This window comes from Pipistrellus hanaki (assembly GCF_964339955.1).
Source record: "Pipistrellus hanaki genome assembly, chromosome: 12".
NCBI lineage: Eukaryota > Metazoa > Chordata > Mammalia > Chiroptera > Vespertilionidae > Pipistrellus > Pipistrellus hanaki.
Genome location: NC_140514.1, coordinates 59114255 through 59177908, shown reverse-complemented (window position 1 = coordinate 59177908; position 63654 = coordinate 59114255). Strand labels below are relative to the sequence as shown.

At 49.1% G+C, this 63654-nt stretch overlaps 1 protein-coding gene across 3 annotated transcripts; it reads right to left on the bottom strand.

Moving 5' to 3' along the window:
- Positions 1–3057: 3057 nt before the first annotated feature.
- Positions 3058–60059, bottom strand: IL1R1 (interleukin 1 receptor type 1). Of its 3 annotated transcripts, none has more exons than XM_084900503.1 (11): positions 59558–59718; positions 36457–36520; positions 25480–25714; positions 25183–25372; positions 23080–23248; positions 21617–21682; positions 19616–19733; positions 17881–18032; positions 12227–12370; positions 11368–11535; positions 3058–10824 (listed from the first exon to the last, which is right to left on the bottom strand). In XM_084900503.1, the coding sequence occupies exons 2-11, from the start codon at positions 36512–36514 to the stop codon at positions 10430–10432; spliced, it is 1695 nt and encodes a 564-aa protein (XP_084756629.1). In that variant the 5' UTR covers positions 36515–36520; positions 59558–59718; the 3' UTR covers positions 3058–10429. The 3 variants fall into 3 exon arrangements, with proteins under 3 accessions (XP_084756629.1, XP_084756630.1, XP_084756628.1); XM_084900504.1 differs by lacking the exon at positions 59558–59718 and adding an exon at positions 58254–58359; XM_084900502.1 differs by lacking the exon at positions 36457–36520 and having other exon boundaries at positions 59558–60059.
- Between the last annotated feature and the right edge of the window lie 3595 nt (positions 60060–63654).

Genomic DNA, 63654 nt, shown 5'->3' with positions numbered 1-63654 from the left:
ATACTTGCTTTACCTAAATATCAGGCTTTCCCAACTCTAAAGAAAAAGCGTATAGTGAGAATGAAGCAGAAATATGTTTGCATGTCATGTCCCACAAGCGGCTGGGCCGGGAGGCTGGGGATCCACGGAGCTCTCTGCACCTTTAAGACTCTCTGTCCTCAGTTTTCCTGTGACATTTGGGAATGCATAGCAGCGACTCTATAGCACACTTCCATTGCTGAAACAAATGAACTTTAAAGATGTAAGATGTACAGGAGACAGAGAGTGATGCTAAAAGCATTTGGCTTCCGTTTTAGGCCTAGTTTCTCCCTCAACTTCCCTCTTCAGCCCATTCATTCACTGAGTATTTGCACGTTCCTCCCACATGCCCGGAGGGCGCTCTGGGTGCCAGGAGCCCAGCTGAAGAGCAGACGGCCTCTCAGAGCTTGCAGTCCGGAGAGGAGCCTTGGATGGGGAAAGGGCAGCTGTAGGGAGGGGGACACTGAATAAGAAGCTTTAAAGAGAAGGTTTCGGTCAGGGAGACGGGAGAGGTACGGAACCTGAGGAAGGGGCAGCGAGGTGAGGGAGGCTCTCCCGCCAGCTCGGCAGCGGCCAAGCTGAGCGCTGAGGAGCCACCGGGTGGGTGAGCGCACCGATGACCAGCTCTCCTCACAGGAGAAACAAAAGCTGTTGGAAGGAAGAAAATCTGGAAAGTTTTAAAAAACAGAAATAAAGTCTGGAGTACAGTGACTCAGCAGGAGTATTATGGAAACAGTCACCGAGTCAGGAGGAAGCCCAGGGCTGTGGGCAATAAAAAGAAGATCGGATTTTATTCTAGGCAAAATTAAAACCTATTAGGCAGTTTAAAGCATAAAAGAGATATAATTTAATTTACCTTTTAAATATCATGCTAGTGATTAAAATCCCACTAAGACGATGGTCACAAAGACGGGCAGTCCCCAGCAGAGGGCATGGGACGCTGAGGCTGTCGCACGCAGCTCTTAGGAGAACCATCTGCTGTTTTCCACTCCAGCGAACTCAGCCAGCCCCTGAGGGACACACATAGAAATGCACACGTACTAGGATATTCCACAAAAGAGATATTTGCTAGAATGCTCATGGCAGTAGTATTCATACCATTAAAAACTAGAATTTACCCAAGTTGCCATCAGCAATAGAATAGGCAAAATGACATGCGTACCATTGTGGGAAAAGTGAGAGGACCCCTCTGTATCTCCCTTTCAACCTACAGCTAGTTGGACATTTCTAACCCAACAAAGGCTTCTCTGCTCAGGACAGAGCCGCCTGAGAGGCCACACAGTGCTGTCTCTGAGGTAGGTGTTGGGGCACACGTTGTGGGGCGGGGAGAGGAGGGGACAAAGACGAAGCTTGTCTCCCCAGTTAGACTGGCGCAGCCTCAGCCCCAGCAAACATGACAGCAGAGGAGTTAATGGACAGAGCCTGCACACAGCCAGCAAAGGGGAGAGCGTTGTCAGCGCACAGAACCCAGTGCCCTCTGTGATCGCCGCGCTGCTCACATCACCAGAGAACCTAGCAGCAGTGGCCATGGAAACCAGGGTAGCAGCATGGCAAGGTGGCAAACTCAGCTCCTACACACACACACACACACACACACACACACACCTGCCACATCCCCCTCCCGTTATGCTGGTGCTGCCCCAAGACCCAGGCAATCCGGACACATCTGGGTTACCCATCACCTGGGTCAGCCCTGCAGCCAGGGAACTCACAAGCAGCGCACAAATAAGAGAAAACTAAAAGTTGCACTATAGCACCATCTACTGGGGAGCAAATAAAAAGACCTTTATCAATTGGCTAATAGCTATATCCTTAAAAATAAAATGGTAGGTACCTAAGTAAGAAAAGTGTTCACTACTTCAGATCATCGACTCCCTTTGAACAGAGATGACACAGCATTGCAGAAAGCAATGCCAATTCTCCAGAAACCAAACTCAAAGCCATGGAGATTGTGATATAAACGACAGAGAATCCCAAACCGCGGGAATAAAGAAACTCAGCAGGATACAAGAAAACTGAGAAAGACAGGGTATTCTAGAAAAAAATCACTCAACCGGAGAACCAAAAAAGAAAAAAACAAAACAAAACAAAACAAAAAACAGGAGGGCAGCTAACCCATTATACTTCATAAGCATCTGCAGACACAAGCAGTGGACCTTCCCCACAAGCCACATGTGTCTATAGCCACAAGCCTCACATATCAACTCTGACCACCAAATTTTAAAATCAGACTTATTAGTGACATCTCTGGGTTTGTAAAGAAAATTATGGTAACTTAAATTCGTAAACATTCCAGCACATATGGAAGAAATTCCAATATCGATATACAGGGCTGCCATTCAGACGTGCTAGAGCTAAACACTGCGACACTTGAGATTTCTTTTGCTGTTCATTGTGACACTTGAGATTTGTTTGTGTTATCATGAATTTCATGCCTAAATTGTAAACATGGTGTGCATTCTTCATTATTTTTTTTACAGATTTCGTCTTTGGAATATCAACAAAATTTAGGGTTTTCGAGGCTTTTTGTGTCTATGGTTTATTTTTATTTCACTTTTGCTTTTGTTGATATTCCTGTAGAATTGAAAATTATCATTATTTTATTATTGAATTTATTGTTGCAATCTGTAATAATAAAAATATAATATGCAAATCAACTGAACAACCAAACAGCAGAATAACCACTTGGATGACCACACCATGACACCTACTGGCACCAGGCCAGCCAAGCTGAGTGTGATGCGATTGGTTGGGAGTGTGGCCATCACCCCATGGTCACCCTATAGAGGAAGGCCCAGGCCACCAACAGACGGGCTGCGTTGGGCAGGTGGGCAGGGCCTCCCTCTGTTGGGATGGTTGATCATGGGGCTTTTGGACTGTGACAGGACACAGGCCACGCTGAGGGACCTACCTGCCTACCCACCCAGTGCACAAATTTCACACATCGGGCCTCTAATATATTATTTTGTGCAAATAAGATTCAATCCCCATAAATGGCATCAGTTGAAGAAATAAGCAAACAAAGAACCTCACAAGCAGAAAAAATGACATCCTTTATTCAACTCCAGAGTCAGATGATTTTTAAAATTAAATTAAAAATATTGTGGTGTGTGAGGTGGTGGCAGTTAATAGGTTAAGTGAGCTGAGGAACAATGTGAAACATGATAATATTTGCATAGCAGGTGTACCAGAAGGAGAAAACAGTAAGCAAGGGATAGAGAACATGTTTGAAGAAATAATGGCAGAAACCCACAACCTGCTGGTGTAAAAAGTCAGACAAGTACAGGAGGCCTAGAGTCCCAAGCAAGAAGAACCCAAACAGGCCCATGCCCAGACACAGCATAATTAATATGCCAAAAATTAAAGAAAAAGAGAGAATCTTAAAGGCAGCAAGAGAAAAGGAGTTCCCATAAGGCTGTCAGCTCATTTCCCATCAGAAACTACAGGGCACATGGGGGCAGCCATCTTGTGTGTTGGAGTGATGGTCAATATGCATATTACTCTTAGATAGGATAGAGGCCTGGTGCATGGGTGGGGGCCAGCTGGTTTGCCCTGAAGGGTGTCCCAGATCAGGGTGGGTGTTCCCTTGGGGTGTGGGGTGCCTGGCAAGGGGCCTGTGGTGGTTTGCAGGCTGGCCACGCCCCCTGGCAACCCAAGCAGAGGCCCTGGTATCTGGGCTTTATTTATCTTCTACAATTGAAACTTTATAGCCTGGAGAGGAGCCCACCTTCTGCTGGCTCCATGGAAGCAGCCATTTCTGTTGGAATTTATTTATCTTCTATAATTAAAACTTTGTAGCCTGGAGTGGAGGCCTGGCCCGGCCAGGGCTGCAGAAACTTGGCTTCCTCCATTGCCCAGGGAAACCTTAGCCTCCAGCTCTTCCAGCTCAGTGGCTGCCACCATTTCTGTTGGAATTTATTTACCTTCTGTAATTGAAACTTTGTACCCTTGAGTGGAGGCCTTGCCCTGCCAGGGTGTGTGTAAAGCTTGGCTTCCTCCATTGCCAGGGAAACCCAAGCCTCCCTTCTGCTCTCTATGGCTGCAGCCATTTTGGTTGGGGTTAATTTGTATACTCTCTCTGATTGGCTGGTGGGTGTGGCTGGTGGGAGGGGCTTGTGGGTATAGTGGATTGATGGTTAATTTGCATAGTGCTCTTTTATTAGATAGGATAGTTATATTTATAGGACTACAATGAAGTGTGAGTACTTATCTTTAGAATTTGAGTGATCTTTTTCTTCCTTATAGTTTTCAGAAATTTCTACATTCTCTCCAACTAACATTGTTTCCATAATACAAAAAGGTTTTTTTTCAGTTTACATAAGAAATGTTTCTACTACAATCAACTTGCAGAGGGATGACATACCAGCTTCCTAAGAGCCTCTCCCTTACCTTTCACTCCCTCCTGCTTACCCTGCGACGTTATTCCTGATGTCCTCCCAGCCAACACCTCCACTCACTCCCACGTACCATGCCACTGGGTCACCTCCGGCCAAGTGTTCCAAGGAAGACAGGCTCTGTGGGGGAAGAAATCTGGAAGCAACTGGGCAGGTGTGAGGAGCCAGCAGGTCCTTCAATTCTGTCCCAGGTCCAGGAGCTGCTGCAACCTCGGGACTCTCCTCAGCGCTGGGCTCGAGCCCAGGGAATGCCCAGGACTGAGGAACGCTAATCATGCATACCATCCTTGGGGGAAACTGGAGCACATGAGTTGAGATGGGCATGTTTTCAGTGTCAAAGTTTAATAACCATTCTAAATAGTGTCATACGTTTCCTATAACTCTTGTTCTCCCTAAATCTCTCTCCCTCCCTGACCCCTCTCTCTCACACACACACCTTCATATTTTGGTTGTAAATATATGTTATTACAAAAAAAGAAAAAAATAGTTCCTTCCACCTGGGTGCCCATGCTCATTTCTCCAGGCATAGCTTTTTTTATAAATTACAACTGCCTTTTACTCTCATGATTCATCTGTGCATTTTTAATAGAAAGAAACAACTTTCCCCTTCAAGGTTGAAAGGGTTAAAGAGAATAAAACAGGGCAGAGAAAGACTTACTGTGCTTAGCAGCGATCCTGCAGAAAGCCTTGAGCACAGCATAGTTCAGGTAAGCAGGAGACACCCCGCATAGAAGGAACCATGGCTGACCAGACCCCTTGTCAGCAGAGTGGCTTGCAGCCAGCAAGGATGAATAAAAACCTCTCTCCCCCTGTTCTCTTCTCTGATGCCTTTCTCTGTCTCAGCCCACCTGCACCCAGGTGCCCAGAATAAAATCTCTTTTGATACATTATGGCCTCATGTCATAGGTACGTGACCCTGACTACCCTGAACTTCTCAAAGGCCCAGATTGTTCTCTGCCCCAATGGCCACTCCCTCTGTGGGCTCCACAACGCCAATTGCCACATACACAGATTATTGACCCCAAAGGGAAAAGATTTTCTTCTGACAAATTAGCTTGAAGAAATCTCTGATTTTATAATTGTAGTAGAGGCACAGTGCATGAAATTCATGCATGGATAGGGTCCCTAAGCCTGGCCAGCAATCAGGGATGATTGGGGCCTTCTGGCTGCCAACTGGGGCCTTCCTATGTTTCAAGCTGTCCCCCTGGTGGTCAGTACATGTCATAGCGAGCAGTCGAACTCTCATGGGTCAAACTCCCAAGGGGACAATTTGCATATTAGACTTTTATTATATAGGACTAGGAACCCAGTGCATGAAATTCACTGTATAATAATGATTATACTTCAATTAACATTTGGGGTCGAGGGTCCCTCAGCCCAACCTGCCCCCTCTCACATACTGGGAGCCCTCAGGGGATGTCCTGCTGACAGCTTAGGCCCACTCCCTGTCTGGCCTCCCTTTGTGGGAGGCAACCGGGCTGATCAGGGGAAGGCACCAGGCCCATCACCCTGCTGCTACAGCCACTGCCAGTCACCACAGACACCAAGGTGTTTTCATCAACACGGACTCCAGTCCCTTCACCAAGAAAAAATGACAACTTTCTTTAGGCATTTTCAAGATGTGTCTTTCATAGGATATGGCATTTCTTTATTTTTGTTTTTATCCTCACCTGAAGATATATTTCCATTGACTTTTAGAGAATGTGGAAGAGAAAGGGAAGACAGAGAGCAACATCAAAGTGAGAGGAACACTTTGATTGATTGCCTCCTGCATGAGCCCTGACCTGGGCCCCAGCCAGGGAGGAGCCTGCAACCTCGGTACAAGCCCTTAATCAGAATCAAACCCAGACCCTGCAGTGGGCAGGCCAGGGCTCTATCCACTGAGTCAAACTGGCTGGGGCAGGATATGACATTCCTTAGCCCTCCAGCAGCAGATCTTTGTTTTTTTCTCCAGAAGTGTGGTGGAAAAACCCTAGATCACCTTTCTGGATTCTTATTACCTAAGTTACTAAGTATATTACCAGTGGCACACAGGGAGCTTAGCCAATGAGCAGTTAGAAAAGGTGTTTCCTCTGTAGTTCACACCAATCACGGGCTGGGCCCTGCCCAGGCCTAAAGCCTCTTGGGCAGGAGAGGAGTTCCAGCTTTCTGTGCCCATGCCTTACCTCACAGTGACCTGGGTGCCAGGATGTACCTGGGACACAGGCCCTGGTTGTCTATGTATGCAAATTAACTGACATCTTTTTGGGGGTTAATTTGCATAGTCACTCTGATTGGCTATAAGCATAGCAAAGGTATGGTCAATTTACGTGTTTGTCTATTATTAGGTAAGACTAGTGACCCTTTACACAAAATCACGTGAGACCCAAGACCCATCCCCCCTCCTGAGCACCATGGGACCGCCCTGAGTCCCAGAATCCCACCCTGCATGGCTGGTGCACCATGGGATGGCCCCAAGTCCTAGAGTGCCACCCTGATGCCCCACCGCTGGGCTGTGCTCAGGGCCACCATGTGCACATGGGACTGTGGAAACCGTGGCAGAAGTCAGCCACCAGCCCCACCCCCACTGTGGGTGGCACCATCTTGTGACAGCATTGTGAGGGTTAATTTGCATATTACTTCTCTATTATTTATATATGATAATGATTATACTTCAATTAACATTTGGGGAGCCCATTATGTCAAAATACCAAGACAGGATTAACTCACTAAAATTGTATTACGTAAAAGCTATCAACATTTTAAAAAGTTAACACCAAGATTATACAACCTGCTCTCCCTCCACATCCCAAACCCTAGAATTTGAAAAAAGACACATTTTGGATAAATAAAAATTTCTTTTATCTGTACTGACTAAGAGCTAAAATTAAGAAAATATATTTTGTCTTGAGATTCCACCTAAGTTACTGTTCAGGGACTTTGACACATATAAAACCTTGAAACACTAGAAGTCCCATTTTACAGATTAGAAAACTGAAATTCAAAATAACCAAGTGCTTTGCTCCAGTTTCAAAACTGTGACAGTGCAAGAATTTATTATACTCAGGTCTCCTCCCACCAGTTGGAGAAGTTATTCTAAAGACAACAAGAACGTGAAAGCTATTGTAAGGAACAGTTATCTGATAAAAAGAGGAATAAAGAGCCTCACAACAAAAGTAAGACTTTCAGATGGCTGTATTGACTTTCCTGTTTGTTGATACATTGGTTTGTAAAACAACCAAAATACTATCCTGAAAAACTTTCTGAATTCTTCCATGAGAAACTGCGCATAGGCAAGCTTTCTGAAGACCGGATTCTAACATTTTTATGTTCTAACTAGAGGCCCAGTGCACAAATTCATTTTTATTAAAAAATCTCTTAGAAATGTGTCAATCTTTTTTCTATTTAGACCATCAAACACCCTTTAGAGCTGGGGCTGGCAGAGGGTCAGTGCGAGTGCCAGCCCAGCCATCAGTGGCCAGTGACCACCTCCTGGGCCGCGGGACCCGAGCTCCCAGCGCCCTCACCAGGGCGTCGTGCTGGCTTCTCCCCTGTCCTCGGCTTCACAGTGGCGTTGCCTCCTCCCGTGGCGTCAGTGGTCACCCTAGTTCTATCTCCTCTCTACCCATTCTTCTGCTATGACTGGAGACAGCAAAGTTTATGCATAGAACTGCCAGTAGCAAAGCTGCCATTTTCTGAGGACCTGCTGTTTGCTAGGCACTGTGTATTTCATAACCTACTTCTTGTCTTTAATCCTCACACAATGCTATGAATTAGGCGTTTTGTCCACTTTATAGGTGAGGACACTGGGGCTCAAATTGTTGGACCAAGTGCTGATGCCATGTGGACGGTGGAGGCACGGCTGAGGGAGGCAGGGCTGAGGGTGACCCCGCCCACTCTAGCTGACTAGCCCTTGGTGGGCCAGCTCTGAGCGGAAGAAAGGCCCTGCCGGTGCTGGAAGGGAAGAGCTGTCACCAGGTCTGCTTGTTGGAGCTGCAGTGACACCACGTGTGCCTGTTGTGTTTGCCTCCTGGTCAAAGAGGAAAACAAGAGACCTTTTGTAAAAGTGCCAGTCTGTCCGCACTCCCGCCTTGCTGGGCGGCACAGGTTAGTAATCACACCATACATTGCACCCCGCACAGGAGCAGCAGAGGGAGCCCCGAGGCCCTGGTGGGGGGGCTCACTGCGGGCTCCGGGCCCTGACCCTCCGGGAAGGTGCCCTCGCCCTCTGTCTGGCCGGGCACGTGGTGTGAGCCGGAGGCGGGCGCACAGACACTGCCACCGGAGCCCTCAATGCCAGGTTTTGATAATTTTATTAGAAAACAAGTACAGCCCACTGATCGATGATACACGCTGTACATGAATTGGTGTTTTCACTAAAAATATATTTGCCATCTGCTCTGACTCATTCATACACAGGACTCTGCGGCAGCTCCTCCTCATTACGGTTACAGGAGTAACTGTCAGTGTCCGTCACACACCTGCGGTAAGCAGAACCGGAGGCCAAGCAGCACTGGAGCGACCCCTTCGTGCCCGCGCCGACCGCCGAGCACTCGCTGGCAAACTGCCGTCGGGCGCAGTGAGCCCAGTTCGCGAGGAGGCCCTGGCAGGACAGGCTCAACGGAGGGTTTGAGGGAAACAGCAGAACAGAGGCAGCTCCCAGGGAACTCGGGGTTCACCCTGTGCCTCCCCCGCCAGGCGTGGCCGCCCTGGTGTCTGCCCGCACCTCAGCTCCTGGCTCAGAGTAGCCTTCCTGGACTCCTGCAGGCATTTCTAAGCTGAGCCACTCACCCAGCAGGGTGTGAGGCACCTGATCGCCTGTGGGAGGGGACAGACCCCCTTACACCCCCCACTGCTGGGGCCCGAGGCTGCAGTGGAAAGAGTCGCTCTGTGGGAACAGCGGCTCCCACCACGGCATCCCAGAGAGCGTGGGAAGGGGTGGCAGGGAATCTGTTTCTGTCCAGTTCTGATTACTTCTGAGGAAAAAAATACCAATGGAAGTTTGTGTTCCCCTATAATGTTAAATATTAAAAAGACAGAAAGCAAAGGCCTGCATGTCCAGGTGACCTCAGCAGACGCGCACAGCGGTGCAGTGCCGTTTCTCTACCTGTCCTGGGCTGCTCCGTTTTAAATGTTCTACACAGAGAGCACAGCCTACTCTCCTTCTTATTTACCAACATGCCTTCACTTCAGGGAAGAATACACGGAGGCAGAGCTTTTCCATAAAAATCTAACGTGATCTTGTTAGTTCCGACATTCACAGGAATGAGCAGCGGGCCTGGGCTCGGCCCCACCTGCGAAACACTGTTTCTCCCTCAGGAGGGGCGGGGAGGACAGCGTGGCCGAGGTCACACCCGCCGCCTGGAGACCGGCCAGCGGCTGAGTGACCTCACGCAGCCCAGGCGGGGTGCCGGGGAAGCAGCCGGCGCTCACAGCGCTGCCCGGCCTGGAGCCGCGGCTGGACCAGCCCCGCGGGCCAGGCAGTGGGCGCCGGGCACCAGCTCTGCTCGCCGGCGGGCTGGGGAGAGCAGCGCTGAGGGGCAGCTGACCTGTGGGTCTGTGTGGCCCCGTGGAGGAGGAAGAAAAGAGCCGTGGCATGCGGAGGGTGGACAGAATGGCCACCGGGCACCACAGAAGGTCCCTCCTGCAACTCTGCCGTGGACTCTCCGGCCTGTGGCTGCAATGGCAGCGTTACAGTCTGACGGCAAAGCTCAGGCTCGAGCTGCTGCTGGCGGGCGTGTATGGACACGCAGGCCGTGGGCGGCTCTCCCACTCGTCTCCCCACCCCCTGCATCGAGGGCCCGGCCATCCCTAGCCTGGCACAGTCCCGGAGCCGATGGCGGCGGTGTCCATCTCGGTGGCTGGTGTTCGCTAAGTGCGCTGTGGGCTGCTCGCTCCCAGGGCCTTTTCTCGGCAGCTCACGTCCGAGGGCAGCGCGGCCGGGCAAGGCCTTCCCCTCCTCTGCTGTGGCCACCCGCCTGCTCCCCAACAACCCGGCTCCCGGCCCGGTGCAGGGCCACGCGAGGGCTCTGTGTGCATCAGCAAGGCACCGGCCAGCCCGGCGCTGCGGGCTCTCCCTGGGGCCGGCCTGCGCGGTGCCGCAGGGGCTGCTGTGCCGGCATGTGGTACCGGACCTGCTTCCAGAACCTTGTCTTTGCGGACTGGGGCGTCCCCGCCGTCCAATCCCCGGGCCAGCGGATGGCCCCCTGCTTCCGCCTGAGGAACTGAATGGACTCGGGCATTTTCTCATAGTCCTGGATCTTCTCCAGCTCCAGCAGGATGACCTTGACCCCATCCTGAACGAGGGCGTTGTACAGCCCGATTTGCTCTTCGGACGAACTCCCCAGCCAGCTGAATCCCGATGTTTCTCGGACCAAAACAATAATGAGCCTTCTGCTCTTCCTTATGTTTTCATTCGTGACCTCAGCAACGTCTAAGAAACACGAAGCGGCATGGTAAGCGCAGTCTGTTTACAATCATTCTCTCCAAAACTCAACCCCAGAAGGACCCGCCCCCTGTCCCCTGACCCTCGGAGCCTACTTAAGGGCTAAAGGAGGGTCCCGCTGAGAGACCAGCTCACACACTGGCCCCAGGAGCTGAGCGTCCTCTTAGGACTCAGAGCACTTCCAGTAGAAGTTTAAACTCTGTTGTTAACCCGGTTGTCCTATTCCTCTTTTATTTTATTATATCGGCTGTAAAGCAATTTTCAGATTTTTCAGATCTAACTAGCAATTACGTTTCCCAAAACGAAATACAATTTACTTAATCGTTGCTTCAACAAAATATGAGAAAAGTAAATGCTTTGCATTAAATAGTGTGAAAATCATCATTACGCACCACTGAAGAGGGTCTTAAAATTGTCAAACATGTGGGCCTATGCCAGTCGCCCAGAAAGATGAACACCAATTGAATTAAACCAATTAACTAATAAATTAGTTTCTAGACGAGACTTTTACTTTTCCCTTTACACTCATACCTTCCCCAGGGTAGTCATCCCTTCCGTAAATGAACAGCTTGTAGCCACACTGTTTTTCTAAGACCTCAGGCAAGATCCTAAACACAAAAGCATCCGAGTGAGAGGTGGCCCCATCCCCAAGGGTCTTCGGATACAGGATGTACGCATCGTAGGTCTTTCCATCCGAAGCTGAAGGGGAAATGCGACATTTTAGAACCACAAAGAAAAACACGAGGCTTGGAAAAGTCGATATTGCACACATGCACTTCAGAATGAACGATTATTCCGTATGATGGCAAAAATGAAGTTTCAATACAAAGCGCAGCACACCTTTCCGAGTGCTGTGCCCACACCTGTCTCTGTTACATTTACTGCAAAGCTGTTCTAATGTCACTGACGGCACCACATGCAGCTCCCTACACCTCTGCACGGGGGGCCTCCAGTCCTCATGTCCCTCCCCACACCACAGTGCCCTGTTCTACCATTTTCCCTTCTATGTATTGCGGCAGCATTCATTTTTTTGCAAGATTTAAACAAAAGAGAGAGTGCACGCATGAAAATTGAGTCCTTTCTTTGATGTGATAGCAAATCTTGGTTGACCTGTCTTCTGCCAGCACAGAGCAGGTCCTCAATAACTGGGCTTTTGAAAATGCTCTAAATGCCACTTACCCACCACTATGAGCCTAGAGCAGTAACTTGGAAAACAATGTCAGTCTGTTCAGTTATGAAACTATAATTATATATATAAGAATAACTAGTATTTTTATATATGTTACATTTCATTTTAAAATTTAAGTAAAAACCCTCTTAGTTATCTTATATATCTCTTAACTATCCCCTCTCTTAAACAAGAAAATGTTGCATAAAATAAAAATTGTACCTTTTTTCGGGAAAAAATCATAGCAAGAATCCCTGTACCAAAGTACAATGTCAACCTTGAAGATTTTATAGATGAAAACAACGCTCGTAATCACTACTGTTAACATGGCAAATATGCCAATTATGAGCTTCTGGAAATTGGGGACTGAAGCAGAAAAGAGAAAAAACTTTTATTAGAACCAAAAGAATTAAAAATTTGAGTACAACAAATTAAACATCTCCATCCCAGAGAAACCATATTTGGGACTAGCTATAATCCCAAATCTCAGATAGTATTAGTCCATCCATTATCACTTAGTAATGGGTATTAATGTACAAAGACATCTAGAATGGATACCATGTAGAAAAACTACAGTGCATTGTACTAAATGTTCACCTAAGTAATACAGTATACAATCTCATAGAAAAATAACAAAGACCACGCTCTAGAGCACTCTATGGTAAAAAAAAAAAAAAAAAAAAAAAAAAAAAAGTCTCAGTTATTCAAAAGCCAGCAAAAGTTCCTAGAGGTAGCAGCGTCAGGTGGGAAAGGTGAAGGCTAGGGGGAAAGAGAGAGTTGGGGATGTCACATACAATAGAATGCTTAACACTTCGATGTTCTCCAGGCTTCACTGGCTAATTATTCATCTAATGATTGATTACCGGGAAGGGGGGAAGGGGGGGTAGGAAGAAGGTGAAAGAAAGATTAGGAGAAGAGGGTAGAAAAGAAGAAACAAGAAAGGTACATACAAATGTCAGCAGTCCGGAGGAGAACCAAGAGGGTGGTGTAGGTAAACACTGGTACTCACCACCTTGGACAATAACATTGAAACTACAACTAAAATACAGAACCACCATCATTCAGAACTACCTGAAACGTGGCTGACTAGAAGTCCTACAATGAGAGAAGTAAATATGAAAGTACACTGAGATGGTAGGAGGGGTGGAGACATGGAATGGGCTGGTCCAACAACGCCCATGTGTGGCGTGTTTTAATCGGGAGGGAGATCATCTCTGTGGAGGCTTCTCATGAGGATCAAGGGGTCCCAGCCCCACACCAGACCCGCAGCCCTGGGTTACAGAGCTGGGAGGAGAAGTCCCTGTAACTTCAGGTTGTAAAACCAGCGGGAATTGTGGCTGAGTGACTCATAGGCAGCTGGAGACCCACATGTTCTTCTTAAAGGGCCAGAGCACAAACTTACTCAGACTTTATTTCTCTGAGCTCCATCACCAGAGCAGCAGCTTGAAAGGAACCTGGGACATTCAGAGAGGAACTGGATTGGAAATTCAGGGGCAGTTTTCTTCCAGACAGGCCATTGTTTCTAGGCTGGGACCTTCCCCATTGCAAAACTGACTGACAGCCATATCTTCATTTCCATCAGTCAGGCTCACACTGTTAGCTCTGCCCTGGTAATTCTGAGACCCCACCCCATCCAATGTGCAGTGCCACCCAAACTGTTTGCAGTGACTTTTCCATTCATATGAATGGAAAATCTCTTAAACAAGCAGCATCTGGCATCAACGTGCCCCAAACCTATCAATAAGAGGCCCAAGACTTCCTTGCTTCACAGCTTGACCTCTCCTGGGCACTTCCAAGTCAAATCCAAGTAGCAGCCATCTGCAGATCTCTCTGTAGCTCCTACCCAGTGGCCCCAGGCAGTGACTGACTTTGCACCTCCTGGGAGGCCCCTGAGCCTGTACACCTGGTGGACAGGTTCAGACCAAACTAGATTACAACTCTACACATACTCAGTGTGCACCAAAGCCCTACTGAAGCAAGTCTGCTTCACAGGGGTGTGGCCTGCACAGCAGCTCTCCCACTGTAGTCACAGCTGGTCCCCAGCCAATTGGCCTAGAGATCAATTCGTCCCAGTCATGCCAACAGCAATCAAGGCTCAACTACAAAAAGACTGTGCACTCAGTCCACACAGGGGTGCACCTAGAGTGTCCAGCTCAGGTGCCTGGGAAGGCTGAGCCACTGGGCCCTACAGGACACCTACTACACAGGGCCACTTTACCAATTCCAGGACACATAGCAGCTTTACCTAATACATAGAAACAAACACAGAGGAGCAGTCAAAATGCAGAGACAAAGGAACATGTTACAAATGAGAGAACAGAAGAAATCTCCAGAAAAAGAAATAAATGAAGTGGAAGCATGCAAACTACTAAATACAGAATTCAAAACAATGGTTATAAGGTTGCTCAAGGATCTTAATGATAGATTCAAGGAGCACAGTGAGACTTTCAAGAACCTTAGTGAGAGCATCAAAGACATAAAAAAGGACCAGTCAGAAATTAAACTAAAGGTGGTGTCCGCCAACTAAACTGAAGATGCAGCATTTTAGTCATTCACAGATTGATGTTTCTACAGTATTGCTTGCTAATGATCTGAATGCATTGGTGATGATATGAGTCCTCATTCTCTCACCTGAGTGAGAGACCTTTTCTGAGTGGCATTTCTCAAGGAGTGTGTACAGTGGGCCTGCAGGCATGTGGGTCTGGATGGTGCGTGTGCTCTCCCTATTGTGCCAGTGTATTGGTGTAGACTTGCTCTCTTTTCAACTATATTTATTGCTGAATTTCTCAGCATAAACTTATCCCATTGTATTTTTTATAAATAAATAATTTAACATTAAAAAAGAAATGAAGCACACACTAACTAAAATAAATAATAATTTACAGAGATTCAATAGTAGATTAGATGATTCTGATAGTCTAATCTAGGGGTGTCGAACTCAATCGAAATCCAGCCTAAATCGCGGGCCGAATGGTTCACTGAACAGTCATAAACTGACAATGTCATAAACTGACAGTGGAGTGCAGTGATGACAGCGCGGTGCGGGCCACATTGCAAGGCCTGGCGGGCTGGATTTGGCCCGCGGGCCTTGTGTTTGACACATGTGGTCTAATCAATGATTTGGAATATAAGGAGGCAAAAAACACCCAATATGAACAACAGCAACAACAACAAAAAAGAATCTAAAAAATATGAAGATAGTGTAAGAAGTCTCTGAGATAACTTCAAGAGTATCATCATTCACATTATGGGGTGCCAGAGAGAGAAGAGAGAGACAAAGATACTGAAAACCCATTTGAAGAAATAATGACAGAAAACTTCCCTACCTGGTGAAAGAAACAGACTTGTAAGTTCAAGAAGCACAGAGAGTCCCAATAAAGAGATCCCAAAGAGTCCCAGACCAAGACACATCATAATTAGAATATCAAGGGTTAAAGACAAAGAGAAAACCTTAAAAGCAGCAAGAGAAAAGCAGTTAATTACCTACAAGGGAGCACCCATATGACTATCAGCTAATTTCTCAACAGAAACTCTGCAGGCCAGAAGAAAGTGGCAAGAAATATTCAAAGTGATGAACAGTAAGGACCTACAACCAAATTAGTCTACCCAGAAATACTATCATTTAGAATTGAGGATCAGATAAAGAGCTTCACAGACCAGAAAAAGCTAAAGGAATTCATCACCACCAAACCAGTATTATATGAAATGCTGAAGGGCATTCTTTAAGAAGAGGAAGAGAAAAAGGAAGAAGGAGAAGGAGAAAGAAGAGAAGGAAAGAAGAATATGAACAATAAAATGGCAACAAATACATATGTATCAACAATTAAATCTACAAGTCAAAGTACATAACAAGGAATCTAATAAACAAAATAGACTGATGAATAAAATAGAACCAGAGGCATGGAAACATGGAATAGACTGACGAATGAATCTCAGAGGGAAGGGGGACAGAAAGAGATTAACCAAAGATCTTATATGCATGTATGCATTACCTATGGACACAGACAAAAGGGTGGTGAAGGCCTGGAGTGGGGTGTGAGCTGGGGCAATGGGGGAGGAGGGCGGTGCAAGGGGGTATCTGTAATACTCTCAACAATAAAGATTTTTTTAAAAATAAAAAATAAATAAATGTCAGGGATATGTAGGCATCAAGAAAAAGAACCTGCCCAGACAATGGGCTCAGTGGTTGAGCATCAACTCATGCACCAAGAGGCCATCAGTACAATTCCCAGTCGGGGCACATGCCTAGGTTGCAGCCTTGGTGAGGGGTGCATACAGGAAGCAGCCAATCAGTGTTCTCTCTCATTGTTGTTTCTATCTCATTCTCCCTCTTCCTTCCTCTCTCACTAAAAAGACAAAAACAAAACAAAACATATTCTTTAAAAGAAAAAGAGAACCTAAAAGCTCTCTTATTTTACTTTTTCAATTTATGTCTTTGACCCATCTGCAATTAATTTGGGTAGAAAGTAGAAATCAAGATATACCATTTTCTAGACCAATAGCTAATTGGTTCATTTGATTGGTTATATTTACAATCTTCACAACTTTAACTTCATACAAGATCATGGTATCTATAGTATAAATCTTATAAACTTGTCATTTTTATTTAAGACTATCTTGGCTGTTCTTGACTCTACATTTCCATATGACTTTTAGAATAAGCCTGTCCACAACACACACACACACACACACACACACACACACACACACACCCATACTTGCACAGACAGTGCTGAGATTTTGAGTGGGATGGTTTTTAATCTATAAATTCACTTGGGGACAACTAACATCTTTATAATATTGAGTCTCAATCCATGAACATTGTATATTCCTCCATCTATTGAGATATTCTCCAATTCACTCAATGATATTATTGTTTCTTTAGTTTGTATTACAGAGCTCTTGAACCGCTTTTGCTAGCTTATTCCTGTCTTTGATAATTTTTGATGCTACTGTAAATGATATCTTTTAAATTAATTCTATTGGCTTGTTGTTGGTATTTATAGATATACATAGAAATACTACACATATAGAGATTAGTTATCTTGCTAAATTTATTAAGTCTAATGGTTTGTTCAGAATTTCTTGCATGTACACATTTATAAATACCCTATTTTAACTACAAATAATCTTAAATTATTTCACAAATACTCTCAATACTGTGTCTTAAGATTATACAACTCATGAAAATCAATAACTTCTGACTCTCTGGAAAGTGGATATTTAAACTTCCCCTATAGTTGGCTGTTTTGGTTTAGTGAATAGAGCATTGGCCTATGGACTGAAGGATCTGGGTTTGATTTGGGTCAAGAGCACATGCCCGGATTGTGGGCTTGATCCCCAGTAGCGGGGCTGGGGGAGGGGAGGCAATGCAGGAAGCAGCCGATCGATGATTCTCTCTCATTATTGATGTTTCTATCTCTCTTTTCCTCTCTGAAATCAATAAAAAAAAATTTTAAAAACCTTTAAACTTCCCCTGCACATTCATCATTCACCTAAAATATGCATCAGATACCTACCACGACCAGACTGAAATTGCTACTAGTCCTGGAGATAGAATAGTTAGGAAGATAAATGGTCTGCAGCACTGCAGAATTTACAGCCAAGTAAAGAAAACTAAGTATGACAACTCCTGTGGAGGGTGGGGACCTAGAGTGCTAGTGCCCTCACCTCCTCTGTTTTGGCAGAGAACAGGACAGAAAGGCTCCCTGGCAAAGAAACAGTTCAGTCGAGAAGTGGAAGAAGGACGATGTTATCCAGGTTAACAGGAATCCCAGAGCATTCTGGGCAGAGGGAATGGCATTGCAGACCTCCAGGTCACAGAATCCTACCCTGGTAACATAAAGGCGCATTTCCAATAAAGTTTTATTGTTTACCTGGGTGTATGAATTGGACATATGCTGAATTTATACCATATTTATTCTTGGCTATGCAGGTAAATGGATATAGATAAAATTCACTTTTCACTTTTGAAATATTAAGCATTAGGATGACTGTATTCGCATTTTTGGATGAAGGATTTTCCACTCTGTTCAAGAGAGAGAGAGAGAGAAAGAAAGAAAGAAAGAAGTTGTTTTAAGTAAACTGCATTAACAACAAATAAGACACATGCATTGTTTTTCTCTTTATTTGTTGCATAAATTACGGCAGAAACAATCACCAGCCTACACACAGGTATAACAATCAGGCTGTTAGAAACACTGATCGAGATGTTGTGGACCTAAGTTCACTACTGTTAAAAAACTCAGTAGGAGACACCGAAACCGGTTTGGCTCAGTGGTAGAGTGTCGGTCTGCGGACTGGGAGGTCCCAGGTTCAATTCTGGTCAGGGGCATGCACATTGGTTGCGGGCACATCCCCAGTAGTGGGTGTGCAAGAGGCAGCTGGTTGATGTTTCTCTCTCATCGACGTTTCTAGCTCTCTATCTCTCTCCCTTCCTCTCTGTGAAAAATCAATAAAATGCATTTTTTTTTTTTTAAATTTTAAAAAAAGACTCAGTAGGAGAGAAATCAATAGAAATGAATAAAAATCACCAGCTTCCAAAAAGAAAAATATGAACATATGCATTTTGTCTCATGTGGCACAGAAAAGAACATATGAACAAGAGTAGAGCAGGCAGATGGCAAAGGGTCTGAAGGTGATGCTAAGGAGTCAGGAGTTTATCCCTAGAGAGGTTAAAGAGCCCCTGGGACTTGGGAAGTGGAGGGCATGATTCTCGGCCCCATGTTATGCGTCCTTTTTAGATTACTTAATAAAAAGTGGAATAACATGAAGATTGCTTCACCAGAATGTTGCAACATATGTAACTAATATAACAGAAAGCCATCCAAGTGGTCCTGAATTTGCACCACGATGACATGCATTTTTATTTAAAATAGAGGCCCAGTACATGAAATTTGTGCATGGGGGAGGTGGAGTCCCTCAGCCCGACAGACCTGCACCCTCTCCAATCCAGGAGAGCCCTCAGGGAATGCCCTCCTGATGGATTAGGCCCATTCCCCATGGTTCTCAGCTCTCTGCGGGGCCTGCCTGCTCCACACCATGGCAATGGGCAAGCAGGCCCAGCTGGGTGCTGTCTGCAGGTCCACTTGCCTGCTCACGGGTTGCCACAGCTACAGCCAAGCAGGCCCCACTGTCTGCTGTCAAGCTGCACAGTCGCTGATGGTCCCAGGAGCCTAAAGGTGTGGCTTGGCAAGGCTGCCCTTGCCTCCCAGGGCCAGCAATAGTATGAGGAGGCTGTGTGCTTGTCGCCCATCCCTGGGACCCAGGCCACTTGGCACCACCCTGCCCCTGGCTGCTTGATGCCTGCCTATGCAAACTAACCTGCCATATTTGTCAGGCTAATTTGCATACCAATTCCTGATTGGATGGTGGGTGTCACAGAGGTATGGTCAATTTGCATCTTTCTCTTTTATTATTGTAGATGTACAAGCTCTTGTAAGTCCTGTTTAGCTTTACAAAGCTCAATATGGGTGGCAAAGTGTTAAGAATCAATCAACTGCCAAGTAACTTTTGCTATTAGGTTAAACCATCAAGAATGTAAAAGTATTAATATGATATGCGATTTAACATCAAAATGTCTCTGCTGTGGCTGGCACTCAGCATACTTACTGTACGTAGTCTTGCACCAGCACTGGGTCTTCATCATTAATTAGCAACCCTTTCCACTTCCAGTAGACATTGTTAATGTAATGGCTGGTGACATTGCACACCAACTGTAGCTGGGATCCTGCGAAGCAGTGTATTTTAAAGCCTAACATTAATGAATTTTTATGTGATCCATTTATACATATTAACAAATGGCTACTGGATAAGAATTTTAAATTATAGGAAAGCACAAAGAGAAAGGAAAATCACCCTTCCACTTCCCACCTAGAAATAACCACTATTAGCAACGTTACGTATCTCATTCCTTACTTTCTCTGTTACACATGCGATTACTAAATGGGGTGTTATTATCGCTATTTGAAACTATTACTGTGCTGGCAATGTTGGCTCACACGATTAGCCTTCCAGAATAGGCTCCTCTGTGGCTGCTCAGCACTGCCACATTTCCCTGGTGCTAAGGACCACCTGTTCCTAATTTTTATTACTTTGATTACTATTCCAATAAGCATAGTGGTCTTGTACTTCAATATTGTACACTCTCTAAGCCAGCCCCTCTCACCCACCCAAGACTGCACTTCCCACTCACCCAGCAGGGAGCCATGCATCCACCCCAGGCCCCCCTCCCCCCCCCCCTTCAGTCAGTGCCGACACTCACATCTCTGCCTGTATTTCTTGAATTAATGGTGAATTGACACGTTTTTATAAGCTTAGTGCTCATTTGCCTTTAAGAACTGCTGGTTATCCCTACTGCCTGTGACTTACTGGCACCATTGCAACATCTCTATCACACATGGAACTACTCCAAAAACCCTCGGTGTTCCTTGCTTTCATCTCATTTTTGTTTATGGAAATCCTTTGGTAAAGATTTTGTTATTTTTTTGTTTGGTCAAATTTATAACTGTTTATCTGTTTTCACTATTTTTTCCCCCTAAAATCCACCTCTACCATCAAATCAGGAAAATATCCATGTTTATTTTATTTGGGGCATATAATACCAAGAAAGGCTTAGCCGTTGCAAGGGTTTGTGGCCCTCAAAGGGCCATAGTGCACGGACAAACACATCTGTGATGTTCAGTTCTGAGAGGAGTGGGGCTGAGGGAAATGCCTCTTTAGGCTCCCAAAGGGGCAATGAAAAAGGCCTGGAAGTACTGTGTCCGCTTCTATAGGCCCGTATGTAATTGTGAGTTATACATGCTTGTCAGTTTATAGCTAACAATTTCTTTGTATTAACGTATATCATTTATAACAAATCAACAGAATCCATAGGTCATAACTCTTCCTTTCGAATCCTTGTCTTCTTTCTGTTCCTATTACAGAAGAGGAGTCTTTACACTAACTTGATTTTTGATCCTCTGGTACCAAAACCTGTCTTTGCACTTAGACCAGTGGTTTCTAATGGAATGTTCAGTGATGGTGAAAATGTGCTCAATATGTGTTAATCCTGAAGTCACTGGTCACATGTGGCTATTAAGCTCTAGACTGAGAAACTAATATTCAATAGAACTTACTTAATTTAAATTCACATATGCATAACTACATGTGGCTAGTGCCTATTGCACTGTACAGGGCAGGGCTGGATGCTTATAAGATTTCTTTATTCTTAAAATAAACAACGTACAAGTTGACTGCCTTGTGAAATGATTTTCTAGAACGACATCCCTTTGCCTGCAGTCTAGCTCTCCTGCCTAAAGGCTTACTCTGGTGTCAGAGACACACTGCACAGAAGGCACATCTCACCCTCAGCCTGAGAGGTTGGCCTTCGGCTGTGTTCTCGTGAGTAAAAGTCTCCACAGGAAGGTAAGGACAGCCAAACCAGATGTGGTTCGATTTGTACTACAATGGGCAATAAATCCAGAGGAACATTTAATATACAGCCTATGCCACTTTCTCTCCAATTATAGACATGTCCAGTAAACCGCGTAGGCTCTGTGTAATAAAGGTAAATTTATCTTCTCTTGAATTCAGAATAAATGCTGCAGCCTGTCCTGATTGGAGGCTACTTACCTGGGACCACTTCCATCGTCTCGTTCACCGGACTCACAATCTCAGGGCTCTGGGGCCGCTTCTCCTCTGAAATGAACACCCACAGGCTTTAAGTCTCGCACAGATCAGAGTCTCAAATGATAACAACACTTGGCAAGTACACCGAACTATACATGGCACCTGGAAGATATCCCCTCAATGCCAGACACATTTACGTCAGGAGATAGAGGCAAGAAGTGGAAGAGGCCCCAGCCAAATCACAACAACCCGCTCCGGAGCCTGCCCCTCGGAGCCCAGCAGTTCGGGCTCCACAGAACCGCAGGCAGCTCAGGCCGCCGCAGACACAGGCTCCCCAGAGCCAGCCCGCACGGGGAGCGGGGTGCGTCCCTGGCCGAGCATCTCCCCGCAGAGGCCTGCGGCGCTGGGCCTGCTCAGACACGGACCTTCACTAATGGCCGAGTAGAATGTCAAGAATTTTTGCACAGTTTATTAAAACAGGGCGAAAATATTAAGTAGCTCCAGAGATCAATCTGTTATTTACAACAAGATTGGCTTCCAGGGGTAACGGGCCACGCCTGGGGAACTATGAACTTAAGCATGAGCTCCTTAAGGCAGGGTACGGTCTCTTTGGTTTGCTCATTCGGTGTACACCCAGGACAGTTCCGGCACGGAGTAGGTGCTCAATAAATCATTCTGAATCTCCCTTTAGAAGATTAAGAGTGACCTCACCCTGATTGAGTACGCTATGTCCACACAGGGACCAGAAAGGGCGGTGGAGACTGTCTGCTGGCTGCCTGCTGCACGTCCAGAAGGACAAACCGAGCTACACCAGGCCCAGAGCGAGGCTGCTCACAGCTCGAGAGGCTGTGGCTGCTGAAAGTTATGATTCACTGGTGCTAGGTATTAATTCTGACTCAACAAAATAATATACTTTGAAGAAATAAGTACGGTGGAATTAAGAAAGCTCAGCTGTGTCAGGCGGCCGGTTCTGGGTCCCTGCCCGGGGCGCGCCCTCCGTCCTGTTTCCCAGCACGGTTGTCAGTAGAGCCCCTTTAACACTCAAACCCGGAGTGAGCGTCTCTGTGGTACCGACGCTGACAAACCGGATGCTTACAGAACGCTCACGCACTCTTCCCTGCCCCGGTGATTTTTAAGAGTGTATTTTGTTGTGAAATAGTTTTTAATATGAAGCAATCGTAAATTGAAAGCTCAGGAAATTAGTAAGAATAATTATCATACACAACTCATGGGGCTCTCAGAAAGAACCACCTTTCCACCGGACAGGGAGCCTGCCACTCAGCTGGACACATGGCTCCTGTCTGTCTAACCAGCACTCGGCCTCCGCAGGGCATTTAGCACAAACTTGAAAACCATGTGACTCTGGCAAGCCATCCAGCTCTCCTGGCGCAGCTCCTCCGGGCAAGCAGGTGCCAGCAGAACCGGCTCCGGCCTCCGGATCGGAGTCCTCGCCGCAGCTGACTCACCGAGAGTGAGGAGCTGGATCACCCGCGTGATGGGGTAGTGCTTTCCCAGGAGCACGTAGGACGCGCGGCAAGTGTAGTTCCCTTTGTGCGCTTCAGTCACGTTCGTGATGATGAGCTTATTTGATTCCCCAATGAAGTTTTCTTTGTCAAGAAGTAGAGGTTTGCAATCCTAGATAGAGCAATAGGGAGTATTGAAAACCAATTAATAACTTTCTCCAGTCTACCAGGAGGAAAATTCCATTTTCCCATATCAGCACATGTGTTATACATATGTAATATGTATATTATGTTTTATATATACTTATACATATATACAAATATATATTTATACACACACACACACACACACACACACACACACACACATATATATATATATATATATATATATATATATATATATATATATATACATATATAAAGATAGAGAAAGGAAGATAGAGAAAGAGAGATTCCTGCATAACAAGTTTTAATGTTGTGATTTTTGTGGCAAAAGTCATAATTATACTCCTAGGATATTAAGTACTCACACCTATGAGCCTTGCACTTTGAAAACAAATTTATTTGGAAATAAAGGAAAACCCACTGGAGGAAAGAATGCTCCCACTATAGTGTGTGATGCTTACTCCCTCTCCCCAGATATTATTGGTGTGTCTTACCCAGCACAGCGTGCTTCCCAGAGAAGCCCAGCAGCGCAGGCAGAGCCAAGGCAGCAAACGGATCTGTCCGTGGAGTGCCAGCGCCCTCCTCTCGGGCAGTCACAGACCGCTGCCCTGGCGCGGTGGCGCGGTGGTCTGGAGCATCCTCCGCATACCAAAAGACAGCGCTTCAACCCTCCGTCAGGGCTCATCCCCAGGCTGAGGGTTGGATTCCCAATCTGGGTGTGTATAGGAGGCAAGCTATTCATGTTTCTCTCTCTCTAATCAATAAAAACATATCCTCAGGGAAGGGTCAAAATAAAAGAAACTATGAAGTTATTTGAGGACCACTTGATATTTTAATTAGACACAAAAGAATAAATTTTGTGCCCTGTGTTACTCAGTGGTTAGAGCACCATATACCAAAGAGCTGCAGGTTTGATTCCCAGTTAAGGACATGTGCTTGGGTTGCAGGTTCAATCCTTGGCCCCAGCTGAGGCATGTGAGGAAGGCAACAATGGATATATCTTTCTCACATTGATGTTTATCTCTCTCACCCTCCCTCTCTTCCACTCTTTATAAAAATCTATAGAAAAAATATCCTTGGGTGCCCAGCCGGTGTGGCTCAGGGGTTGAACCTATGAACCAGGAGATCACCGTTCAATTCCTGGTCAGGGCACATGCCCGGGTTGCAGGCTTGATCCCCAGTAGGGGGCAAGCAGGAGGCAGCCGATCAATGTTTCTCTCTCATCATTGATGTTTCTATCTCTCCCTTCCTCTCTGAAATCAATAAAATACACACACACACACACACACACACATATATATATATATATATATTTATATATATATATATAAAATGTATCTTTGGGTGAGGATTAACAAATAAACAAAAAAGAATACTTTTTAAAAACAAATAGTTATCTCTTAAAAACCCTAAATTTATACTGCCTTATCTTTAAACTTCTTTTATTCTTACTATACTTTTCTTTGACTGTATCTTCTTAAGAAAAATAACAAAAAGTAAGCTTTTAGTAAAGTTGCAAACTAAATATATGTAGTCTTACAACTTTTAAAAATATGTCCTATTAAGTTTTACTACTCAAAAGTAAATGATATGCCAAATGAAAATGTACTTTGCAGATTCAACATATTGTCTGTGGAAGAAAACTATTTTATATGTTGGAAAAGTAAAATACTATATTTAATATAACATTACCGGATACAGAGAAGCATGAACAAACTATTGGACCTCAGAGAGAAGGCATGGAGGGTGGCTGGGAAGAGATCAAGCAATGAACTTGTATGCATATATGCATGACCAATGGGCATAGACAATGGGGTGGTGAGGGCCTGGGGCAGGGGGGACAGGAACTGGCTGGAAGAGGTTAATGGGGAAAAAAGAGGACCTGTGTAATACTTTCAACAATAAAGATTTAAAAAGTAATAATTATTAAGACATTACCTTATCCCACTCTATTTTGGGTAACTTATTATGTTCATCCTTAAAATAATCCAAATAAGGACACACAAGTTGTCCATTTCCTCCAATGATGAGTTTCTGTTTGTATATGGTTTGTGCATTGTAACACAAGTCAGGTTCATGTTGTACAAACTTTGCAGTTAGTTCAATCTTGAGGCAGTAAGTTGAATTGCTAAAATAAATCAAAACAGGTGGATCAATCATTATTAAAGGACATTTCTGTCTTAACTATGGTAGGAGCACAGCACACATGTCTGTAACACGTAACTTCTTCCTTACCTCACGGTGCAATAGTACTGTCCTGAGTCCTCGACCTTAGCTGGAACAAACCACAGCTTATCTCTGTACTGATGGAGCCTGGAGCCCCTTTCCATAGATATAGATGTGTTGCTGTCATTTTTATACCAATTTATAGTGCCTTTGTTTTCATTTGTGTAAAGAGGACATATACGAACTCCAATTTCATATGCAGAAGAAACTAAAATTATTTCTTCTTTACGTTCCTCACATTTACCTTTAGAAGGAAGAAAGGAAAAGCAAAATCTGTATGAAATCTGTCAATGTTTCTTGATATAATATCTACATATAAATGTATCAATTACTGAATACATAATTTATAAGAAATATTTAACAGCCTTATGATTAACACCACTCCCTTGGAAGTCTGAAAGATTTATATTAAAATTCAGTGGTGTTACTTACTACCCGAGTGTCCTTGAGCAAGTTATGTAAGCTCCCATCCCCTCGCAAGTCATCTAAGAACGGGTGAAAGTGTGGCAGGTGAGAGATGCTTCAGGACAAGATGGAGTATAAGGGCTAGACTTGCCCTCCGACCTGAACAACTGAAAAATGGACAATGTTTATGAAACAGTAATGTCCATGACACTGGACATAAAAAATAGAAATATCAGAAAGGGGGCACTCAAAGGAGGCGAGCCCTGTAATTCTCCCAATCTCTGGGATTCTGGACCAGGGCATTGCAAGGAGAAAGGCCAGGCCATGCCTTGTGTTCTCTGGGTGAAGAAATGGAGCTGGGAACCCCAGGGAACCAAGTGTGCGGGCAGAGCACCGGTCGATCAGCCCTGCACTCAGAGCGAGCGGGAGGGGAGGGAGCAAGCACTTTGCTGACCTACAGAGCCTCCCTCTGGTTCTTAGTTGAGTACTGATTAGCTTAAGTTTATAAGAAATGCTACCCAAGGTCAGAGGGTGAATTGCCAAAAGGATTAGAGTAAGTAATACCTAACCCACACACAATTCTGGAAATAGGTGGTTTACAGCTGGAATGGAAAACCTCAATAATTGTGGGGCATCAGGTACAATGCCCAGAAGGGTTTTGACTCAGTAGATGGGGAAATCAGGCCAAAAATAAAACTTTTCCTGATCATAACTAATAAAGTTTAACAGAAAGACCTGAAATGATCAACTGTTTTCAATAATAAACCTATGATGCTGACAACGCGTTGCCATACTAGCAGTCATTAGCTGTGCATCACTGCAGGTTGCCCAGGACCAAACCAAAGAGGGTCGGACCTGCATTACCACCATTTGTCCATCATCCAGAACTGAAATATCATTGCTGACATGCACACATAAGGGACTGCTTGACATTGAAATTGGGACTCAAACAACAAAAAAAAGTTGAGTTACACTGACTTAATTCAAATTTTATTACAAAGCCACATGAATTAAGACAATGTAGTATTGACATAGAGATGAATAGGTCATGGAACAGAAACCCCAGGAATAAATTACACAAACATATTCAACTGATTTTTTACAAAGGCAAAAAGGAAATTGAGTGGAGAAAAGATAGCCCTTTTAATAAATTGGGTATCCTTATTAAAAAAAATACAACAACAACAAAAAAAAACCACAAAATCTGATCCAGAACAACAAGAATGAGGGTCTCCATAAATTCACTCCTTTATAAAAAAAATAACAAAAAGGCTGGACAACTGAGAAAAAGTTGCTACCATGACCACCCAAGGAAAAACTGCACTCCAAGAAGCCACTGCCACCCAAGGAGCAGCCCCTGCACAACTCGACATCTAGATCAGTTGGTGAGACCAAAAATAGGTAGACAAAGATACCCCCAAAGGAAAGAAAAGAAGGAATCACCAGAAGAGCAGCTAAGTAAAACAGAGGCTGGAATATGTCAGAAAAAGAATTCAGAATAAGGGTCATAGAATTCATAAACTGGATGGAAGAAAAAATCAATACCTTGTGTAAGAATCAAGAAGAGATGGATGAAAAAATCAACAACTTATGTAAGAATCATGAAGAAATAAAAAGTGATATAGCTGCATTAAAAAACACCATGGAAAGTTTCAACAGTAGACTAAAAGAAGCGGAGAACTGAATTAGCAAATTAGAAGACAGGGAAGCAAAACACAGCCAAACTGAATTGAAATTGAAGAAAAAAATTAAAAGCCAGGAGGAGAGCCTAAGGGAGCTATGATAAAACATGAAACAAAGCAACATATGAATAATAGGGGTGCCCGAACAATAGGGAGAGGAACAAAGATCAGAAGACCTATTTGAAAAAATGTCAGATAACTTCCCTGATGTGGTGAAGAAAAAAAGTCACACAAGAACAGAGAATCCCAAGCAGGATGAACCTGAAAAGACCCACACCAAGGCACATATAATTATGATGGCAAATATTCCGGACAAAGAGAGAATCTTAAAGGCTGCAGAGAGAGACAGAAAGTTACATACAAGGGAGCTCCCATTAGATTATCAAATGATTTCTCAACAGAAACAATTCAGGCTAGAAAAGAATGGAAGTAAATTTACAAAATGATGCAAACCAAGGGACTAGATCCAAGAATACTCTATCCAGCAAGACTATCATTCAAAATTGAAAGGGAAATCAGGAGCATCACAAAACAAAACAAAACAAAACAAAAAACCCTAAGGGAGTTTATCACTACCAAGTCAGCAATGCAAGAAATGCTGAAGGGAATGCTGTAAAAAAAAATAATAATAAAAATAAAAAGGTAAGAAGGAACAGTGACACAAAATTTTAAAAAGACTACAAACAAGTATCTTTCAATAATAACTTTAAACGTAATTGCTCTAATCAAATGATTAAATGCTCTAATCAAAAGACATCAAGTGACTGAATAGATTAAAAAAAAACCAAAAAAAACATGACCTATATATATGCTGTCTACAAGAGACCCATCTCAGAAAAAAAGGGACTCACACAGACTGAAAGTGAAAGGATGGAAAAATACTGTTCAGGCAAATGGAAATTGGAAAAAAAAAAAAAAAAAAAAAAAAGCTATGGTAGCAGTATTTATATCTGACAAAATAGACCTCAAAGTAAAGACCATAAGAAGAGATAAGGAAGGCTACTTCATAATACTAAAGGAATCGATACAACAAGAGGATATAAACCTGGTAAACATATATGCACCCAATTCAGGAGCACCCAAATACATAAAAAAAAAAAAAAAAAAAAAATCAACAAAACAAAACTCCTGGAAGTTATCAAGGGAGAGATCGACATCAATACAATCATAGTAGGGGATTTTAATACACCACTGACATCACTGGATAAATCAACTAGACAAAAAATCAGCAAAGAAACAGCAATTCTAAATGACTCACTAGATCAGATGGACCTAATTGACATCTTTAGAGCATTTCACCCCAAAGCCATGGACTATACGTTCTTCTCAAGTGCACATGGGACATTTTCAAAAATAGACCACATATTGGGTCACAAGCAAAATCTCCCCAAATCCAAGAGGACTGAAATCATACTAAGCATCTTCTCAAACCACAATGGTATAATATTAGAAATAAACTACAATAAAAACATTCCAAAAAAGTCAAACACTTGTTAACTGAATAGCAGGCTATTAAACAATGATTGGGTTACCAATGAGAACAAAGAAGAAATTAAAAACATTCTGGAGACTAATGACAATAACAACACAACAATGCTACAGGACATAATGAAAACAGTTCTGAGAGGGAAGTTCATACCTCTACAGGCCTACCTGGAAAGAAAAAATGGTAGTAAATCATCTAACTCTACAACTCAAAGAATTAGAAAGTGAGCAATAAGAAAAGCCACAGTGAGCAGAAGGAAGGAAATTATAAAGATCAGAGCAGAAATGAATGACATAGAGGCCAGAAAAACAATACAAAAGATCAATGAAACCAAGAACTGGTTCTTTGAAAGGATAAACAAAATTGATGAACCTCTAGCCAGGCTCACCAAGAAGCAAAGATAGAGGATGCAAAATCAGAAATGAAAGAGGCGAAATAACAACAGACTCCAGAGAAATAAAAAGGATTATTAAAAAAAATACTATAAATACCTCTATTCTAACAAACTAGACAACCAGGAGGAAATGGACACATTCCTAGAAAAATACAACCTTCAAAACTCAATCAGGAAGATTCTAAAAATCTCAATAGGCTGATAATTATGGAAGAAATTGAAGCAGTCATAAAAAAGCTTCCAGCAAACAAAGTCCAGGGCCAGATGACTTCACAGGGGAGTTTTACCAACATTCAAGGAAGAACTAACACCTATCCTTCTCAGACTATTCCAAAAAATTTAAGATGAGGGAAAACTTCCAAGCTCTTTATATGAAGCCAGCATCATCCTAATACCAAAACCGGATAAAGTTAACACAATGAAAGAGAATTACAGGCCAATATCCCTCATGAATATATATGGCAAAATTCTCAACAAAATTCAGGCAAATAGGATCCAGCAATACATCAGAAAGATCATACACCATGACCAAGTAGGATTAAGCCAGGAATGCAAGGATGATACAATATCTATAAATCAATAAATGTAAAAAATCACATAAACAAACTGAGAGATAAAAATCACATAGTCATATCAATTGATACAGGAAAAGCATTTGACAAAATCCAACATGCTTTCTTGATAAAAACTCTCAGCAAGGTGGGAATAGAAGGATCATACCTCAACATAATAAAAGCCATATATGACAAACGCACAGCCAACATCATACTCAATAGACAAAAACTAAAACCATTTCCCCTAAGAACAGGAACAAGATAGGGATGTCCACTCTCACCACCCCTGTTCAACATAGTACTGGAAGTACTAGCCACCATGATCAGACAAGAAGAAAAATAAAAGGTATTGAAATTACAAAAGAATAAGTAAAACTGTCCTTATTTACAGATGACATGATACTGTACATAGAAAACCTTAAAGACTCCATCAAAAATTTATTAGACTTAATAATTGAATTTGGCAATGTAGCAGGATACAAAATTAATGCCAAAAAATCTATGGCATTTTATACACAAATAGTAAACGTACAGAAAGAGAAACTAAAAAAGCAATCCCATTTACCATCACCTCAAAAAAAATTAAGATACCTAGGAATAAACTTAACAAAAGAGGTAAAAGACCTATATGCGGAAAAGTACAGGACACTGAAAAAAGAGATAGAGGAAGACAGATGGAAGAACATACCATGTTCATGGATTGGTAGAATCAACATCATCAAAATGTCCACACTACTCAAAGCAATCTATAGATTCAATGCACTCCCCATTAAAATACCAATGGCATATTTCACAGACCTAGAACAAACATTTTAAAAATTCATCTGGAATAAAAAAAGACCCTGAATAGCTGCAGCAATCCTGAGAAAGAAGAACAAAGTAAATGGGATCTCAATACCAGATATCAAGCTGTATTACAAAGCCATGCTTCTGAAAAACTGCCTGACACAGACACAAGAACAGACATAGAGACCAATGGAATAGAATAGAGAATCCAGCTATCGATCCAAACCACTATGCTCAATTGATATTTGACAAAGAAGGCATGAACATACAATAAAGTCAAGACAATCTCTTCAATAAATGGTGTTGAGAAAACTGGACAGATACATGCAAAAAAAAAAAAAATGAAACTAGACCACTAATTTACACCTTACACAAAAATAACTCAAAATGGATCAAGGACTTAAACATAAGATGTGAAACCATAAAAACACTAGAGGAATCCTCAGGCAGTGTAATCTCAGACATATGCTGAAGCGATTTCTTCACTGATACTGCTCCTAAGGCAATGGAAGCTAAAGAGAGAATAAACAAATGGGACTACATCAAAATAAAAAGCTTTTGCACAGCAAAGGAAACCATCAACAAAACAACAAGAAAGCCCACTGCATGGGAGAACATAATTGCCAATAATATCAATGATAAGGGTTTAATCTACAACATTTAAAGGGAACTCATACAACTTAATAAAATGAAGTTAACCCAATCAAAAATTAGGTAACGAACCTAAATAGATACTTTTTGAAAGAAGACATACAGAAGGCCAAGAGACATATGAAAACTTGCTCAGTCACTAATCATCTGAGAGATGCAATTCAAAACAACAATGCTGCACCATCTAACACCTGTCAGAATGACTATCATCAACAAATCAACAAATGATAAGTGCTGGAGAGGATGAGGAGAAAAAGGAACCCTCATGCACTGCTTGTGGGAATGCAGACTGGTGCAACCACTCTGGAGAATAGTGTGGCATTTCCTAAAAAAACTGAAAATGGAACTCTCATTTGACCCAGTGATCCCACTTCTATGAATATATCCGAAGGAACTAGAAACATGAATCAGGAAGGATATATTCAACCAACTCTATGTTCATAGCAGCAAAATTCACCACAGCTAAGAATTGGAAACAGCCTAAGTGCCCATCAGCAGATGAGTGGATTAGAAAACTGTGATACATCTACACAATGGAATACTAGGAAGGAGTTTTTACTATTTGCAACAACATGGATGAAGATGGAGAGCATTATGCTAAGTGAAATAAGCCAGGCAGAGAAAGGTAACTATCAGATGATCTCACTCATTTATGGAATATAATAAACAACATAAACTGATGAACAAAAACAGATCCAGAGACAGAGAAATATCAATCAGAATATCAAGCCTCAGGGAAGGTAGGAGAGAGTGGGAGTAAGGGGGAGAGATCAACAAAGGACTTATATTGCATGCATATAAGCCTAACAAATGAACACAGACAACAGGGGGTTAAGGGCATGAATGGGGGGAGGAGTTGGGGGTAATAGGGAAATAAGGACACATATAATACCACAATCAATAAAAAAATTTTTTAAAGGCTGGACAATTTTCAAAATCAAAGGGATGCAACAATCAGAACATTTATTTTAAAACTAGAGGCCTAGTGCACAAAATTCGTGCATTCCCCTCTCCAATCTGGGAGCTCTTAGGGATGTACTACTGATGGCTTAGGCCTGCTCCCCATGGTTCTCTGTTCTCTGTGGGTCCTGCCTGCTCCACACTACGGCTATGGGGAAGCAGGCCCTGCTGGGTGCTGTCTGTAGGCACACTTGCATATTAGACTCACGTTGCTAGGGCGAGGCCACCAGCATTCCACCCCAGCCACTATGGTTGCCGCCATCTTTCTCATGGAGTAGTGGTTAATTTGCCTATTACTCTTTTATTATATAGGATAAGAAAAAGAAAAAAAAAGTAAACCAGGTTTGGAGCCCCTTAAAAAGTACAATTCCTGAGCATTGCCACAATTTGACCTGAATGGCAACTCTGGAAAAGTCACCCTCACAGAATGGTATTATTATCCTGGCTCAGAGCTCCACAAGAAGTGCTATCCCAAGAGTGTTTGTTTAAAAAAATTAATCAGTGGCTGCCTGCAGCCATGATACCATTGACACAAACAAAAGTCTGGCCAAAAGGAAAAATAATATCTGAGGAACTAAATGACCATAACGAGATTCAGAAAGCTCTAATACATGCCTGGGTAATCCAGAAAAGTATCTCTGTATGCAGGCTGTGTACATGCCTAGGGAATACCAGAGAAGGCACCAGTTTCCTAAATATGGATGACCTTAAAGACAAGCACAGCAGGAAGTGAAGACTAAGAGTTGTGAGCAGCCTAGGTATTGAAGGCATACCTCAACACACACATGGCCCCTCAGCAAAGGGTAGAAGGCTTATTGGATCAAATAGTCTAAGGAAATTCTGACCAATCATTAGATGATCAAGCAGAGACTTAAGTAGCCATACACTACAGGAACCACAGATCAACAGGAAACTTCAGAAAGCAGTGAGTATATATTCATTATCTTCATTGTGATGATTTCAAGAGTGGAAATGTATGTCAACACCAAATTGTATTCTTTAAACATGAGTGGTTTATTATATGTCAGTTATTAACTCAAGCTGCTAAAAGAAACACAGAATTGAAATAAAAGGCGCTAGGTACTTAGCATAGAACTGTGCAGAGTGAGGACTCCTAAGTATTTAGATAACGAAAATAGCAGTAGCAAAATCAACAGAAATCTATATTTATATTTATCTCTATAAAACCCTAATATGTCAATCAACCAAATGGCCAATGACTGGCCGAATGACCAGTCACTATGATGTGCAGTGACAACAAGGGGACAGACGCTCAATGCAGGAGTTTCCCCCAGCCCATAGGCCCCAACCAGCAGTGGTGGGGGGGCAGGGCTGGCAAGTGTGTGGCACTAGGCCAGCCAAGGCAGGTGTGAGAAAGGCCCCCAGATTACCCCACTGGTTGCCACACAGAGGGAAGCGACCTGTGGGAAGGTGGGGAGGGGGGCTGGCGAGTGGGCAGTGCCAGGACAGCCAAAGCAGATGAGAGCAGGGCTCCCCAATTGTCCCACTTATCACCCCACAGAGGGAGGTGACTGGTGGCAGTGGCAGGAGGCAGGGCTGGTGAGTGGGCAGTGTCAGGCCAAGGCAGGTGTGAGTGGAGGCCCCAATCACCATTCTGGTGGCCCCATAGATCAGCCCTGATTGCTGGCCAGGCCTAGGAACCCTACTCATGCATGAATTTCATTCACTGGGCCTCTAGTCCTAACTAATGAAAGAGTAATATGCAAATTAACCATCACTCCGCTACAAGCCATGCCCACCAGCCATGCCCACCAGCCAATCAGAGCAATTTTGCAAATAAACCCAACCAAGATGGCTACCAGCCACAGAGAGCAGGAGGGAGGCTTGGGTTTCCCAGGCAACGGTGGAAGACAAGCTTTCCACCTGCCCTTGCTGGCCTAGACCTCCACTTAAGGCTACAAAGTTTCAATTGTAGAAGGTAAACAAATCCAAACAGAAATGGCTGCCAGCCACAGAGCAATGGCTTGGCTCTGCTCCAGGCTACAAAGTTTCAATTGTAGAAGGTAAATAAATTCTAGATACCAGGGCCTCCACTTGGGTCGCCAGGAAATATGGCCGGCCTGAAAACCACCACAGGCCCTTCATCCAGGCCATCCGATGCCCCAAGGGAACACCCACCCTGATCCAGGACACCCTTCAGGGCAAACCAGCTGGCCCCCACCCATGCACCAGGCCTCTATCCTATCTAATAAAAGAGTAATATGCAGATTGACCATCATTCCAACACACAATAGCTGCCCCCATGTGGTCAAAGATGGCTGCCCCATGTGGGCACAAGATGGCCACCACAAGATGGCCAGCAGGGGAGGGCAGTTGGGAGGTACCAGGTCTGCAATGGAGGGCAGTTGGGGGTGATCAAACCTGCAGGGGAGGGCAGTTAGGGGTGACCAGGCTGGCAGAGGAGGGAAGTTGGGGGTTACCGGGCCTTCAGGGAAAGGAAGTTGGAAGGGGGGGCCCAAGCCTGCAGGGGAGGGCAGTAAGAAGTGGCCAGGCCTGCAGAGGAGGGCAGTTAGGGTCAAACAGGCTGGCAGGTGAGTGGTTAGAGTGTGATCAGGCTGGCAGGCAGAAGTGGTTAGGGGCAATCAGGAAGGTAGGCAGGTGAGTAGTTGGGAGCCAGCAGTCCTGGATTGTGAGAGATATCCAACTGCTAGTTGGATATCCGATGGGATCAGGCCTAAATGGGCAGTTGGACATCCCCTGAGGGGTCCCAGATTGGAGAGGGTGCAGGCTGGGCTGAGGGGCACCCCCACCCCCATGCACGAATTTCATGCACTAGGCCTCTAGTAATAGTAACAAAAAGAATAAAATAAGGTTTCAGCTAGACATACACTTAATTCTATTTATCTGGGGTTTGACCCACCCATCCACCAAAATTGATCTGATCAATGTCTCCTATGACTTTTAAGTGCTAAATCAAATAAACAACTTCCAACATCATCTTAGTTAGCATATCTGCAGTGACATATATTATTAACCAAATGACCTCATCCCTTATCACTGCTCTCATTTCTCCCTTGGCTCCCACCACGATGGTACTGAGTGCCTGGAGCATGCAGTTCCTTGGGGTCTCAGCACATCCGCCTGCACTGTTTCCCCATCCCCAGCGTGAGGTGTGACTCAAAAATCAACTTCTCAGTAAGTGTTCTCTGGTCACACTATCAAAAAACTTAACTTTCTGCCACCCACACATTCCTAAAACTTCATTTTTTAATACATTTTTATTGATTTCCAAAGGAAGGGAAAGGAAGAGGGAGATAGAAACATCAATGATGAGAGAGAATCACTGATCAGCTGCCTCCTGCATGCCCCCACTGGGGATTGAGCCTGCAACCTGACTGGGAACTGAATCATGACCTTCTGGTTCACAGTTCGATGCTCAACCACTGAGCCACATTGGCCAGGCCCAAAACTTTATCTTCCTTTCCTGCTGTTTATCTCTACATTTATCACCAATAACATAATAAAGGTCTATTTTCTAAACCCACTGGAATGTAGACCTCCTGCAGTCAGATTTTCTGTCTTGATCATTCACTTCTGTACCTTGCTCATTCACTCAGCACCTAGCGCCTGGCACAGGGTAGGGGCTAATACATTTGTAGTAAAAGGAGGAAGAGGGACAGAGTGAAAATGAATAAACGGAGAAAAGAAAGAACTGTCTCTTGATGGCTTTCAGCTGAGGATTCATTAAGACTACATTTAACGCCTCTTCCTAATGAAAGCCAGGAGTTCCTGTATTATACTCTTTGGCCAGCAATACGGTGGGAAAGAGGCCTGGACCAGACCCTGGAGAGCTGGACTTTAACTCTTGCTCTGAAACTAGAGATATGGCCTTGGGCTCTTAACTCACTGGGCCTGTTTCCAAATATGTAAACAAGAGAATGAGAAGATGCTGAAAAGAATACTCATCAGTACACTTCTGTGACCAGGAGGCTCTGTGTATTGGGATTCAACAGAAAAGAAAAATGATTCTGTTAGATGAGGTACTTCATGTATTCTAAATTATAGATTCTCTTAGCAGATAATAACACAAGGAAATGCTTAACTTACCAGCTTCCAGAGAAATCAGTAGAGCTATGAAACAAACAAGCCTGAGTAACACTTTCATGTTCTCCTAGAGAAACAGGAATGGAAGAAAAACAAAAATTAGAAATGTTACTATTCCAGAGACTTTCAGATGGCGGTAGAGTAGGTGAATCTTGAACTCACCTCCTCGCCAAACCAAACTGGAAATACAAGTAAATTGGGGAACAGTCACCCTGAGTAACCAACTGGGAACTAGCTGAAGAGGAGTCTTATACTAGTAACCAAGGATTTGCAGCAGAAGGTACACTGAGACTGTAGGAAGGGTGGAGATGTAAGAGGGACTGCCCCACGCCGGCGGCAGCTGAGGTGCTGGAGAGAGATCTTAGCTACGGGGCTTTCCCCTGAGAAGTGTGAGGTCTAACCCAGGCCAGGCTCTCAGCCCAGAGGCTACCGGCCCAGAGCACCAGAGCTGTGAAGAGGCGCCCACATAGCATCCAGCTAGGAAAGCAGCAGGGTTCCTGTTCACCAAGGGGAGGCGAGTCCGCTGGAGACACCGCTCCCCCTTCAGGAGCAAACTTTAGGAGGGATGGTGGTGCTGGCTGCAGTCCCTGAGCGGAGTGTGGGGTTTGTGGTTCTACAGAGATGCGGGGGCGGGGGGAGGGGGTTGGTGGTGGAACGAACAGCTGCCAGTTATTCTCGGAGCAGCAGCTTCTGGGCGGGGCAATCCCCTCCAAGAGCATGGCCTGGGGGAAAGGATTACCCCGCCCCCAGGAGTCCCTCCCACCCCACCCTGCACGGAGTCAGCAGCACGGAGCACGGAGCAGAAGTCTGGGCAGACTTTGGGTGTCAGTGACTGGGTTTGAGGTGAGGCTTTATACCCACTTGTGAACCAGACCGGTGCTTCCCCATCGCAGGAGATCCCACAGAAACACCCTTCACGCCAGGCAGGCCCGCCCTCGGGGCTCGGAGGCCGTGTGCTGAGCGTAGAGGATCCGCCCTGCGAGGTCAGGGCAAAATCCGGACAGACTCAGCCACGTGGTTCTGGGGTGGGGTCATCCCACCACCTTCCCTGAAGGCTGAATGCACCTCCCCTCAGGAAGCCCCATGGCCAGAGGCCGTCTCAGTGAATGAGCCTAAAACGAGGAAGGCAGAGGCAGGTGGCAGGCTGCCCCAGGGCCCAGCACTGTAACAGCTGGCCTTGGAGCACCGCTCGGTCCTTCCTGTGGACCATTGGCCATTTTGGGAAGGGCTGTGGTGCCAGGCCCAGCAGAGGCAGCCATACTGTGCACCAGGCACACGGCAGCGTCTGACACTGGCCTGCACCACAGCCCTTCCCAAAATGGCCAAAGCAGCACACCAAGCGTCCAGCTTCAGGCAGCCCTGGAGCGGGATCCAGCAAACTCCACAAACCGCAGATCGCAGCAGCACTAACAAACTCTGAGGAGGTGCGTGCCACTTCTTTCTTTTCCAAGTTTTTCCTTTTTCCTTTCTATTTCTTTATTTTACTTTTCTTACTGTGTTTTTCTTTTCTTATGATTTTTTCTTATCCTTTTCTTTCTTTCCTTTCATATTCATTTTACTCCTTTTTATGTTATTATTTTTTATTTTTTGGTCAGCATCTGTACAACAGCTCACATACCATGGTTGGGGGTTCGACGCCACAGTTAGACAGCCTGAGGGTTGGTCCCATGAACAGGCCAACAGCAATCAACTCAACTGCAACCGAAGGGCCCACAGAACCCACACAGCATCCCTGGTGCATCCAGCTCAGAGGGCTCACTGGGGCCCACAGGACACCTACTACACAAAGAGACAGCAAAATGGGGAGACAAAGAAACAGGCCCCAAATGAAAGAACAGAGGAATCTCCAGAAAAAGAGCTAAATGAATGGAAGCAAGCAATCCATCAGAGATAAGAGATCAAAGTAATGGAAATAAGGACCCTCGAGGTACTTAATGAGAACTACAACAGCATAAAACAGAACATAGAAACCATGAAAAGGAGCCAGTCAGGAAAGAATACCATATCTGACAAGAATACACTGAAAGGAATAAAAAGTAGGCTGGATGAAGCAGAGGATTGAATCAGTGATTTGGAAGACAAGATAGAAAAAAGACAATCACAAAGAGGAAAAAGACTTTTTAAAAATGAGGTTAGCTTAAGGGAACTTTGGGACGTGAAGCACAACAATATCTGCAGCATAGAGGCACCAGAAGGAGGAAAGAAAGAGCAAGGGATCAAGAACCTATTTGAAGGAATAATGATCCAAAAACTCCCACTCTGGGGAAGGCAATGACATACAAGTCCAGGAAGCACAGAGAGTCAGAACAAGGTGAGGCCCACACCAACACACTCCATAACTAAAATGGCAAAGATTAAAGACAAAGAGAGAATCTTGAAAGCAGCGAGAGAAAGGCAGTCGATTACTTACAAGGGAGCTTGCCTAGACTGTCAGCTGATTTTTAAAAAATATATTTTATTGATTTTTTACAGAGAGGAAGGGAGAGGAATAGAGAGTTAGAAACATCAATGAGAGAGAAACATTGATCAGCTGCCTCCTGCACATCCACCATTGGGCATGTGACCAAAACCAAGGTACATGACCTTGACCAGAATCGAACCTGGGACCTTTCAATCCGAAGGCTGACACTCTGTCCACTGAGCCAAACCGGTTTCAGTCTGTCAGCTGATTTGACAACAGAAACATTTCAGGCCAGAAGAAAGGGGGATGAAATACTCAAAAGGATGAAAAACAAGGACCTACAACCAAGGCTACTTCACCCACCAAGGCTATCAGTTAAAATTGAAGGAGAAATACAGCGATCTCCAGATTACAAAAAGCTAAAGGAGTTTGTTATGTGAAAATTTAAAGGGCTTGCTTTAAGAAGCAGAAGAAAAGAAGGAAAAAGAACATAGTTAAAAAAATAAAATGGCGCCCTAGCCAGGGTGCTCAGTGGATAGAGCGGTGGCCTGCGGACTGAAGGGTCCCAGATTTTATTCTGGTCAAGGGCACATGCCTGGGGTTGTGGGCTCAATCCCCCATAGGGGGCATGCAGGAGGCAGCCGATCAATGATTGTCTCTCATTGAGATAGTAGATGCTATAGATGCTATTCTCTCTCATCATGTTTCTATCTCTCTCCCCCTCTCCCTTCCTCTCTAAAATCAATAAAAATATATATTTTTAAAAATAAAAATAAAAGAAATGGCAATAAACTTGTACCTACCAATAATCACTTTGAACATAAATGGCCTGGATGTTCTAATTAAAAGGCATAGGGTAGCAGAGTGGGTAAGAAAACAAGACTCGTGTATATGTTGTCTTCAAGAGACACAGCTCTGAAGGAAAGATACACACAGACTAAAAGGAAAGGAAGGAAATGTTTCATGCAGATGGGAAGGGAAGGAGCGGGGGCAGTAACACTTGCATCTGATAAAACCAGCTCACGCTCCTTCTGTGGATGTGTTCCCGCCCTGGGCGGTAGCCCCCTTGCCTAAGTCCCTCCAAACTTCCAGGCCCACTACAAAGCTCACACTTTCGTTTTACAAGGTGAGACACTAAATTGTTTGTATAAAATTATATAGCTGTATGAAAACGCACCAAAAATGACTAAAAACGATAACAACAGATTAACACTGGGTTGGTTCCTGGGCTGGTGTTTCCCTTCTCCGTAGCTTTCTACCCAAAGCCCTGTAATGAGCATGTGTTAATTGTATCACAAAGTACAACACAAAGCAACCGCTTCTCGCCCCCTGCCCCGTGGGACTGAGACGGCCACGGCCCAGCAGCAGCCAGGGCAGGCCCGCTGGGCGGTGAGCAGGGCCCGTGCGTGCGCCGCTCTGTCCGCGGCACGCAGGGGGCGAGCACCTTCGGGCCGCTTTCCCGCTGGAGGAGACACCACCACTGCTCATCTACGGAAGCAGCCACTGAAACAGCACTGCACTCCACCCACCTCCCCACCTTCCGACCCCGTGAAGTCCGAGCTCGGCAGAACCTTTCCGTTCCTGCTCCGGAGACCACCGCCTCTCCTGAAGGGACACCTTCACCTGCAGCCAGTTCCTCTCAGAGCCCCGGGGGCCTTCGCACAGACCCACTGGAGGGCCTGGAGGACCCGAACTCCACCGGCCCCAACCCAGCTCTCCGCCACCCGCACCCCACCCCAGTGACAGTGCAGCACTGCCCTGCACCCCCCTGTGAGGGCCCCAGCACTGCCCTGCACCCCCCTGTGAGGGCCCCCAGCCCCCAGCACTGCCCTGCACCCCCCTGTGAGGGCCCCAGCACTGCCCTGCACCCCCCTGTGAGGGCCCCCAGCCCCCAGCACTGCCCTGCACCCCCACTGTGAGGGCCCCAGCACTGCCCTGCACCCCCCTGTGAGGGCCCCAGCCCCCTGCACCCCACTGTGAGGGCCCTCAGCCCCCTGCACCCCACTGTGAGGGCCCCAGCACTGCCCTGCACCCCCACTGTGAGGGCCCCAGCCCCCAGCACTGCCCTGCACCCCCACTGTGAGGGCCCCAGCACTGCCCTGCACCCCCCTGTGAGGGCCCCAGCACTGCCCTGCACCCCCACTGTGAGGGCCCCCAGCCCCCAGCACTGCCCTGCACCCCCACTGTGAGGGCCCCAGCCCCCAGCACTGCCCTGTACCCCCACTGTGAGGGCCCCCAGCCCCCTGCACCCCACTGTGAGGGCCCCCAGCCCCCTGCACCCCACTGTGAGGGCCCCCAGCCCCCTGCACCCCACTGTGAGGGCCCCCAGCCCCCAGCACTGCCCTGCACCCCCACTGTGAGGGCCCCAGCACTGCCCTGCACCCCCACTGTGAGGGCCCCAGCCCCCTGCACTGCCCTGTACTCCCCTGTGAGGGCACCAGCCCCCAGCACTGCCCTGCACCCCCACTGTGAGGGCCCCAGCACTGCCCTGCACCCCACTGTGAGGGCCCCAGCACTGCCCTTCACCCCCACTGTGAGGGCCCCAGCACTGCCCTGCACCCCCACTGTGAGGGCCCCAGCACTGCCCTGCATCCCCCTGTGAGGACCCCAGCCCCCTGCACTGCCCTGTACTCCCCTGTGAGGGCACCAGCACTGCCCTGCACTCCCCTGTGAGGGCCCCAGCCTCCTGCACTGGGTGTGAACCCAGAAGCCTCCAAGGCCTCAGGGAATGGAAGGAAAGTGAGTAAAGGGCGGTCCCCTCCCCCTTCAGCAGTGGTCCGAGCAGACCTGCTGTGAGGCTGTGCTCTGGAGGCGCCCTTGGTTTGCGGGAAGACAGATGGCACTGGCCTGTTATCTGCAGCTCCCGTTAGCTGCAAACACACGTTTACCCAAGCCCTCCCTCCCTCCCACATGACATGCGACCCTCTGACAGGTCCCAGAAAGGGCTCTAGCGAGAGTGTGTTAACGTAATGACAGTGCTCCCTGTGCATGTCCATGACGGAGGGGAACGGTCCCTGTGCTGCCTCGGGCCGGGAAACTCACCCGGAGCAGCAGCCTGCGTCCTGCAACGACCTGAACTCATTCCCGTTTGCAGAACGGGGCCTTCTCCCAGCTTAGCTGGGAATGGCACCCACCGCGTCTCACGTTCCTCTGAGCAGTCAGCCTCAGCCCCGCCTGGCTGCCTCTCCCTCCGCAGGGAAGGAAACTGAGGCTGCAAGTGCCTCCCATGCCTGGCAGTCACTCACGTCAGTGCATGGACAGCAACGCAGGCTGGGAGCCCGGGGGGCGCCGGTGCAGCTGCGGGGGCCAGGGCACCCGGCATTCCCCCGCCCGGCTCTGAGCACGGAGCACGGCAGCTGCAGGGCCAAAGCCCACAGCCGAGCGCAGCGCCTGCCCGCCTGGCCTCAGGTGCAGGAGGTGGCGTGAGTCAGACAGCCGGACCTTTCCTGTTCCCAGAGCTGGTGAAGTTGGGGGGGGGGGGGGGGGGAGGCAGGCTGCCTCAGGCCCAGGCCTGTTCTGGGAAAGCAGGCTGGGCCCCCTCCAGGGGCTTTCTGGATCCACCTCAGTCAGGCCTGGCAGCGCTCCAGGCTAGAGGAACCGGTTAGGGTCACATGACCAGAGAACAGGGCAGTGGGAAGGGGAAAGGGAAAATGCACCCTGAAATATGGTAGCAATCATACTTGGGTAAAAACTGCTGTTTGAATTTTAACCTTGCTATCTGACTTCGACCTTCGATTACTTGCTTAAACAATAGGGTAGTTACAGGAGATTGACTCCCACTGACTCAGTAGCTTCAGGGGTAGAAACTATAGATAACCTTTAGTTCTGCTTTTGTATTATGGGCCAGATAGGGCCACATTCCAATGTCCAGCAGGGTGTTACTGGGAACCAACCCTGCAGGCTGTAGAATTTAGTCTTTAGGATTTAGGAACAGATATGGACGGCCAGCTCTTTGTCCTGAGGGGCCAATCAGGGTTAGCCGAGGCAGTGACATCACCACCGACCGGAGTAAAACCCCTGGACTGGGCGAAATTCACTCTCTTCCGCCATGCTGCCGGCGTGAGTGGGACGGAGCCCATGCTGGCATGGAAAAGGCTCTTTTGTTTATTGCATCGGACTCGGCTCCCTGGTGGTCCTTGGGGATCATTAATTCATCTGGGATCCCTAGCCAGGACCAGGAGGGACCCCGATCCGGAGAGCCTGACTGGCCGCAGTAGGTGTGTGTTTGTCTGTGTTTTTGTGTGAGCGCTCTGGAGGGACTGCCCCTCCATCGGGGCTCTCACCTGGGTGTTTGCTGGCTGCTGCGTCAGCCAAGGTTTGAGCCCGGATTCGAATCTGTAATAAATTCTAGCATGCTTAATCAAATTGGCTCCGGTGGTCCATCTCTTGGGGACTCGCTTCGTAACACACCCAAGACTAAACAAACCATGCTCCCAACAAAAGTCAGCATCAACCCCGTGGCACCCAAACGACAGAAACCCCGGGTGCGAGGCCAAGCCCGGCTGCCTGCCCCAGGGCCGCCCGGCCTCCCTGCGCTGCCTGTGGCTGTGGCCCGGGCAGGGGCAGCGGCGTGCAGTCAGTGTGGACGCAGACCTTCTGGGACGTCACCGCGCGGCCACGGACGCCTGCCTCTCCCGGGACACACCTGCAGGCTCATCCCGGAGGCGGAGCCAGGGCGGGCGTGGAGGAGATCGTGTTGGGACCACACACGGAAGGTCAGACACCGCCAGCAAAGCCAGAGCACAGAGCGTGCCCAGACAGGGAGGTGCAGGCCGCAGCGGATACTGTGAGAGGATGAGAGGCAGCAGTGGAGGAGCGCTTCCTGATCAAATGCCAACTGGTACTTCCTAGGGGCCAGGGGCCCAGGGTGAGGTGCGCCCTGAGGCCGCAGACCGCACCTGCCCCTCAGGAGAGGCCCCTTGGCCGCCTCCTCAGCCGCCTCCTCAGCCGCCTCCTCGCCTGCACAGAGGCACCTGCACTGCACAGAGTCACTAGGAACCTCCAGAGAGGGCTGGCGGTGCACCCCCCCCCCCACACACACACACACACACACACTTCTCAGACACCCTGCCATCACCCTTGCCTCTCGGTGACCTGGAGCAGCTGGGGTCTTGGGTCAAGGGCCTGGATGAGGCCTTGACTGGCCACTAGAGGGCGGCACAGCACCCCAGACAGACAGACACAGGGCCCAGACAGACAGACACAGAGTCCTGGCCAGACAGACACAGAGACCCGGCCAGACAGGCACAGCGCATCCCTGGCCAGAGGTGCAGTGGCTCATCCATGGGACTCAGGCACCACCAAGTCAGAGAGGTCAGAGGCGGGCAAGAGGAAGGCCCAGGAGCCTTCCCAGCACCCCTGTCCCCCGACACTGCACTTCCTGCCTCCTCTGCAAGAAATGGTCCTCCCGCCCCTCCACCTCCCAGCACTGCTCACACCGCCCATGCCTCCCCGCCCACTGCTCACACCCGCCCGTGCCTCCCGACTACTGCCCAGGCCACCACCAGCCCGGGCCCTCCACACCAAGGGCCCTCGTCTCCATGGTACTGGGCAGCTCAGAGCACCTGGCCCCCACCTCCTACCTGACCCCTGGGGTGGGGCTCCCACCCTGCTGTTGTGCCTTTGCCTTCCCTCTCGCTGCTGTTCGGGCTGTTCTGCCTGCCGCCTGTGTCTGCACGGTTCCCAGGATGCCTGTCCATCCTGCACATCCCAGCTCTGACTCTGCCCGGCTCTGACCCTGCCCGGCTCTGTCCTTGCCCGGCTCTGACTCTGCCTGGCTCTGACCCTGCCCGGCTCTGACCCTGCCTGGCTCTGACCCTGCCCGGCTCTGTCCTTGCCCAGCTCTGACTCTGCCTGGCTCTGACCCTGCCTGGCTCTGACCCTGCCCGGCTCTGTCCTTGCCTGGCTCTGACAGATTCGGGTCAGAGCCTCTCCCGGGGCCATGCAGACACTGCTGCCTCAGGGCCAGGCATGCCAATCACAGAGGTTGGCCCTCGGGTCAATGATGACTCCCCTGTTGCTGCATATTTTGAAACATGCTAGGTGGTTCACGGAGCTTATTACATGGAAAGCCACTTCTCTATTGAAGGTAGAATGAAAAGTTCATTTGTGACATAAAGCAATTTCCTACTAGACCCAAGATGAGAAATGTCAACGTGAGCTAAACTACAGCAGCAGAGATGGAGTGTAAGAATCAACAATGCCACACTGGCCCCAGCAGAAGCCCGCCTCCTGGGAACCCAACGCTGGTGCCCCACGGCATCCTGGGAAGTGACAGCTGGGGAACAGGAGCAGGCAGTTCCCTCCACACTCAGCGGGGATTGGGGGAGGGTGTGTTCCTACTTATGACCACATGGCACCTGTCATCGCCTTCCTGCTCCTGAGGAACCCCCCATTGGGAATGCCGTCTTCTAAGCAGCCCGGCATGGAGCGGAGGGGGCTCACGGACCCAGGCCCTGGGATGCACAGGGGTGTAGCTCTGCCTGTGGGGCCAAGGCAGCAGAGGCCTGGCACTGGGGGTGCTTTCCTATCTACATCGCCCTCCAAGCCTGACCCCACAGCCTGCCTCCAGCTCCCTCCCACACAGTGAGGGCCCTGAGCACGCCGAGGTAGTCAGCCAATCCACGTGTCCACGTCCATCACCCACGGAGGCGCTGGCCACTCCGCAGGTCAGAAAGGCACACAGACGGTGGGGTCCACGGGATGACTGGAGGCTGCAGCGTGGTGCAGGCTGCCGGCGGGGAATCCCAGCCCCCCACTGGGTACATGGTCATGGTCAAGGGGAAGTGCTGGTGGGCACAGGTTCCAAGTGGGCACATCCGCTTGGCCCTCCAGACTTGACCATGCCAAGGCATGTGGCTGGCTGAGGAGCAGAGCAGGACCCGGGCCTGGGGGGAGCTCTCTCGCTGAGTCTAAGGGGAGCTCTGCAGCAGCCACACCTCTGCAGAAGCCCAAGCAGGTGGCTGCTCCTTCCCCCAGGGGCCAGCAGTGCAGGCCCACTCCGGCCGGCGCACATCCCAGGTCCCCCCCCCCCCCCCCCCCCCGGCGGCTCCCCCGCCCGGGGCCTCAGAACAACAGCACAGGGCAGTTGCTCCATCCCAGTGCTAATCAGCATCGGATGTATGTGCACTGGGCAAGGTGAAGAGAGAGTCAGAGAATGAGGCTCCAGCTCACTGACTGCAGCTGAGAGGGGCCGTGGATGAGTCCTGGGACAAGTGAGAATGAAGAGGCTCCTGAGTGAAAGTTCATGAAATATCACAGCCTCCTGTCCCACTGAGAACCAGAGGCCATGTAGGGGGAACAGGTTACGGCACTCAAACAAAACCCAAAGTGATGGTCTTCCCCTTTTAGAAAGAGTCAAAGAGCTAGTAAGCACTCTTCAATATTCTTAAGGCCAGAAAGGTCAGCTCTAAAGACAAGGCATAAGAAAATGTACTTACAAAGCCAGAGAACCAGGGGGCAGATGGCGGCTGGGAGGACGGAGGTGAGGCAGAGGGTGAGGGTGGAGGGGGAGTGTGTGGTGTGTGTGTGAGTGAACGAGGGACAGTTAAATCTGGCAGGAGTGTCAGGGGCTGGCAGACCAGGCTCTCCTGGACAGGGAGCACCTACCACCGCTGCAGGGTAGGGGCTCAGGCACAAAGCCCATGCCATAGTGAAGGGGAGAGCAGAACTCATCAGCACCACCACCCAGACTGGCCTTGGACACTGCCTGCGACCCTGCAGCCACACAGCCAGTCCTGCTGCGTCGCCTGCAGACCTGCAGACCCTAGGACATCCACCTCCAAGGGCACATGGCTCCCGCAGCAATAAGTGCGACTTCCCACTCCCCAGCTGCTGACTCTGGACACCGCAATCACCCCAGCCCAGTGCACGGACTCCCTGAGTCCTCTGCCCAGCAGATCCTCCCGGGTGCCTCTGAGCCACTGCTGGGTGCACACAATCCAACCAAGGGCACAGGCCCCGGCAGCAGGAACTGGGACTTGCCCTCCCCGGTGCTGACCTCCGGACACTGCAGGTGCCGATCCAGCCCACAGGCCCCCTGAGCCCGGTGTCCCAACAGACGATTCCTGACTCCCGGTGCCTCTGTGAGCCCCCACTGGCACTCACATATCCAACCAAGGGCACACAGCCCGGCAGCAGAAACTGGGACTTCCCCTCCCTGCCTGTCTGCCTGCCACAGACACCACAGGACTTTAGTGTGGTCCCCCAAGCCCACCGCCCAGGCAGGCGACTCCTGGATGCCTCTATGAGCCTCCACTGGGCACGCTCACAACCAACCTCAAGCACAAACTCAGACTTCCTCCTCCTAGGCTGCTGACCTCCAGCACTCAGTCACATTGATCCAGCAAGCAGGACCCTGAGTCTGCGGCCCCAGCTGGTGGCTCCTGGATGCCTCTCAGAGCCCCTGCAAGGCGACCCTAGCTGCCAGCATCCAGTCCCCACAGAGCACTACTCCAGCGTGTGGGCCCCCGGAGCCCACTGCCCCAGAAGAAAGCTCCTGGGAGTCTCTGTAAGCCACTGCTGGGCACGCAGTTTATCCAACCAAGGGCACACAGCTCCCAAAGCAAAAACTGGAACTTCCACCTCCCTGGGCTGGCGTCTGGACACCATGACTGCACACCATGATCACCTGGACACCATGACTGCACTCCAGCATGCGAGCCCCACAAGCACACAGCCCCAGCAGAGAGCTCCTGGGCCCTTCTGTGAGCTGCCACCGAGCATGTGTCGCTCCAACCAAGGGCACACAACTCTTGGCAGGATCCACACATCCCCCTCCCAGCTGCCTACCTCTGGACACCTTGGTGAGTTACTGAGGACTCGCCTCCCTGGACAAGGCCATGTTATTTCAGCCAGAGACTCAAGATTCCACATCCCCAGCTGTTGGCTTCTGAACCCCCTCGTGATTCAGAGAGGGAAATGACTTTGGCCAGAGTCCCACTGCCTCAACTCCAGACTACGGGACAGCTACCCCACCATCATAGCTTCCAGGACCCTCACAGTGAGTTGCAGAGTGATGCTCCTCCAGCAAGAGTCATACAATACCAGCCAAAGTCACAGTACCTGAGCCTCAGGCCCCAAGACCCCTTCCTCCCAGGCTGTGGGCTCCAGGAACTCACAGTGAACAAATACCAGTGAGACTTCAGGCAACCCTTTCCACAAGAGCTGGAACCACGATCACATCCACAACAGCTTGCACAACGATCTTGGGGTGAGTCACATTGCCAATTTGTGACAAGACTTTATCCAAGAATAAGAAACTAACATCCAAGATCCAACTATTATACATCAGGATTATCCAAATAGCTTAGGTATGGGGCTCTGCTAGTTCACCAAGCACAGGAGATCTGAGAGTTCCACTGGTCCCAAAAATCACCAGCTACATATCATCACCCCCAAAAGGACCTGGGTAGCAAAGCAGTTGGATCTAAGACATAGAAACAACTAAAACGTTACAGCAAAAAATAGGGAAACAAAATAACAATCCCCAAAGGAAAGAAAAGGGAAATTAAATGAAATTGAGGCAAGTAACTTGTCAGAGAAAGAATTCAGAGTAATTATTATAAGGATGCTTATAACTCTGGATGACAAAATACAGATAACTCAATGAGAATTATAAGGAACTGAATGAGAATGTCAACAAAATGAAAAGGAACCAAGAGGAAATGAAGAATGACAGCTGCAATAAAGAATACAATGGAAGGCTTCAATAGTAGACTAGAAGAGGCTGAGAACCACATCAGTGAATTAGAAGACAAGGTAGAAAAACACAAAAACACAGCAGCAAATGGAAAGAAAAACTTAAAAAGCAGGAGAGCCTACGGGAGCTTTAGAACAACACAAAAATAAACAATATCCAAGTAATAAGGGTGTGAGAGGAGAGGAAGTGGAGCAAGGAATAGAAAACCTGTTTAAAGAAATAATGACGGAAAATTTTCCTGATGTTGGGAAGAAAAAATCCCACACAAGTCCAAGAAGCACAAACAATACCAAATAAGATGAATCCAAAAAGACTGACACCAAGACACATCATAATTAAACTGGCAAACATCAATGACAAAGTAAGAATCATAAAGGCTGCCAGAGAGAAACAGAAAGTTACCTACAAGGGATCTCCCATTAGAATATCAACTGATTTCTCAATAGAAACACATCAGGCCAGAGGTGAGTGAAATGAGCTATACAAAGTGATGCAAAGCAAGGGACTGAATCTAAGAATACTATACCCAGCAAGGCTATCATTCAAAATTGAAAGTGGAATCAAGAGTTTCACAGACAAAAAAGGGGCTAAGAGAGTTTATCACTACCCAGCCAGCAATGCAAAAAATGCTGAAGTGTCTGCTGTAAAAAGAAGAAATAGAAAAGCAAGAAAGAACACAGCCATAAAGAGTAAAAATTGTGACAAACACTTACTTATCAATAATAACATTAAATGTAAATGGGTTAAATGCTCCAATAAAAAGTCATAGGGTAGCTGAATGGATAAAAATGGATAAGAAAACATTTACTATCTACAAGAGACCCACATCAGAACACAGGATTCATACAGACTGACAGTGAATGGGTAAAGAGAAATCTTTCAGGCAAAAGCAAATGAGAAAAAAGCTGGGGTAGTAAAACTTGTATCTGACAAATTAGACCTCAAAGTAAAGGCTGTAACAAGAGATAGAGGGCCACTTCATAATACTAATGGGAGCAGTTCAAAAAGGGAGAAATTAAACAAGAGGATATATTAGTAACTCTGGTAAACATATATGCACCTAATACAGCAGCACCCAAATACATTAAAAAAAAAAAAAAAAAAAAAAAAAAACCTTTAGGAGGCTATCAAGGGAGAGATTGACAGTAATACAATCATAGTAGGGGACTTTAATACCCCATTGACCCCACTGACACCACTGGATAAATCCCCTAAGCAAAAACTCAGCAAAGAAATAGCAATCTTAAATAACTCACTAAATCAAATGGATTTAATTGACATTTTCAGAACATTTTACCCCAAAGCTATGGAATATACATTCTTCTCAAGTGCACACAGGACATTTTCAAAAATAAATTTCATATTAGGGCACAGGCAAAGTCTCTTCAAATTCAAGAAGATAGAAACCATACCAAGCATCTTCTCAGATGGCATAAAATTAGAAATCAACTACAATAAAAACAATTTTAAAAAATCAAATACTTGGAGACTAAATACCATGCTATTAAACAATGATTGGGTTACCAAAGAGATCAAAGAAGAAATAAAAAGCATCATGGAAACAAATGACAATAAAAACACAACAATCCAAAATCTATGGGACACAGAGAAAGCAATCCTGAGAGGAAAGTTTATAGCTCTCTACAGGCCTACCTCAAAAAACAAGAAAAAAATGGTAATAAATTATCTAACCTTGCAACATAAAGAATTAGAGAGAGAGCAACAAGAAAAGACCAGAGTAACCATATGGAAAGAAATAATAAATATCATAGTAGAAATAAATGACAGAGAGACAAAAAACAACTATATATATATATATATATATATATATATATATATATATATATAGAGAGAGAGAGAGAGAGAGAGAGAGAGAAAGAGAGAGAGAGAGAGAGAGAAGAAAAAGAAAATGAAGAAAGAAAGGAAAAAGAAAAAAAAAGAAAGAAAAGAAAAAAGATTAATGAAAATAAGAACAAGCCAAAACCGGTTTGGCTCAGTGATAGAGCGTCGGTCTGCGGACTGAAAGGTCCCAGTTCGATTCCGGTCAAGGGCATGTACATTGGTTGCGGGCACATTCCCGGTAGGGGTCGTGCAAGAGGCAGCTGGTCGACGTTTCTCTCTCATCGACGTTTCTAGCTCTCTATCCCTCTCTCCTCCTCTCTGTAAAAAATCAATAAAATATTAAAAAAAAAAAAAAAAAGAAGAAGAAGAAAAAGAAAATAAGAACTGGTTCTCTGAAAGGATTAAAAGATTGATGAATCTCTAGCCAGGCTCACCAAGAAGCAAAGAGAGAGGACCCAAATAAACAAAATCAGAAATGAACTAGAGAGGAAGTAATAACTGACACCACAGACATACAAAGAATTGTAAAAAAAATAAAAATACTACAAATAACTCCACTCCAACAAACTGGACAACCTGGAGGAAATGGACATATTCCTAAAAAAATACAAGCTTCCAAAACTCAATCAGGAAGAATAAAAAAACCTGAATAGGCTGATAACTACTGATGAAGTGGAAACAGTAATCAAAACACTTCCAGCAAACAAAAGCTGGACCTGATGGCTTCACGTTCAAAGAAGAACTAAAACCTATCCTCCTGAGACTATTCCAAAAAATTCAAGAGGAAGGAACACTTCCAGCCTCTTTATATGAAGCCAGCATCACCCTAATCCCCAAACCAGATAAAGACACTACAAAGAAAGAGAATTACAGGCCAATATCCCTCAAGAAAATAGATGCCAATATTCTCAAAAAAATTCTAGCAAATCGCATCCAGCATTACATTGGAAAGAGTATACAGCATGACCAAGTAGGATTTATTCTGGGGATGCAAGTCTGGTAAAATGTCAAAATCAATAAAAGTGATACATTACATAAACAAATTGAAAGACAAAAATCACATAATCATAACAATTGATACAGAAAAGGCATTTGACAAAATCCAACACCCTTTTCTATAAAAACTCTCAGCAAAATGGGAACAGAGGGATCATTCCTCAACATAATAAAAGCCATATATGATAAACCCACAGCTAACATCATACTCAATGGACAAAAACTAAAGCCATTTCCCCTAAGAACAGAAACAAGACAGGGATGCCCACTCACACCATTCCTGTTCGATATAGTACTGGAAGTGCTAGCCATTGTGATCAGACAAGAAGAAAAAATAAAAGGCATCCAAATTAGGAAAGAAAAAGTAAAATTGTCATTATTTGCAGATGACATGATATTGCACATCAAAAACCCTAAAGGCTCCATCAAAAAACTACTAGACTTAATTAATAAATTCAGCAACATAGCAGGATACAAAATTGACACCAAGAGATCTATGGGTTTTTTATACAGCAATAATGAACTCACAGAAAAAGAAACTAAACTAAACTAAAATAAAATAAAATAAACTAAACTAAAATAAAATAAAATCCCATTTACCATCACACCAAAAAAATTAAGATACCTGGGAATAAACTTAACTAAGGAGGTAAAAGATCTGTACTCAGAAAACTACAGGACACTAAAAAAATATAGAGGAAAACATAAACAAATGGAAATATATACCATGTTCATGGATTGGTAGAATTAATATCATTAAAATATCCATATTATCCATAGCAATTTACAAATTTAATGCAACCTTCATTAAACTACCAACTGCATATTTCAAGGATCTAGAACAAATTTTCCTAAAAATTCATCTGAACTGAAAAAAGACCCTGAATAACTGCAGCAATCTTGAGAAAGAAGAACAATGTTGGAGGGATCTCAATACCAGATATCAAGCTGTATTACAAAGCTATGGTTCTCAAAACTGCCTGGCACAGGCACAAGAACAGACATAGAGACCAATGGATCAAAACAGAGAACCTAGCATTCAATCTAAGCTATTATGCTCAATTAATATTTGACAAAGGAGGCAAGAGCATACAATGGAGTCAAGACAGTCTCTACAATAAATGTTGTTGAGAAAACTGGACAGATACATGCAAAAAAAAAATGAAACTAGACCAACTTACACCATACACAAAAATAAACTCAAAATGGATACAGGACTTAAATGTAAGACAGGAAACCATAAAAAGCTTAGAAGAAGCCATAGGCAGCAAAATATCAGATGTATGTCATAGCAATATCTTTACCAACACAGTTCATAGGTCAATGAAGGCTAAGGAGAAAATAAACAAATGGGATTGCATCAAAATAAAGAGCTCGCACAGCAAAAGAAATCTTCAACAAAACAACAAGAAAGCCCACTGCATGAGAACATATTAGCCAATGTAATCTCCAATAAGGGTTTAATCTCCAACATTTACAGGGAACTCATACAACTTAATAAAAGGTATATAATCCAATAAAAAAAAAATGGGCAAAAGACCTAATAGACACTTTTCGAAATGGGACATATAGGAAGAAGGCCAGGACACATATGAAAACATGCTCAAAGTAACTAATCATCCAAGAGATGAAAATCAAAATAAGAATGCGGTACCATCTCACACCTGTCAGAATGCCTATCATCAACAAATCAACAAATGACAAGTGCTGGCGAGGATGCAGAGAAAAAGGAACCCTCGTGCACTGCTGGTGGGAATGCAGACTGGTGCAGCCACTCTGGAGAACAGTATGTTGTTTCCTCAAAAAACTGAAAATGGAACACCCATTTGACCCATTCATCTCACTTCTAGGAATATATCCTAAGAAACTAGAAACACCAATCAAAAAGGATATATGCACCCCTATCTTCATAGCAGCACAATTCACCATAGCTAAGATTTGGAAACAGCCTAAGTGCCCATCAGCAGATGAATGGTTAAAAAACTGTGGTACATCTACACAACGGAATACTACGCTGCTGTAAAAAAGAAGGAATTCTTACCATTTGCAAGAGCATAGATGGAACTGGACAGCATTGTGCTAAACGAAATGAGCCAGTCAGAGAAAGGTAAATATCACATGATCTTGCTCATTTATGGAATATAATGAACATCATAAACTGATGAACAAAAATAGAGCCAGAAACATAAAAGTATCGAACAGACTGTACAACCTATGAAGGAAGGCGGGAGTGAGGGGGTAAGAGATAACCCAAAGGACCTGTATGCATGCATATGAGCATAACCAATGGGCACAGACAGTCGGGGTGGGGGTGAGGGCTTGCGCTGGGGGACGCGGGCCACCAAGGAGAGGTCAATGGGAGAGGGGGTGGAGACTTATGTAATACTTTAAACAATAAAGAATTTAAATTTTTAAAAATGCCAAAGAACCACACTTAAGATTAAGAAAACACTTGAGAACTCTGTAGTTATCCCAAGGAGGCATCACAGGTAGCAAAGGCATCACGGTCTCTCTCTTCCTGAGCTGCCGATCTTCCCCTAAGAATTTCAGGGGCGGGGGGACAGCCTTTTCACATTCTATGCAATCTGGCTGTAGCATGACGTGGAAGAAAAAGCTCCAGGAGGTAAAACATGAGGCAGCAAAGGAACAGCTCTGAGGGTGAGGCTCTGACGGCTCAGCTAGGCTCTGCCCTGGCCAACATCCACGGTCCTCTCTCTCCTGCAGACCGCCAGGTCCCAGACTCCCTCCCAGGGGCCAGGCAGGCAGAGCACCTCCCCAGAGCACCACTGGAGGCTCCAGGATGAAGGAGAACATGGCAGTGACCCCAGAGGAGTCTCCGACTGTGCCACGTCTATCCCCGCTTGCACATATGAGCGACATACACTCCTCCACACAGACACCCTACTCAACAGCTGTGTGGATGTCCCCTCGAGAGCTATGAGCGGGCAAAACCACCCCACCGCTGGGGCCACAGAACACACACATCTCAGAAACTGGAAATCCCAAGAAACCCCAAATGCTTGCAGCCCTCTGATCAGCAGGTGGGGCCAAAGCCCAGCTCCCAGGAGATTTATTCAATTCTCTACCTGACAAAGGAGGCCGAGGGCGCTCTTTAATCATCACAGGGGCCGTGCTCAGGCTGTGAAGATAAAGCAGAGGCAGCACAGAGCTCTGGGGTTGCTAAGAGACCTAAGTGCCCAGGTGTGACGAGCCCACCCACCAGACCGGTGCTTCCCATGGGCTGAAGGGCACAGGGACAGAAGCACGGGAGGTGGCTGCAGTCCCCGGAGGCTGCAGGAGTGGGCTTGCCAAGCCTCCTGGCCCGGGGATGCAGCTCCACAAGCTCCCCATTTTGCCCCTTCAAACCTCCTAGGGCTCCTGGACCACAGGAACCAGACCGGAGACGAGAGGTTCTGGTCTAGTTTCTCCCGCCCTTCACAGATGCTCTGCCTGCCCTCGGTGTCTCCCAGCCTCCGGCGCAGCTCTGGCCCGCGCTGGCAAAGGCTGGGACAGTCCTGCCGTGGGCTGGTCACAAAGCTGACCCTGAGCCGTCCCCGCACGGCCTCCACCAGGCCGGGGAAGGGTCTGCAGGTACAGTCTCAGAGGATCAGCTTTCTCCAAAACAATGTCATTGCTTTCATTTCTGTGGGTTTGCCATTGAGATAAAATATGCGTATAGTAAACACACAGCAAATCTTAAGTGTGCAATGCCAGGAACTGGGACAACTGCATCCACCAGGGCTATCCTTTCAGGATATAAACCACTTCCACCCGCCAAGTCCCCTGTGTTCCTCAGCGTGGGCCCTGCACACGGCCGCAGTGTTCCAGTTTGTCCCGACACTCTCCAGCTCCATGGACACTCAGCTCCCCGGGCAGGTGCACTCTGTCTGCTGCACCCCCTCCCGCGTCCCGGCCCAGCATGGTTCTCCAGGGCAGTGTGCCCGAGGGAGCAGAGGAGCGGTGGGAAGCTTGGGGTGCTCCCAGTAACGCCTGCAGCACTGGCAGCCGGAGTGCTACGTTTCCAGAACAATGGAAGACAGTTCTGCCCAAGAAAGACATGCCCTCACCCTGCGTGGCTGCCAGGCATCACACAGCCATTCGTGCCAACGGAAAGTGTCACTTTTCATTTCTGAGCCCAGCACCTAACGCTCCCACACTAATGTAAAACACGTGTGTGCTGTTGGCACACATGTCATACACACCCAATCTCCCAGCAGTGCAGCCACTGGGACCACTGAGAGACCGGCCTCAGACTACCAGTGAGACCTTGGCGAGAGTCGCCCATGGCTCTGTGGCCCCTGGATCCAGGACTCGTTCGCTCGGCCGCAGTGGCAGCTGCCCTGTGCGTCCACAGAGGCGCTGGCTGGTCTCATTAGTGCCAGCGGCTCTGCCCAAACATCCACACACCAGAATGCACAATTTCATACAGGTTACCTGTACCTCTGGCTACCAAACTGATTAGTTGGAAATTGTGTTGTAGGTAAGATTTATTGTATTACTTCAGAATTTGTAAAGGGCATTTTAAGACATTTCAGTGAGGGGTTCTGGCTGCGAACGGGGTGCATCGTGCTGCCCTGCTGCCTTGCAGGGCTCCGTGAGCCCCCGGGGCGGACAGCCTGGTGTGCGGACCAGGTGCCTCCACCCACCCACTGACCCCAGCGCCTGATCCCACTTCCCGCAGTCACCGCAAGAGACAGCCACCATCTCACTCGTCAGAGGGACCTCGGGAACGCCCTGCCTCTGCACCAGGAATGCTCACTGCTCAGCGCTGCTCTTCCCCCTGGAAACACGGTCAGCCATGCCCGCCGGGCACCGGCTCCACTGCCCGCGCGAGCGGAGTGGGCATGGTGCTATCAGCCGGGCATCAGGCTAGACTCACTGCTTCTCCAGTGCAGTCCGGGTACACCCCAGTGCCAAGGTGCCGCCCAGGGGCACCAGGTCATCCACGTATGCAGCCCCACATGGCGACTTTATAAATGTCTAGCACAGTGGCTCTTCCTTACCCCCGGCGGATGCCTGAAGCCTGGGACAGCAGCAAACCTCTTGATTAAGTGCTTTTCTGTATACACACACTTCTCCCTCGAGGGGAGCCCCGGAGGGCTCCCGTCGGCATCTCCGATGCCAGCACCACACTCCTGTGCTTCGGGCGTCGTACGCGAAGTAGGGTGAGCTGAGCCGCGCGCTGACACTGCGAAGTGACCGGCAGCGGGGTCCGCAGCCCGGAGACGGGGTCTGCGCGTGACACACCTCCGGGCAGGGCGAGAGGATGATGCATGCATGATTTCTCAGAGCCGCGCACAATCACAACTATTTCTGGAACTTTTCGTTTAGTATCTCCAGGCTGCGGCTGGTCGTGGTGACTGAAACTGTGGAGTGAGGCTGTGGGTGGGGACGGCTGATTCATTCCTGCACTCGGCTCCACGTTGTCTTTGCTCCAGTTTTCACTGTGCCCTACTTTTAACTCACAGACTCCTACACGTCCTATCCAGAAGAGGCAGGAACGGAAACCTGCCTCCAGTATCCCTGCTTTGCCACATGCATGAAAAGAGGGGACGATGCACGTCCGAAGGTGTGAGGCGACCAGGGGAGGGAGGGGCCCCAGGCCCTTCCAGGCGCCTCGGCGGGATCACTGGCGCCAGGACCCTCACCGCTCCCAGGCGCCCTGGGCAGGAGGCTGCGACTGCGCTTCCGGGCCCGCGGGCCAGCAGGGCAGACCCTGCCAGGCCACATAAGCCTCAAAAGAGGAAGACGAGCCGACACCTGAGGACAGCAGCCGATGGGCGGAGGGCTGGCCTGCAGGGCGTGGCAGTGCCCCCATGACTTTGTCCTTGAAAGTGGCACGCTCGAGGCGCGTCCGTCATGTGGCATCGTTATGGTGATCTCTGCACCTCCCTGCCCCCAAGGCTGTGTAGCTTCACTGAAGTTGTCCACTTCACCACCTTGAGAACGAGACGTTCCCTGCGCAGCACCTCCTCTGCCTCCGGGCTTGCACCACCTCCCCCTGCCGCATCCAGGTTTCCCATCTGCCGGCCCAGCCTCCAGTCCAGCTCAGCACCTGCCGCTCTTTGGGGAACCCAGGCGCTGTGCCCCTGCCAAGCCCCCCTGTTCTCCGTCCACTGCGGGCGCGGAGCCGAGTCCGGCTGTGAGCAGCCAGGGGCCCGCTCCCAGGGCACATTCCATACGCACTGAGCTCCCCGTGTGTGCAGCGAGGCCCCCAGCGCCCCCTCGAGCCGGGGGCTCACAGCACCGGGGCCGTCAGAGGGCCGGTTTGCCTGAGAAGCCCTGCTGTCCTCGGCACTGCCAGCAGCACCTGGCACCGGGCAGGCAGCCAGTGCACTTGTTAGCTAGATAAGTGAATATACCATCAAAATGTCTCACCGCGAGTGAAGGAATGACTCAGAAGATGCTACTTGCTTCAAAGCCATAAAGAAAGCCTAGTGCCGCAGCTCCAGGTAGAGCCTGTGCGTTTGGTCATGTGACAATCCAGGTCAGTTACTCTTTGTGAGGACACAGGAGGCCCCCATCAGCGGGGGTACAGCACTCAGCCAGCCAGTGAGACTGCACATGCCAGGGTCCGCACCTCTCCACCAGATCCCCATCCCAAAGGGCCCTCTTCGTCTTGCACATGACACAATATAGGCTATGCATATAGAATATTAAGTGAAATGATATTAAATAAATAAGAAACTAAAGGAGTCAATGGAGAAAACAATTCCCAGGGCCGCATGGTAAGTAGAGAGGAAAACGGGGCCCAGCTCCCAGCAGCCCACCTCCCTAAGGTCATCACAGCAGGAGCCACCACAGCCAGGAGCCATCCTCACGCCCGCCGTCCAGAGTGGCCGCTGGCCCAGCCCAACTGACCTCTCCTGCGTCAGGGCCTCGCTCCTGTCCAAGCAAAGCTAACCCAGCGGAGGTGCCGGGCCCCCTGCCCCGGGAAGCCCTGCGGACAGCCAGCGCGGCAGGAACTGGAACTCGCACCAGCCGGGCCACATTCCTCCTCCCAGCAGGGAGGGCCCTGGAGGCACGCCCCTAGAGGGCTGGGCGCGGGACCCGGAGAGGGCTGGGAGGGCTGGAAGGGCTGGAAGGGCCCCGGGAGAGGGCTGGGAGGGCTGGGAGGACCCGGGAGAGGGCTGGGAGGGCTGGGAGGACCCGGGAGAGGGCTGGGAGAGGGCTGGGAGGGCCCCCGGAGAGGGCTGGGAGGGCTGGGAGGGCCCCGGGAGAGGGCTGGGAGGGCTGGGAGGGCCCCGGGAGAGGGCTAGGAGGGCCCCGGGAGAGGGCTGGGAGGGCCCGGGAGAGGGCTGGGAGGGCTGGGAGGGCCCGGGAGAGGGCTGGGAGGGCCCCGGGAGAGGGCTGGGAGGGCCCGAGGGCTGGGAGGGCCCGGGAGAGGGCTGGGAGGGCCCGGGAGAGGGCTGGGAGGGCTGGGAGGGCCCCCGTAGAGGGCTGGGAGGGCCCCCGGAGAGGGCTGGGAGGGCCCGGGAGAGGGCTGGGAGGGCCCCGGGAGAGGGCTGGGAGGGCTAGGAGGGCCCGGGAGAGGGCTGGGAGGGCTGGGAGGACCCGGGAGAGGGCTGGGAGGGCCCGGGAGAGGGCTGGGAGGACCCGGGAGAGGGCTGGGCGCGCGCTCAGAACGGGGTGAGCGGGTGAGCGGGCTGCGGGGAGGGTCGGGCGCTGCGGGGAGGGTCTGGCACAGCGAAAAGGCTGCACAGACTGAAGGGCTGGGCGCGCCTGGGCCAAGGGCGTCCTCTTGGAGTCCCCGGAGGCCCCACAGCGACCGCCCCCTGTGCTTGCTCGGCCGTCACCCCAATCCTGTCCTGGAGCCGGACCTCCCGACCTAAACCCTCACCGGGTGAACTCCTGACCCTAAGAGGGACACCCTGAACCCGCTGAACCTGGCCGGTTACACACACACACACACACACACACACACACACACTCACACACACGTGCGCGCCGCCACCTGCGCACACATCTAGACCAGCCATCCAGAGCCACCGGCAGGCCACGCCTTCAGGGGTCCAAACAGCCTTAGCAGGCTCCCTTCCAACGGGATGGAAACAGCAGGCACCCGACCAGCCGCCCCCACCCCGCTGAGACCGGGGAGCCGGGAAAGGACGCCCGCCGCCCGCCCGCCGCCCGCCGCCCGCCGCCCGCCGCCCCGCCTCTCCTACCTGGCGGCCCCGCGGACCTGCGGCGCGGCCCCCCGGACCCCGGAGCGGAGCTGGGGGCAGTCACATCCCCGGCGGCGCCCTCGGGCGGGGGCAGGTCCCTCCGCCGTCCGGCCCGGCAGAGCGACTCCGGCCCGGCAGAGCGATCCCGGCCCGGCAGAGCGCCGCGCCCCCGGGGCGGGGCTCCGGTCCGGCCTGGGCGGGAGGCGGGGCGGGGCGGGCGGAGACAGCGAGGCGGGCGACCAGGAGGGAGCGGGCGGGCGCCCCAGCCTCGCCCCTTCCCGCCGCCGCCCCGCCTCCCGCCCCGCGGCCGCGGGCGCCGGGACGCCGGGAGGCTGCGGGCCGGGACCAGGGGTGTGGGGGGGACCGCCCGAAGCGCCGGACTCCTCACCTTGACCTCCCAGCGGTCAGGCCCAGGCCTGCGTCCCGGAGGCGGACACTGCCGCCCGCCCTCTCCGGCTGGCTGTGACCTCGCTGGGACCTCGGACATGTGAGGATCCAATGAGCAATGCCTGCAGACCAGCGCGCACAGACCCCGCTCCGGAGCCATAACCATTACAGGCGCCAGTGTCCGGCTTGTTGGCCAGATGGGCTTTCTTTTAAGCTTAAAACCCACTTAGTCCAGGGACTGACAGCAAATGCGCTCTTACTCAGAGAGATGCAGTGAATGGCTGGGGCACCCCTCACACCCCATGCAGCTGGGGGTAGGGGGGACCTGCGCCCTGCAGCGGGCCAAGGCCAAGGCCAAGGCCAGGAGCAGCCGGCCTGCTCTCCCCACCGCCTCCTGCCCCGGCGCCAGCAAGCAGCGGCAGCCTGCCTGCTTTGAGGGCTCCTGGCCCTCTTCACAGGGCACAGAGTAAAGGATGGCGGCTCCTTCCTGCCGCAGCTCAGCCTGCCACCCTCCCGCGTCTCCCCGCCCATCCTCCCCTACCCCGTCACCTGCATGAAGGAGCAGGCCCAGTGATCCTCCAGCCGCCATGCCTGTGGCCTGGCCTCAGGACAGTTTCCCACTGTGTTTATCTGCTTCTGGAGCTCACGGAGTCCTCTTCTCAGGGGAACAAGCTCGGGAGGAGGCCAGTGACTTAACACTATGAGGCTCTCAGAATTCCCTCTCTCCCTACCCCTCTTCAGGGTGCTCCTTCTGCCAGCCTGTCTGTAGTGGCAGCCCGGGTAGACCTGGCCTCAGGGGCCCAGATCAGCCCTATCTGAGGCATCTCAGCTCTGGGAGCTCCCGGGGTCCACTGCGCAGCCAGGCTGTGGCAGCTGTTCTCACAGACCCTCAGGGAACCCCCCCGCACCCCACCTGGCTCCTTCAGCGCCGCCTCCGAACGGCAGCGGCTGACGCTGCAGCCCAGGCCCGCGCCCCCCCTGGGGAGCATCAATGGGTCTCCCCCTCATGCTCATGCAGTGAAGGCTGTTAACACTTTGCAAGTAGAGAGAAAGACTGACTTGTGCAACCATGTGGAAATGAAGTTATACTTTCCTTCTATTTCCCTTTCCGCCCTGCACCTCCCACCCACTCCTGCCCCAAGCTCCCTGCTCAGCACCTGGACTGGGGGGATCTCACACATGCACGCGTGGGAATGGGGTTAGGGACCTTCCCGTCTCTCCTATAACCACTCTCCTCTCCGAGGTCCCGGCTTCCTCCCCCGCGGCAGTGTGCACACCCTCCCCCCTCCCCCCTCCCCTGTCCCCTCTCCCCTCTCCCCCTTCCCTCTCCCCTCCCCCCTCCTCTGTCCCCTGTCCCCTGTCCCCTCTCCCCCCTCCCCTCTCCCCTCTCCCACCTCCCTTCTCCCCTCTCCCCAGTCCCCTCTCCCCTGTCCCCCCTTCCCTCTCCCCTCTCCCCTGTCCCCTCTCCCCCGTCCCCTGTCCCCTCTCCCCCGTCCCCTCTCCCCTGTCCCCTGTCCCCTGTCCCCTCTCCCCTCTCCCCTGTCCCCTGTCCCCCCTCCCCCCTCCCCTGTCCCCTGTCCCCTCTCTCCCTTCCCTCTCCCCTCCCCCCTCCCCTGTCCCCTGTCCCCTGTCCCCTCTCCCCCCTCCCCTCTCCCCTCTCCCCCCTCCCTTCTCCCCTCTCCCCAGTCCCCTCTCCCCTATCTCCTGTCCCCTCTCCCCTGTCCCTTGTCCCCTCTCCCCCGTCCCTGTCCCCCTCTCCCCTGTCCCCTCTCCCCTCTCCCCTGTCCCCCCTCCCCTCTCCCCCCTTCCCTCTCCCCTCTCCCCCCTCCCTTCTCCCCTCTCCCCTCTCCCCTGTCCCCTCTCCCCTCTCCACTCTCCCCTCTTCCCTCTCCCCTGTCCCCTCTCCTTCTCCCCTGTCCCCTCTTCCCTCTCCCCTGTCCCCTTTCCCTTGTCCCCTCTCCCCTGTCCCATCTCCCTTCTCCCCTCTCCCCTTTCCCCTGTCCCCTGTCCCCTCTCCCCTGTCCCTTGTCCCCTCTCCCCTCTCCCTTCTCCCCTCTCCACTCTACCCTGTCCCCTGTCCCCTGTCCCCTCTCCCCTCTCCCCTGTCCCCTCTCCCCTCTCCCTTCTCCCCTCTCCACTCTACCCTCTCCACTGTCCCCTCTCCCCTTTCCCCTGTCCCCTCTCCCCTCCCCCCTCCCCTGTCCCCTCTCCCCTCTCCCCCCTTCCCTCTCCCCTCTCCCCCCTCCCCTCTCCCCTCTCCCCCCTCCCCTCTCCCCAGTCCCCTGTCCCCTCTCCCCCGTCCCCTGTCCCCTGTCCCCTGTCCCCTATCCCCTCTCCCCTGTCCCCTGTCCCCTATCCCCTATCCCCTCTCCCCTATCCCTTCTCCCCTATTCCTTCTCCCCTCTCCCCTCTCCCCTCTCCCTTCTCCCCTCTCCACTCTACCCTGTCCCCTGTCCCCTCTCCCCTCTCCCCTGTCCCCTCTCCCCTCTCAACTCTCCCCTCTCCCCTCTCCCCCCTCCCCTCTCCCCTCTCCCCCTCCCCCCTCCCCTGTCCCCTGTCCCCTCTCCCCCCTTCCCTCTCCCCTCCCCCCTCCCCTGTCCCCTGTCCCCTGTCCCCTCTCCCCCTCCCCTCTCCCCTTTCCCCCCTCCCTTCTCCCCTCTCCCCAGTCCCCTCTCCCCCGTCCCCTGTCTCCTCTCCCCCGTCCCCTCTCCCCTGTCCCCTCTCCCCTGTCCCCTCTCCCCTCTCCCCTGTCCCCTGTCCCCCCTCCCCCCTCCCCTGTCCCCCTCCCCTCTCCCCCCTTCCCTCTCCCCTCTCCCCCCTCCCTTCTCCCTCTCCCCTGTCCCCTGTCCCCTCTCCCCTCTCCCCCCTCCCTTCTCCCCTCTCCCCCGTCCCCTCTCCCCCGTCCCCTCTCCCCTGTCCCCTCTCCCCTCTCCCCTCTCCCCTCTCCCCCCTTCCCTCTCCTCTCCCCCCTCCCCTGTCCCCTGTCCCCTCTCCCCCCTCCCCTCTCCCCTCTCCCCCCTCCCTTCTCCCCTCTCCCCAGTCCCCTGTCCCCTCTCCCCCGTCCCCTCTCCCCTGTCCCCAGTCCCCTCTCCCCTCTCCCCTGTCCCCTGTCCCCTCTCCCCTGTCCCCTCTCCCCTCTCCCCTCTCCCCTCTCCACTCTCCCCTCTCCCCTGTCCCCTCTCCCCTCTCCCCCTCCCTTCTCCCCTCTCCCCAGTCCCCTGTCCCCTCTCCCCTGTCCCCTCTCCCCTCTCCCTGTCCCCTCTCCCCTCTCCCCTGTCCCCTCTCCCCTCTCCCCTATCCCCTCTCCCCTCTCCCCTATCCCTTCACCCCTCTCCCCTCTCCCCTCTCCCTTCTCCCCTCTCCACTCTACCCTGTCCCCTGTCCCCTGTCCCCTCTCCCCTCTCCCCTGTCCCCTTTCCCTTGTCCCCTCTCCCCTGTTCCCTCTCCCTTCTCCCCTCTCCCCTTTCCCCTGTCCCTGTCCCCTCTCCCCTGTCCCATGTCCCCTCTCCCCTCTCCCTTCTCCCCTCTCCACTCTACCCTGTCCCCTGTCCCCTGTCCCCTGAACCCTCTCCCCTGTCCCCTCTCCCCTCTCCCTTCTCCCCTCTCCACTCTACCCTCTCCCCTGTCCCCTCTCCCCTTTCCCCTGTCCCCTCTCCCCTCCCCCCTCCCCTGTCCCCTCTCCCCTCTCCCCCAGCCCTCTCCCCTCTCCC

Excerpts from the sequence above, each read along its gene's own strand:
- IL1R1 (XM_084900502.1), bottom strand. The coding sequence starts at position 60,044 with ATGTCCGAGGTCCCAGCGAGGTCACAGCCAGCCGGAGAGGGCGGGCGG. Across the intron at positions 25,715-59,557 it reads CAGGTCCGCGGGGCCGCCAG|GTAAATGTGAGGAACGTAAA; the intron begins GTAGGAGAGGCG and ends TTCCTTCTAAAG. Across the intron at positions 21,683-23,079 it reads GATCCAGCTCCTCACTCTCG|AGGAGAAGCGGCCCCAGAGC; the intron begins GTGAGTCAGCTG and ends TGTTCATTTCAG.